The sequence below is a fragment of the Mastigoproctus giganteus genome, chromosome 2, assembly GCF_048544385.1.
Source record: "Mastigoproctus giganteus isolate SK-2022 chromosome 2, ASM4854438v1, whole genome shotgun sequence".
NCBI lineage: Eukaryota > Metazoa > Arthropoda > Arachnida > Uropygi > Thelyphonidae > Mastigoproctus > Mastigoproctus giganteus.
The window spans coordinates 178725752-178797840 of record NC_143576.1 but is presented as its reverse complement, the minus strand read 5'-3'; the positions used below and the strand labels follow the sequence as shown (position 1 = coordinate 178797840).

Sequence of the window (72089 nt, the reverse complement as noted above, 5' to 3'; positions counted from 1 at the left end):
TTTATGTAATGTGTCTGTAAATTTCATCCAGCAAAACAAAAAAAATCTTGTTTAAGATTTCTCTGATTTTCTGGATGAAAAAAACCCCAGTTTCCGCGGGGGGGGGCTTGCTATCTCCGTCTGAGACCGAGCAGCTCAGCCACGGAGTGAAAAAAGCCCATTTAAGTTCATCGACGGCATTTGAACTCGCACTTTTTCCACCCGGTATGTGGATGATGGTGCCGATATCTCCCCTCCCCCTTTTGTATACCATACAATCGTCCTAGAACTAATTCTAGTAAAGATTAACAACTCCAGCTCTTACGCACACGACTTGAAGTTGTTTGCCACCTCAAATAATCCTAAAACCAAGTAAGAAATAAATCAAAATACTGCTGCATAATTATCGATTATTTAGACACTTCAGTGTTACAAGTTAATAAAGCCAAAGCTTCCAAAATAGCGTATCACAGATGGCTGCATTCATGCACTGATAAATTATAAGCAAATTAAAAGGTTTCTTCACATACGATCTTGACCTTACTAGGGATATTTCGAGAGTATTTGATTTACTAAAAACAAAACCTACGCAGGTTTCTGTGCAATCTGCCAGGGGTTGTTTGTTTGTTTAAGATTTTTTGGTTATTTTAACAAGGCCATAATGCCTCAAACTATGGTAATGTTAAATACAGTACATGATTCAATTTGTGTAACTGCTGTTCAAATTTACACTGCGCTGTAGAGATTTCCCTTTTCCCTTTCGGAAAATTAAAATTTGGCCACGTGTGGCTTATCTGCCAGGAGGGCAGCAACATGAAAAGAAATATTCGTCGTGAGAAATGACGTATAGGTTGTGGGTCACTGTTGTATTTTTGATCAATCAATGAGTATATATTGGACAGTGAGCAGGGTGTTGCAGTTTGTGCACTGTTATGGATAAGTGCCTGCAAGCAGATGATGATCTGTTAGGTTAGTCTACCTAATTCGTTGTCGGGCTAGTACAATTTATTCATGTCTGTTCTCAGGTATACTTGAATTCCATGGTTTGAGATCTTTCTTTATACGGAGTAGCTATAACTAGCTACTCCGTATAAAGAAAGATCTCAAACCATCAAAAGATCTCAAAGATACACCTTGACTTTGCCTGATTTGTTGCCACAGTTCAAGACATCGCTTCTTTATAATTAACTTGTAATCTCAGACCGGTATAATAAAGGACTGATCTATTGACTATTTATATAATCTGCACTCAGTAAAGTCTTATGAGGTTTCGATATTTTTAGATAATTGTGTTAATTGTGGCCTAGATAGATTCAGTTTTCCTAGCACGTAGGACTTGTGGATTTCTTACATTAAACATTGTTTTATCTGAAACACCTTAGACTTTTTCTTCACCGGACATTTAAATTTACATTGTGATTTTCAACTGAACTTTGGTTAATTGTTTATTTAAGTGTTTTCAGGCGACCCGAACGACTTTTTTTTGTGATTATTGAATTTAATTTTCTGTAACGTCATTTAAGATATTTAATTTTTGTGTGTTTACATCATAACCATGGCTTATATTGAAAAAGCGGTTATATATATTTTTCGTCATAATTTCAAACTCCATACTTCATATATTTATAATAATGAAGCGTTCGGCAGCTTAAAATTTGCTGATTAAAAGAGTTCATATGAATGAACTTTTATTTGTTCTTTAATTGTAATTAACATGGGCGCCGGCAGCATGGTACAAGTGCCACCTTTGGATTTCGAAGAAATACACAATTTCTAACATTTTCATTAATTTATTGAACATTAAATCAGTACAAATTCTACACGCAACGTTACCAAATTCTACACGAAACGGCAGTACATCCAAATCAGTCAAACTTGACTTAATTAAGATATTGCACGTATGCGAAAATTTGGTGAACAAAAAATTGACTCCCACATGCACCACCTTGTAAAATATTCTGCTGGCGCCCATGGCAACAGATATTGTCCTGGCGAGTAGCATAACAGATATAATCACGTTTTCCCAACATCCACTGCAAGAGGCGTGGATTGAAATAATGTAAATGATACAAAGAAATTTTTTATAGATTTTTCATAACGTGGCTGAGTTAGTCGGTCCCAGCCTAGTGTTGTATTTACTTCTATATTTTTTCTTTCGGATGCATGGGTTTTGCGTCAGACAAACACAGAATTTGACTAAATCGACTATAGAATACATCCAATTCATTGACACGACATACTGACTGGCGCATTAGTTGCCTTAGTTGCTATAGCGCTTAATATGTACAAACATAAGCAAAGAATAATATTTCTTGATTAATTGTCATATCTGAAAAGTTTTAGACATGATGAAAGGAGAACCAAGGGTGGCATTACTTCTGAAAGATATTTTCAAGGTATTTTTAAATGGTATTTATAAGATAAACAAAAGAGAAATATATAAATAATCCACAGTCACTTTAAAATATTTATCGAAATAATACCATGCAGAATAACAGGATAAGAGCTTAGTCACGAGCATAGAAATGGGAAGAGAACAATACTCTGCTAGCACATATTTCGGAATATTGTGTTTGTCATGAAGAATCCATTTATGTCTGAATTTTTTTATCATGATCATTAGGAATTCACGTTCTTTGTGGATAAATAAATTTGAAAATAACAGTAAGATGTGTATTTTATTTCTTATTCTGATATCCAGAAAACCGAGGGCTAACGCGGACCCCGATGCAAAATGTATGATGGGCCCCTTGACTTTGTATATGTGTTTGTGTCCACATGTAGATGCGACAGTCAAAAAAAAAAAAAAAAAAAAAAAAATCAACTCTGGCATGTAACAAATCATTAAGATAAAAATTATAAAAAAATGAAAGCATTATTACTATTTTAAATTGGTAGATTTTATCCCAGCAAATCTGCATGCACCTATTTTAACAACCACTTTGAATTTGACTCCGTAGCCGAGTGGGCAGGAGCGGGAGTGCAGTAGCACACGCTCTTTGAGTAGACCGGGATTCAAGCCCCTAACTGCTGAATACGGTTGATCTGCCAACCCGCACTGGACCAGCGTGGTAGATTATGGTCCATTTCCCTCAACATGAATTGTTGAGGAGGCTTCCCTCCTGCAGTGGGTTGATAATGGCTGCACTTTACTTTTTTTTTTATCTCCACTCGACTGGACATCTTGTTCCAAGAATGACAGTTACAGCACTTGATCTTTCACCGAGCTGGACCATGGCTACCTGATGGATGAACTGCAGCTCGGCTGCCAACGTACGCCAAATGGCGATGTATACCACACTGCCTAGCGTGGTATCCTTTCTTCCCCTTTATCAATCCCTGTTTCACCTTATGGAGCCTTGGCTCCACTGAACTTCTGGGGTGGCCTTACCTATCGACCCCATTCTTCTACCTTCGTCCACCCTTCTTCCATCTCAATTCCCGAACCACTACCTACCTTACGTTTTTTTAGCACCTGGCACTGAAATCTTAACAAACTAGGTGACAGACCCTGCCAGAGTAGGACGATCCCTCTCTAATGCCTGGCCTGCCCCCTCGTTCCACTGGGTGAGCAACGGGGCGTACCACTAGGGACCCAACGGCTAAATGGCCAGAGAAACAACAGAACGACACACCACAACACTACACCACTCAAACACACATATTACACTTTTTAAAAAACCTCTGTCCTTCACCGAGTGTACGATACCCAAACAGTGACATAAACGCACAGATGGGGATAACCTCTGGTGCTGCTAGACCCTCAACACTTTACTTTACATTGGGTGGAAAATACCTCAGTTCGACTCCCGTCGATGACGTTAAGAATTTTTATGGACTTTTTTCACAACGTGGCTGAGTTAATCAGTCCCAAATAAGGGTAGCGTGGATTTTTCTCTAGGAAACACGGGTTTTTTTCCAGTAAACAGAAAATCAACGACAGAATACACGCAATTCATAGACAGTATATAGGAAGAAATACAGACATAGTCGCTGATGCTGCTGAAACCTTACTACTACGACTGCTGTGTAAGGGGGACTCTGATTATGACTAATGTGCTACCGCACGGACAACACAATTCAAAAAATTTCTCTTCAGGATAGACATACGAGGGGTATTAAAAAGTTCGTACCCTTACCTACAAAAACCCCAGGGCTCCCATTTGGTGTGCATGGGGATGGCACACCTAGGGACCTGAGCTGGATATCATCATTCTTCTCTTTCTTGGTGACTCCTTTCACTTCTGACTCTCTTTCTCTCAGGGTACTCAGACAATTTTTTTTGCTGGTACAGCATAAGCCTCAGGCTTCCTTGCACCATATGGCTGATAATAATAATAATAATAATAATAATAATAATCTACCAAAAGGGTAATAGAAGTAAGAAATTGATTGGAAAGGTGAAGAGTATCCTCAAGAGAGACAGCGTCCACGGCAAACATGAGACCAAAAATCAGAGAATAGGTGATCTGATTGAGGTGTATAAGCCCTAATGTTGATAATATAAACAAAACTAATCAGAAGGATATTTTTCTTGCCCTTTTATCAACATTTCTGTTCAATTGTTAACAAATTGTAATAATATAAAAATAATAAATAATTATTTAAGTTTTAGTTTGTTCATTATTTCAAAATGTTGAATTTTTCAAGGGGCCCCGCCGGCTTCCTCCATTCGGGTCCCGCATCTGCTAAGGCCGGCACTGATAGCGGTTAAACTAATTTGTATAATTCAAATATTTATTATTTAATTAATTAAATTTTAATGAATTATATAGTATGTGTTTTCATTCAGGTGCCGTCCTACATAAGATACTATACATGTCATGTCATACTATATAGTTTGTCTAAGCAAAAGCATTAACACAGTTTCGTAGGTACAATTAGCTGGGCTGTTCGTAGTATCGTTCTCTTTCGAATCTTTTCGATTCAAAAGTTACTTCCTCGTTTGGCACAGACATATCATCCTCCGATTTTTTTTCTCAAAGCAAGATTCATTATTCATGTAATAAAAAACAAGTATTAGTATAAGCTCTTTTCAATCTACATGTATAAAGAATTTACCATAAGGTTACAAAATGCAACTAATGACAAATAACACTGAACAATAAGTAACAATCAATTTACCTTTCAAGAGATAAATATTTCGATAACTATTTCACAATCACAAATATTTTATTTTAACAAAGGTTTCATCATTACGTAAAACTTTATTATTATTAATGGGAGTATTTCAAAACTGTCTAAAGTCGTAAAGGTCCTTATTCACTTGAATGTTCCTCCTTTGCTTGGGACGATGAATTCTTCCACACACAGTTTGGATTTTTATTCATATGACCGAAGTTGAAGGATACACATCACAACTGATGAAAAACATCTGCTTCTAGTATTGCTAATGTTGAAGAACTGCATAAGATAAAGTTTCAAGCAATAATCTGTATTATGAAACTCCTGATGTAGTCACACTTCTGAAGTTCATTTTTTTCCAGTTTATTTGAAGATGCTAATAAGAAATAGCTCATATAAATGGACAGTATGCAGGTACGCCAAGTAAAGAGAACCAGATCAAGTCTTATTAGTCCGCTTGGTGATCAAGACGATCAGGATATTCACCTGTTCTAGATTACGCTGTGGTCGTTGATGAAGCGGCAGGATTTACACCTGCAAAGAACAAAACCTTTCCCAAGTCACAATGGGAGAAAAAAGACTCTCCTTTTCTTCACTCTAGGCTAGTTACACTTTCATCATCAATGTCATTTCCACTATAATATAGTTGATAGGTGTTGTGTGTTTGTTCTGAAATTCCTGTGTTGATATATCGGTACTTGTTCATTTTTCCACATCATGACTCGTAATGTTATTGCGACCAAAACTATGGCTGGAATTTCTAAAGTGAAGTATATTGCTTCTTTAGACCAAATTCTTTCTAATTGAACTGTTAAATTCAAATGCCCCCATGGGTTCCAAACATGACATTCATAAAACCCAAATTGTTCTGCTTGAACTGCCTCAATCTTAAGAGTCCTGTTTATCTCTCAGTAGCCCCATACTTCCAAATAGGTTGTTAACAGTTATTTTAACTTCTGTTCCTGGTAACATAATGGAGTCACTAGTTAAAGATGCATTGCAGGATCATCTAGAGAAGACTGCAGCAATAATTCAGACACAGCATGGGTTTGTTATGGGAAAGTCTTGTCGGACAAATTTGATAGGATATTATGATGTGGTTACAAAGGAACTGGATGCAAAAAATAATTTTGATATCATATATTTGGATTTTAGGAAAGCTTTTGACACTGTTACGCATGGAAGACTATTGTACAAATTGGAGCAGAATGGTATTAAGGGTAAGTTGCTACAATGGATAAAAGGATGGCTGAGTGGGAGAAGACAGAGGGTGGTAATTAATGGGTGCTGCTCTTCATGGATTAATGTTATTAGTGGAGTCCCACAGGGTTCGGTGTTAGGTCCACTGTTGTTTTGTATATTTATCATTGATAATGATGAAGGTGTATCAGGCTTAATGTCGAAGTTTGCAGATGATACAAAGGTTGGCAGGGTTGTTAATGACAGTAATGGCAGTGTGCTACTGCAACAGGATCTAGATAATTTGGGCAGATGGGCTAAGAAGTGGCAACTGAAGTTTAACCTTGACAAATGCAAAGTACTGCATATGGGTAGAAGTAACCCCAGAGAAACGTACCAACTGTGTGGTACTACACTTAAGGTGGTAGAAAATGAAAAAGACCTGGGAGTAATTGTGCAGTCAGATATGGTTTTCTGAGCAATGCAGACAGGCTGCCAGGGCAGGTCATGGGGTTTTGTCAATGATATATAGGAATTTTGCTAGCAGGGAAAAGGAGGTGATTATCCCTCTGTATAAGACAATGGTCAGGCCACGCCTTGAGTAATGCGTACAGGTCTGGAGGCCTCATTTTAGGAAGGATGTAGATTTACTTGAGCGTGTACAGAGAAGGGCAACAAGATTGGTGAGGGGAATGAAGGGATCCTCTTACCAAGAGAGGCTTAAGTTCTGCAAATTGCAGTGGCTGGAGACTAGGCACCTGCGCGGTGATCTGATTGAGGTGTATAAGGCCTTGAATGGGTTGAGCACGTTGAATTCTGATGGGATCCTTCCACTTGTTCAGATTACGAACCTAAGGGGGCTTAATTTGCCTTTAGCCAGCGGGTGTTAATTGCTGGTACAAACTTCCATCTGTCGTTGTGGAAGTTGATAGGTTGAATAAATTTTAAGGAGGAACTGGACTGGCATTTGGAGGGAATGGTGTGATTTTTTTTTTTTTTTTTTTTTTTTTTTTTTTTTGGCTGATAAGCTCATACACTTGCTTTCTTGCATCATATGCCACTACTACTACTACTACTACTACTACTACAGTTCATTCATCATGAAACTTTTGCAGGTCACATTATCCAGAGGTGGAACCTGTTTAAAAATACATTGTAGTTGAACGTTTTCTCCTAACCTTGCTAGATATGCGTTTTGCAACTACCCTCTGGCGGTCCCTTCACATAAATCACTGCTTCATCTCACAATAAAGGATAACCCGGAATTTCTGCTACAGAAGTGTAACGACATGACGTTTGACGTGACATCTTAGGAATTGTTAAGGTAGAGATGATACTGCTTTGAATAATCTTATTTTCCAAATACCATTTCACTGCGGAATGTGGATTTCGTCTAACGTCACACTGTAGCAAAACTGAGTTCCCATTGCTAAGGTGTAAGGTGTATTTAGTGTCAGACGGCACTAGGGGTTTCCCCCATCTCCGAATTTCTTTCATTTTGGGTGTACAAGTTTGCTGGAAATGTCAGAGGTTTAAAAGTGTATGGATATTGCATATGTGTAGTGTCATGTACCGTTGTTCATCTGGTCGTTTAGCCGCTGTACCCCTGGTGAGGCCCAACGTTGCCCCGCCTTCGCACCCAGTAGTTTTAGTGTCACTCTGGCAGGTTCTGCCACTTAATTTCCTGAGATTTCAGTGGCTAGGTAAAAAAAAACAAAAAAAAAACGCGACCGCTCTTTTATATGCACGTACGTACAGACAGCCATATAAGTGCGATACATATAACCATCATCGTCGGTTTTGACGATCGTTAGGTGAGGGGGATAATGCTTGCATAATAAAGGCCGAAAAAAATGGGCGAACGGTAATTTTGACATAATTAAGTTTTTGTGTGGGAGGCTGAAGGCCGGGGGAGGGGTTAAGTAGAAATATGGGGATGATAGTGCAGGAAACCCCAGAAGTCAGTGAGGCAGACCCATGCCTCACCAGAAGAAAGTAGGGGGCGCCGGAGAGACCGTCACACCACCGGCGCAGGGGGAGGGGTTGGAAAGGCACCAGGCAAGGGAGCCCGGTACGATCGCCAACAAGCGTCTGCAGGAAAACTATACAATGACCCTGTTGGTGGTGTCCAATCTGGTGTCATGTCCGAGTTGTCATCCTTGGGCCCTGGGTCCCGTCCATATTAGTCCTTTACCTTAGTGTGGTTTATTTCCTAAGCTTTCCAGTTCTCAGGAGTGTGTCTTGTTTACATAGACCCAGCTGGTGGGGTGTCTAAGTTTGGTAGTCACCTCCATTTGTCTTTCATGGGACATGGGCCCCGTCCATGTTAGTCTATTTTGGTATAGTTTGTTTCCTGAGTTTTCTAATTATTGGGGGTGGGTCATTTCTGGTGTCCCAGTCCAAGCGAGCTGAAGAACAGATGTTCTTTAGTTATAATGGTAATGGTTCGTGGGATGCGGCCATCTGGTTTCTCCTCCTCGCGAACAGTGCCTGTGCGTAATCCTAGAAGGCTTGACACTCCTCCTTAGTGTCTAGGAGGTGATGTTCTTGTCCCTGTGGTAAGTAGTGGAAATCTGGTGAGTAAAACAGCACGTAGGTCTTCATAGAGCCTGCAGTCATACATGAGGTGCTGCCAGCTCTCCAGCCCCTCCGCAAGTGCAAGTTGGATCATCCTGGATCCCAAGTAGAGACAGTTTGGCATTAATCGCTCTGTGCCCAGTTAAGAGGTACGTTACTTTTAGACCTGGGGAGAACCAGCTGGGTGAGGTTGGGTAGTTTTGTTCAGTATTGGATAGAAACTTCTTTGTGATCTCTCCCTTTTGAGAGTTGCTCCACATTTCCTGCCATGCCTGCTGCAGGTGAGTTTGTATCCTTTCTTTTCCACATTTCTGTTGCTGATTAGGTCAATAGTGAACTCCAGAAAAGTCTGTAAGGTACCTTTGTCTAGGTAGTACAGTAGGCCGTGTTGTATGATTTCTAAGTCCAGCAGGAGAGTGCCTGCGAGCACTTGCAGGGCATGGGTGCTCACCGTGCGGCAAGCGCGAGTGATGGTTAGGAGGAAAGATCTGTGAATTTGGTCTGTGATACGTCTGTTTACTGCTGTTGTAGTTTTTTGAAACCATGCACCGGATGCGTAGGTGACGATCGGAGTGAAGATAGTTTTGTAGAACAGTTGGAGGACTCGCTTTTTCAACCCCCATTCTTTACACTTGACCCTGGAAACCCTGGCTGCGTAGCGTCTTATTTTTTCACGGAGATTTTTCAGGTTGTCCTGAAATGACAGGTTTTGGTCCAATGTCACGCCTAGGTATTTCATTTGGTTGGAGAATTTGATTGATTCCTGCCCAATTTTTATTTGCGGAGGCCGCCTAAGATCAAGGCGTCCCTTTAGTAGGGTGGAGTTTGCTTTTGTTGGATATTTTGAGTTGATTTCGGTTTGCCCATTCTTGGAAAGTGGTCAGGGCCCGATTTGCCAGGACCTCTAACGCGGCTCTTGAGTTTGCCTGTATCGTCAGAATGAGATCGTCCGCAAATGCCTGAGATTGTACTTCATGGAGATCGATGTTAAGAAAGGTGTCCAAGACAATATTCCACAGTAGTGGGCCAAGGACCGAACCTTGAAGGCAGTCCCGATGGACATGCCTGGAGAGTGTGCCATAGGGGGCGGTGACTTTGATGGTTCTGTTGCTTATGTAACTTTTAATGGTGTTATAGAGGTTTTCTGGCATGTTGGCTTTGCGCAGCCTTGCCAGGACGCTCGGCCATCAAAGTAAGTCGAACGCCCCAGCGAAGTGGACGGCTATCACTAGGAAGTACTTTGTATTACATCTGTTTACCTTGGTCAGGAGGTGAGTTAAGGCGTCCACGGCGGATGTTCCCCGTCTGAAGCCGAATTGGTTTTCTGAGGCCAGGCCTGCCTCATCATAGTAATGTTGGATCCGTGTGTAGAGTAGTCGTTCAAATAGCTTACTGATAACTGTCAAAAGTGCAATGGGCCGGTAGGAGTCCGGAAGGTGTGGTAGCTTTGTTGGATTCCTTAGGATGAGTTTAACGTTTGCAATCTTCCAGGAAGTCTGTAAGGTACTTTCTTTGAGACAGAGGTTATATAGGTTTAATAGTAAGTTCGGAGCGTACTCTACCGTTTTTTTGATAATTTCAGGTTTCAGAAGGTTTAGTTTGGATTTAAAACTTTTATGCAATTCAGTTTCTTTCTTTTTTGCAAATGGAACAAATAAAAATTTGTAATTTCATTAAGGTTTGTCTTGTTTATTTTTCGGTACTTTGTCATTTTCCTCTTCTACAGCGCCATATTATGCCCTATCGGCAGATTTCAAAGTAATTGTTTTCACGGGATCCTTCACTTCATGCCTTGAATAGCTTACTTAATAATTTGGTGGCATTCGGTTTATTACTTAGAGCTACAGAGAGCTCTAAATATGTAATTTTTATGGCCACCCTGTATATATACAATACTAGATCTTACAAATCGAATTAACCCCAAAAATATAATTTTAAGGGCTAAAGACAACTTACAAAACATTGTAAAATTAGCACTAAGAATCCCGCACCCACCACATGTATTGCAAAACCGGTGGGTGCTAGTAATCCCGTTCCCAGGCTGACCAAACCTGAAAGCCGGCAAAAAAAAAATAAAACTAAAAATAAATAAATAAAATAAAACAAATAATAAATAAATAAATAAATAATAATATATAATACATAAATAATAATATATAATAAATAATTTAAAAAATAATAAATAATGAAAAATGAAATAAATAAACAAATAAATAAAAAGAACAAAAAATTAAATTTAATTTAATTTAAAAATAATAATAATAAAATAAAACACAAAAAAATTAAATTAAATAGAATTACAGCACTCAGTTAATGACTAACACGGACCGTGCTAAAAAATTAAACAATACAAAACAAAACAAAAAATCCAAAAAAACATAAAACAAAGCAAATAAAACAAAAAAGAAATTAATAACAATACTGTATCTATTAAAACAAACTTCATTCATACGTATTTCTGAAAATTGACGTCCACAGAAGTTCAAGCATAATGTCAACTGATATCTTCCACAGTATTAAGTTTTCTTTTTGTTATTTGGTTTTTAGGAGCATTAGCAACTAAGGCCATATTGCTCAGGAGATATGCAGTGGTTATTCCCTGATCTTTCCGCATCCTCCGTGTTTGGTGGTGACGGGTTCGAACCCCGGTCTAATCAAGAAGCGTTGTTACGGACTGCTGCTCCTTCCCACCTGGCTACGGAGGCACCACAATATTAAGTACTACAGTTTCTAATACCTCTCGTATTTGGGGTTTTCATTAAAAAAAAAAGAAAAAAAGAACATCATTATATTGTCAAGGATGGCCTATCAGAGAACAGCCCCCCGGAAAACTGAACATCAAAGGCACACCTGTAGTGAAACATGGAATGGTGCTACTCTCGCCTTAGCATATTAAGTTTGATCTCATGAAACATTTTGCAAAAGATCTTGATAGAAATAGCGAAGCTTTCGAGTACTTAAAAAGACAATTTACAATAATTAGTGATGCAAAGTTGAAGGAGGGTATATTCGTAGGCCCACAATTTATTCGCTTTTAAAGGATGAAATCTTTGAAACTAAACTTAACGCCACTGAATTTGCTGCGAGGCAATCCTTCATAGCTGTTGTTAGCAGGTTTTTAGGGAATAAAAATGTAATGTAGACAACTATAAAGAGTTGGTAGAAGAATTGTTGCATAACTCTCAAATTTAGGATGCCGAATGTCGCTGAAGGTACACTTCCTACATTCACCCCTAGACTTCTTTTCGGACAACTTGGGATCTGTCACTGACGAGCAGGGGGATCGTTCCACAAAATGTCCACAATATGGAGCAGAGGTATTAAGCACGATGGGATCCGACAGGGATGTGTGATTATTTCTGGATTCTGATAAGGGAGGATCATTTCGCTCATAAGAAAAACAATAACTGCAAGTACTACGATTTCCTATTTTTCCCTCCAGTTTTGTGGGTTTAGTGCTTACTGAAATCCAAATAGCTGTTTATAAAGTTTAAACATGTTATTTTTTTATTCCTTTGGAAGGTTTAGAGGTCGTCATTTCTTTTTCAAGCACATTTAGTCAAGTACATTTTGATAAATACAAATTTACAATTTTTAGAAAAAAACATAGCACGAAGCCATAACATGAAAAATAAGGTGCTACAAACGTTCTACTGTCATTTTTGTTTTCTTCACATGCAATTTTGTCAAAACCAAAAATCAGGTGATTTCTTTCATGTTATCGAAAAAAAGTTTAAAATTGTTGGCTAAGCGTTATTGTAAAGTCCTCAGAGGAAAATGTAGGCTGCTCTGGCTGCAGCCTACATTTTCCTCTAAATTCTAAATTCTCTCGGCTGTAGCCGAGAGAATTGTAAATTCTACAACCCATAAGCCGAGAGAATTGTAAATTCTCTCGGCTTATGGGTTGCAGCCAGGGCAGCCTAAATTTTCTTCTGAGGACTGAAGGGGTCGGATGGTGCGACAAATTGTGGAAAGAGGTATAATACTGGAATTGGAGACTGAAAAAAATGTCGATGAGATAAATTAAAAAAGAAAGGTTTCGGCGTTTGGGTTTTTCATTTTCGAAGTTTATTCACCGAGTCAGAAAATAACTATCTATGATGTTGATGAAGGAATTAACAAAAAGGAGCATTTGAATTATATATATGACAGAAACGTGAGCTATATGAATGTAGAGACAACAGATATAGAGCCAGAACTTTTGTTTCGTTTTGGAAGTATAAAAAAAAAACAAAAACTGGTAGAAACTGGATAATTGAAGTGTTCAGTCGCATATATAAATATTTGATAAATCAGGGTAGAGTTTATAAAGGAATGATATCCGATCGGCTAAAGGCATTTCATTCAGTCACCAGATGCTAATCATTTGGCCACACTACAAAACTTGCAGGGGACAAGATCCGCCTTGCAGCCACTGTGCAAAGAGAGGGCATACATATCGCACTTGTCCGGATATTCATTAGCAAGTTACGTGTGTGAACTGTTTTAATCGAGGAAATAAAGCATATATTTCAGTTAGAGGGTGATGTCCAGAATTTTAAAGAGCATGGAAATTAATCGTCGAAAGAACGGACATGTCTGGTATTGAGAATGAAACAAAACAGTAGCCAAAGAAGTTCAGATCGGGGTTCCTGTAAATATGGGAATGGTACATGTAGCAATCCTAACGAACAGATTAATGATAAAAGTAATTTAAAAATAATCCAGCTGAATGCACAATGATCAAAAGCTGTAGCAGCTGAGCTGAAAATAGCATGCAATCACGAACAGGTTGATTCGGGAACCTTACGAAATTGATAAAAAATTCACGGAATTCTCTCTTATTTGATAAAACTGATAAAACTTTCACGGGGTCTACAGAAATTGTGTCGTGTAATAAGCATAATCGGGTCGCAATCATTATTTTCAATCAATACTTCGAGGTGACACGACTTCTTTTGTTTTGTGATTCTCATGTTGTATGTATCTGTCTTGAAAGTGAGGACGTTAAATTTTACTTAGTGTCGATATACTTCCAGCATGGTGCAGATATTTAACCGCACTTAGGTTACATGGAACGCCTGTTAGGATATGTGAAAGGACAAATAGTAATTTTGTGCTTAAACTAGAGTTCCAAAAATACTTCGTGGTATAGACGGTATAAAAATAACAGAGGACTGAGAAGAAGATATATGCATCTGTTCGCAAAAGAACAATTTAATGTGTGGAAAGAAATTGTCACGATATGTAGGAACAGTGAGACTTGAGCTTTAATTTGCAAATTATGTACTAATAAAATTAAATACCCAATGGGACATATCACATGTTCATTTCTGGGCAGTGATGGGACTTCTCGGGCGTTGAAACAAAGTGCAGGTTTAATTTTTGATAATTTGATGAGTAACGTGAAGACAAACGACAGTAGAAATAATTACTTCGAAATGAAATTGCTTAATGAAAGTTACAGAGTCAGTGTGGTAAAGCGCAGCTTCCAGATGATCGAATTAGAAACCGCAGTAGAAAGAATCAAGAACAATAAATGACTAGGAATGGACCTCATTGAGGGAGAGGTCCCAAAACGGAGTCTGAAATTGATACCAGAGAACATGCTAAGCAGTTTTAATGCATGTCTTAGATATGGAGTATTTCCATCACCATGGAAGGTAGCACTCATGAAACTTCTGCTGCAATCACCATTGAAACCGAAAAAGGAGAAGCTTCGTATCGTCCTAATGCATTATTGAACTGTCTCGGAAAGGTTTATGAACAATTGCTAGCAGGTAGGATTATAAAGTTTGTTAAAGAAATCGAGTGGTCTGAAAACCAATACAGGTTTATATCAGGGGAAAAAATATTAAAAATTATGTTATTAGTGTCCTTGTAAATGATTACATCTACCTGTATATTTATTTTGTATGTAAACTGCATGTGATCTCTGGTCGATTTTCCTGTTTGCTGGTCGAAAAAACTCCAGTTTTTGGGGCGAAAAACTTGCCAACTACGCCTGAGACCGACTAACTCAGCCACGGAGTGATACATCAGGGAAAGGGACTTGTCATGCATTGAGAAAGTTGTTAGAATCCGTACACCGATGCAGATCAAAATATTGTATAGGTATCTTTGAAGATTTCGCTGGGGCATTTGATGGCATTGACTGCACAGTGTTCTTGTGCTATTGCGTCACGCGAAATGCAGATCACTGCTATACTTTGTTATAAGAGATTACTTCTGCGAGAGGACAGTTACAGTTAAATCTGCAGTTTTATTAAAAAGTTGTAAGAGGCTGCCACAAGGGTCAGCCACCAGTCCATTAGTGTGGAATTTAGTCCTAAATGATTGGTTAAAACTGGACAATATAAACAACGTTGTTATGATTGTGTATGCTGATGACTTAGGTTTGCTGGTGGACGGTGACTCGAGGATCCCATTAGAGGAGCGATCACAATTCATTATTTCGGAGCTGAATAACTGGTATAAAGGAGCAAAACTGTGTTGTTGTTCAAAGGATACCTGTCTGTTACGAGAAATCGGTAATGCCTGTGGATGGAGTGAATCTACAGTGTGTGAAAACTATCAAATACCGAGGAGTTATGATAGATAGACAATTGCGGTTTGTCTCACACATCAAGTACATCGCTGAGAAGATTCATTAATTTGTTGGTATGACTGGCCGTGTAAATAGGAAGGAGTGGGGGATAAAGGCCAAGGCATTGAATCTATTTTTGACTGCATCTTCTTGTCAATTACAAGGGTGCACACGTATGGCTAGAGTGTGCGTTGCAAAAGGTAAATGTTAAGAACATATTTGCAATTCAACAGTGTTGTTACAACTTAGTGTAGCTTCTAGGACTGTCAAATGAGGATGAGGCATTGAAGATAAAGGACGGCTGCAGCTAGATCTGGTCTTAGTATTCAAATCAATGTGTTTCTGTCTGCGACATAGAGAGCAATACGATAGTATTAATTTAAATTCTTTGTGACGATGGTTATACTGAGGAGAGGAAACGATTGTGGACTCTTTTTATTGATCGATGGCAGAACAGAGGGAACAACTTGACCAAGGGTTTAATAAACAAAAAGTCTCCTCCAGGCATCAAACAGTTTCCGAAGTTTATGCTAACTTCATTTAAACCAAATCTATATTCATCGTTCGCGCTTACAAGACACGGGTCCTTCTTTGGAAAATTAAATGATTAAGATATTTCTCCATGTTTATTGTGTACTTGTGGAGAAAGAAAAGGCTGGGTACATCTTTTGTATAGACGCCATGAATATCCGGATCTACGAGAGGAATTGATTGATGGAGCACCCAGTGTGTAAATGTTGACTAGTGGATGTGAGGCCCTTCTACTGAAGACAGATACAGACTGGGTGCTTTCCTAATTTTTGAAGTACACGTTATCAAGATTGATGAGCCTTCTGCAAATGGAGCAAGATCAATGTTGATAAAATTACCAATGTACTTCCATGGTACAGCCAATTTTAATGAGTGAAACGGATGTACCATTCTAAGTTTTCGTGACTGAAACTGATGCATGTAGAATTTTTCTCTCACCTGCGGCGACCAAAATGGAAGAAGTTATTTAACCACAAATGACACTGGTGTCAAACTCACATCTGCTATTGTATTCTCATGTAATGTGTAAACTAACATCCTCTTCAGTAGGAGGTGACTGTTTCCCCCTTAAAACATGAAACATGCACCTTCGTATTGAATACAATTTCCGCCATGCCTTGAAAAGCTCCTACAACATTTCTTGAATGATCCTTGATGCAAGAGTTCAGCTTCCGGCTAAATCATATTGAAATTGTAATTCCAGAATGTCACCAGATCCTACAACACGATATCCTAAGGTGAGCTGCTTCACTTGGCGATCTTTAGATTAATGGAAGGCGATTCTTTGTGCCGCGGACGACAGCTGTGTGATGCGGTTCCTGGTACTGCAGGCTCGAGCTTTGGCGGCTGGTAGACAATCACTAATGATTGAAGTGGACTAGTAAAGATAGTCCAGTTTATCCCTAGTTAAACCCCATTTCATGACTGAGTGCTCTTTCAAGGCAGAGTATTGGTGAATTGCTTCCCTGAGTGGTCTTTCAAGTCTAAGTACTCGACGAGGAGAGGTGTTTCACGTTGAGCGTCTGGTCATTATTGGTCTTTTAAGTCTGTGTACTCGACACATCCATTGGAAACGTCAACGTCTAAATAAGCATATTTTAACGCTTACGAAGATGACGCACTTGCAACAAATCTGTGTTCATCTTCTGATTACAATTTACTTATGAGAATACTTCCACGGTCTGATTGCGATTTACTTTGCAGAATACTTCCAGAGTGTGGAATTAAGCTTTCCCGGTTTTATTAAAAATATATTTTTCTCCAACTCGACATTATATTGAAATTGTATGCACTGACTGCCATTTCCCCCTAGCTACTTTTCGTGGCAGGGAATTCAAATTCATTTTATATGAACTGCAGTGTGTCTTATAATGGTGCGTGTACATCAAGCGCAGAAATTCAATATGCTGTAATGGAGCAGGAATCAGTGGTGTAAATCTGTATTTACCTGTACAGTACTGTGATTAGTGACGGGAATGCCAGGAAAGCTGGCTGGGATCGTCTAATACAATAAATTAAAAAATAAAAATAAATAAAAACCTATAGACTTTCCGATCTCTGGCGTAGATATGCAACGTTTCGTTTTTTTTTTTTTTTTTTCAGAAACTATTGTTTTTTCGTCCACTAAAACAGGCAAATCTACTAGAGAACACAAGCAATTTACAGAAAAAATAAATATATGGTTAAATGAATTAATTTGCGGGTGACCCCAATGTCATAATTTGTTTTTTTAATGATTTACTCAAATATCTCTTAATGGAAAAAACTCAACCATTGGCTACACAACATAAGCTTGGCTGAATAAAAAGAAAGTTACGACTGCTTATATTATTATTATTATTATTATTATTATTATAGTACAACGATTTTAATCTATACATTCGACATAATGTACACAAGACGTGACAAACAGTTTTGCACAGATCGCACAGCATGCCATCGATGAAGGCCAACAAGAGAACGGAGAAGCAAGGCAGCTTCGAATTCATTCCGGCTCGATGAATAGCTTTATTTGCGGGTGTCTACCCATCTATATTTATATACCATTGGATGCTGCTGAAAGAAACTTTGAACAATTTGGAAACGCTTGTCTGTTCTCTAATTCATGCATCAGCTGTGTCACAGTAAAAACATTTGTTAAAATAGAGTAACTCATTGGTATTCATTTACGGTATCTTCTCAGTGTGTTTTTCTCATATATTCTTTACGATGATTATCTCTCTTTTTACTCGAGTTTGTTTGAGCTGCTGGTGTTATGTTGTGTATGGAAGATATATTCTGTGCTGCATATATTCTATGCCAGCTTACCTGTTTGCGTGAAATGATTATCAAGTAACTCACATAACGCCTGCAGTTCATACAACCTGTAGTGAAAAGATAGATAACCTGTTATTTTTTGTCATATATATATGACAAAAAATAACAGGTTTTATAACACTGAGAAGATATCTTAAATGAATACCAATGGGTTTTTCTCTTTTAACAAATGTTTTAACTGTGACACACCTGATGCACGAATTAGAGAACATACAAGGGTTTTGAAATATAGAAGGTACCGAAAATACCATCAAAATCTCCTTCCGCAGCATAGACGGAGAAATATGGCCTTAGCTGGCAATATTCCCAAAAAAAACCAAAACAACAACAACCCAGTGATATGTATGAAAACATCATCCAAACCATGATATCACCGCTGCGGACTTGTTTTCATACAGAATTGCGAAAAACAAAGCAGATCTAGCAACAGACATATTTAAGCCTACTGAACTTTTATCAGTGCGATAACTAACAATTTATTAGTTATCGGAACACAAGATACTCTGGAATTGCACGACGATTTATAGAACTCCTATTGATCATAACAGCACTGTCTCGAATACGTCCAGCTGCGGTTTACATCAAAAAGCTTCTTAATTACCTGTATTTAATAATTCCATTGTTTCCCGTTCTAGTAAACCTAGGGCCGGTGCTATCATTAGGCTAACTAGGCAGCCGCCTAGGGTGGAGACTTCGGAGGGACACAATACTGACCTCATCCTATACTTCCTAGGGTGCCAAACAAGCCAGAAAGGCGGTTTACTGTAAACCCCCTTTTTGACTTGTTTACGAATAATTATTCCCTTCTTGCTATGGGCCACTTATTTCTTTACTTTCGCTTCACCTTCTTTGTACTACTGTTACTTCTTCTTTCCTTTTGACTGCTATTTAATTCACACATTTATAAACATCCTATTTCTAATCCAATCTTTTCAAGCCTTAATATTTACCATATTCAAAGTTAATATTGAAACCTTAATAATTCCCAATTTTCTCTGCCCTTCAAGCATTTAATTCAGATAAAAAATATCCATTTTATTTGTAAGAGTGTACTCTTACACCCAGTACATTGCCTTCAGTGGCAATTGTTGCTAATATTTTATGGAGCAGTCCCCCCTCAAGAACTAAGCCCCACAAGTTTAAAAATTATCAGCCCACAAATTTTAAAATTATCAGAATGTTCTAGGTGTGAGGGATTCATTATATAAGTGACCTGCCAGTATTTCATGAGCATTGTCACTAAATTTTAAACGCAATAAAGTCCTTTGTTATGCTATAGTATTTAAATACTCGTACATATGCATACGTATGTACGTACACTCGTATGTATGCAACTTTATAACATCCATTACCGTAAGTTTTCACTTCCTTTTACATTAAAATTCTCTAATAATGCATTCAATCTTCTCTTTCTAAAATCATCTGTTAATTATACTATTTTACAGCACAAATTGTAATCTTCATCAATCGTAATCTATCCTCAGAGCTACTTCCATCAACTACCTATGGTATTTCCTTTCTCACATACAGTTCATCTAAATTACTCTTATGCCACCTTTACTATCACTAACAAATATTCCTTCTTCTTACTTAAATTTCACCTGAAATGCTCTTTGGCACATTTACTGTTAAGAACAAATATTCTCAACTAAACTAATCATATTCATCTTGTTCATTATTATTATGCATTTGACATTCTCTACTCAGTAATTTGAACTTAAACGAAACTATCCAGTCTGTTCTAAAATGTTTGATAACTTGCATTTAGGCATTATTCCTCCAGGGATCCCCTTCTCCTCTAGATTTAAGAATTCTTTCCATAATGATCTTCCTTGCTGATCATCAAGGAGCAGTTCTCTGGATCAGGTTTTCCTTCGCTGGACAGGTGTATCTTCGGCCATTCTTTCTCTTGTTACACAGAATTAGCACATTTCTATATTTCTTAATTGCACCTTACTTGCTACACAGGGCGCTTTATTCTTCAGCTTTATTGCTCTCCCCTAACTCATTTCAACATCTAAAACACTTCCAGCATCCATCAAACCCCCATATCAACAACAACAACTTCCAGCATTACATTTCATCCTTTACCCAGCCCCTTTTCTCTGCGGGCGAAAACCTTATATTTTTTTCTCTCATTTGCATATCTCCGCCTATTAATTCGAACTTTCGATTAATACTAAATATAGCTATTACATGACTCTTAGTTAAACTGAAAACAGCAAAAACACACAGAGCACGATAATCACACTGTTGTAATTTCCGCCACCTAGCGGTTTTTCACCAGCAGCATGTATCCCATATGAATGGCTAGGAGATAAATCTCGCCACCATTTTCACTGTGACAACCAACTTTTGGGAATCAATAAGCTCGGAAATACGGGGAATCCCCATTGCATTTGCTAATGCTGTTGTTTTAGCGTGTGGCGCCAGATTAGATTTCCCATTGGCCCATTTCAGTAGCCATGGAATGAGAGGCTTTTTAGTCTTTGGGTAGCTGAGGCCAGGACTTCCGACGCGTACAGTAAAGGTGGGTAGACCATTGCTCTGATATATATCTTGATTATTTTGGGATCTTTAATGTGCAACAAATTTTGTTTTTTTGTCCAACGAAGACACAAGCCCGTGAGGCGAGTTTTGCCAGCTGCGAATTAAAACGAATTTTAGAGTCAAGCATTACATCTCTAAGTCAGAATGTGAAATAATAACAGGGATTTGGGTGTTACCAAAAGTGGGAGCAATCACAGAAAGATTGGTCTTCAGAGAGAACATCATTTCCCGAAATTGATCATCAGGCCAAAGTGCTGTAGAGAGGATGTTATTTCCAAAAGACTATTATTAATATGGTTATTGTTCGTGATGAGGTGGGACTGGGCCCAATGGGGGTAAGAATCTTAAGGTCATATGCATAGGAGATGATTTTTAGATTTTTCCATACAAGTGGGGAAATAATTGCTATGAACAACAATCCAGAGAGGATGCCCCCTCTGGTACTCCAGCGGTAACAGTCCTGCAATAGCCTCTACCTCCAGTGTCAATTCACAAAAGCCTCTTTCTATGGATATCAGATTGAAAGCACAGCATTTCTCCCTTGAAGTAGTAGTATGATTATAAAAGCCACAAAAGGAAAGGGATATTCACCGCATCAAACGCAGCCTCACAGAGTAATTTCACACCTGTTAGCATGACTTCTCTTCCAGGAAAAATAATGCAATCGCTGATTAAAGAATTAATGTAGCATCATCTAGATAGGCATGCAATTATAGTAGAAACAGCATGGATATTTTAAGAGGCAATCTTGTCTGACCGTTCTGTTTAGATACTATGATTCATTAACAAAAATATGAAAGCAAAATAATTTTTATATATACTCGGATTTTGCGAAATCTTTTAATACTGTTGCATGCAGGCTGCTGTACAATTTGGAGTAGTGTAGCATTAAATCAAGTTACTGCTATGCTACTTCTCGTTGAGTTGGAGAAGACGTTGTGGTTATCAATGGACACTATTCTTCCTGGACTAATGTTATTAGCGGATAACTAAATAAGCTACAGATTCGAAAAGAAAAGACATGAAAGTTTGTAAAATCATTGATGGAATTGAAACCAGGACATTTTGCACGCGGTGTGGGGAGAACAGTGATTATAACCGGTGTGCTATCCATGAAGACTGACAGGTTTTCTTTAGATTATTGTGATTTTTTTTGTGATACTTTTGATACCATTTTTTTCTTTTTTTATCTAATTACAATGGTCCGTATTCTGCACGCAGTCTTATAAAGGGCATTCATTCTGTTGGCCTTAGATTCTTGACCTGATGGGCAACTCTCGAAAGCTGTATATAAAGGCCTGATGTAGCTGGTGGAATCGAATGGCACAGCCATTCGATTCAACCGTGGTATAAGACCGCAATAACAGTGCAAAATATGGTTAGTGATTGTATTCATTGCCAAAATAAATAATGAAACTCCTCTGATTTCTTGGTTTTTCAGCAGTATGAACACCAATAGTATTAATTAATTTAAAGGTTTACTCGATTCACTGAAATTCCCATTGTGATGATATTTTCCGAACTCTTAAGAGAACAGAACTGTACCTAATTTTGTCTCGTTTCATCTCAAGCTGCACGAGTTTTACCACGTTTGTATTTGTTCTGTTAATTTTGCCGAGCAGTGTATTAATAAATACTTCCTTACTTCTGCGGTGTCTTTTATAAGCGGAAATTCTATTCCGTTAAATTATACAATTTCATGAGTATTTTATTAGCTTCTATTAGGAATATTTATTAGGAATTCAAAAAGGTTAACACATTTTCTTCTTTTAGACGCATTTAGGTGTTTTCTTTTACTAAAGACCTCCGATAAACTGATGCAAAATATGGTTAGTGGTTGTATTCATAGCCAAAATAAATAATGAAACTCCTCTGATTTATTGGTTGTTCAGCAGTATAAACACCAATATTATACCTTCATTTAAAGGTGTACTCGATTCACTGAAATTCACATTGTGATGATATTTTCGAGAAGAATTCGATGAAGGCAGTGAAGGGAAATTCATTCCATAATTCTCAGTTCAATAAAACAATGAAAGGAAGCTTCATACCAAGTATGTAGCTTCTTTTCATTGTTTGTATTACTTTGAATAATATCAGATGGTTATTAGCAATAATTGAACTAACTATGCCACTCCGAAAGATGGTTTCAACAAAGATATCAACAATTACATTATGAAATTCTCTTATTAGAATAAATAATAAAGTTTCTGTCATATAATTGCTAAAGCGCTTTCTAGTTTTAAGAGAAGAAAAAAATTGAAGAATTTGGTTATGTGTAGACAAGAATTACAATTCCAGCATAAGTATATTAGTGATAACAATTTATTGAAAATATTTGTTTATTTCATTTTTTTGGCAGTTCTACATTAAGCCGCTCTCTTCAGCCATTAAAAAAAAAGGTAAACTGCAGCCATTATCAATCGACTGCGGGATGGAAGCCTCCTCAGCAATTCATGTTGAGGGAGATGGATCATAATCTGCAAAGCTGGTCCAGTTTCGGTAGGTAGATCGACCGTATTTAGCAGTCAGTGGTTTGAACCCCGGTCTACTCAAATAGCGTGTGCTGATGCACTCTCGTCCTGACCACTTGGCTATGGAGTGCCATATTACAAACGGGGAGAATGCTTACATTAAATTTAAATGTGCTTATATAAAAGTGCTACAAATGAAATGTGCAGAGCGTAGTCATGTTGAGTAAAAAGAGAGCGCGTGCACAAGGATGCTGAAGCATTTGCTGGGCAGAATTAGGTTATTTTTTAATGCTGGGTGCGTACATGGGCTGATTGCCAGCGTTTGTTATGTTGTAACAGTACAGACCCCATGATTGGGTGTAGCCGCATGCATCTATTGCGATTAAGAAAGCAATATTTTTTTATATTTTAAGTGTGTATTCTCAGAGCTGACGAAGAGATACTTAATCTCGAAAACTCCTGTTAATTACTTAAATTTAGTTACTTTTTATTATTAAACGTAGTTACTGTTCTTTCCAGTTGAACTGAATTTTTTTTTAATCTATGGAATCTTGTACCACAGTCTTCAATTTCAATTGTGAATACCAATGAGTTATTCTATTTTAACAAATGTTGTAACTGTAACGCACCTGATGCATGAATTAAATAAGAGACTAGAGTTTCTAAAAATAGAAGTCTTCTTTAGCAGCATCCAGTGGTGTATAAATAGAGAAGGATAGACACCCGTAAATAAAGTTATTCCTGAAGTCAGAATGAACTCGAAGCTGATTTGTTTCTCCGTTCTCTTGTTGGCCTTCGTCGGTGGCATGCTCTGCGATCAATACGAATTTGTTCGTCATGCCTGGTGTTCCGTATGTCGTATGTATAGCTTAAAATCGTTTTACTATAATAATAATAATAGTAATAATAATAGTAATATAAGCAGTCGTAACTCCCTTTTGATTCGGCCAATGCTTACGTTATGTAGCCAGATGCTGTGTTTTCTATTAACATATATTTGAGTAAGTCTATATTGGTTTAAATATCTGTACAGGGTGATTCATGAGGAGGGTAGTTCATTGCTGAACAAAGTTCTGTCTGTAATTGTGGAAGTTGACAGTTTAAATAAATTCAAGGAGGAACTGGACAAACGTTTAGAGTGATTGAATGGGCAAAATATTTAATTATGTATATATATATATTTTTTTTTTTTTCACTAACGGTAGATAAGCTTGCTTTCTTGCATCACACGCCTCGATTACTACTGCTAGTACAAGTACTAATACTACTACTACTACTAATAATAATAATAATAATAATACCAGAAGTCAGCAGTGGAGAGACTAACAATAGCTCGGAAAAAGGGAGGAAGGGGCCCGATAGACCTGATTGAGCAACAGGAAACAGCGTTAGTTAACCTGAAGAATTGCTTCGAGAACAACACAGCATCACTCCACTAGGCCATAAGGAAGATAGATAAGTGGTATACCCCACTCAACCTAAGCGAGGAACCCCCTCCCGCCCAGACGGCACAAGAAACGAAGCTAGAAAGACGGGCAGAGAGAAGACACTCCACGGCAGACACTACAATGAATTCCATGAAGATCACATCGATAACATTGCTTCCAGTGCATGGCTCACAAGCGGGACGTCTTCCCCGAGACTGAAGGATTCATGCTGGCCATCCAAGACCGGGTAATCAACACCAGATACTATAGAAAATACATCGCAAAGGAGCCTGGAATGTCAGATGACACATGTCGACGATGCCACCTGGCCTCAGAAACGATCCAACACATCACAACGGAGTGCAAGGTGATCACCCAGACTGAGTACACTTATAGACACGACCAGGTAGCCAGGATAATACATCAGAAGCTAGCGAGGAAATACCAGTTGACCAAAGAAAGTGTACCATACTACAAGTACGAACCCCAGGCAGTAATAGACACCCGAACCCACAAGCTGTACTGGGACCGCGCCATAATTTATAAAATACGCCATACATTATAATATTTCCATTGCACCGTAAGTAATGAGATTTTTGTAATGCTTTTCCTACTTTGTTTTCTAGTGAAGACTGAAGAATCTCTGAAAGATTTACTTTTATGCGTAGACAAGGCCGAATACAATGTAAGTATATTGTTAATTACAATTTATTAAAATATTTTCTTATGGCTAAAGTAATATTCCTGCTATTTTGGAGACAGTCTGAAACAGTATTTATTACTGCTATTTTTTTTTCTTTCAAAAGCAGAAACGATTCAAAGTGAAGTGTTTATAGATACGCTTTTCATATGTGTGCGGTAGTGGCTATGGACACTGCGAATTTCTATATTTCCTGGTTGAATTGTATAAAGCGAGATTAATAGTTTTAAAGTAAAACTGCAGTTAAAATTCGGAATTGAGGAGGAGTAGGAGGGTAGGGGAAGAAAAAGTACGGCAGGAACCTGAATTATCTCAGATGAATAGATGAACTAGAATAACTGACCACCAAGGTGATGGACACTGAGACTGTGAATAGAATATTCTGTTTTATTTTTTAATTATAATTATTATTTTATTTACTTTTGGCTGATTAAGAAAAAGTTTACTTCCTTACATCATTTTGTTTTTGTTTTGTTTATTCTAAAACTAATACTAATACTACCTGCTGTGAACAACATTTGTCTATACAAACACACGCAGTAAGTCATATGGGACAGCAAATTACGAGAAAAATGTAGTATTTTCATTAAAAGCACCAAATCGATTAAAGAAGGTCTAAAAAATGAATTAACTCTGGAAAAGAGATGTAAAAAGTACTAGAGTTGCAGACTATTAAAACTAAAAAGACAACTGCAAAAAAATACAGCTGTTCAATGGAAAACAGTGAAAGGAAATCGGAGAATATGCCGACCCGAGAGAAATAGAAGAGCACCTTCTTTTAAACTCGCTGTAGAGACCATTGTCAGATAGCAAATTGTTTGGAAGAAATACTTCACGAAACACCAAAATATTGAAGATCTGTGAGTGAAATACACTAACAGAAACAGCCGGATACTTAAAAAGGAGTTGTTAGGTACACTTTTATTTTGAACGTTTAATCTTTTTTTTTTATTTTTATTTTTATGTTTGTTTCATATTTATTTCATTCGATATTAGGTTTAGAAAAAAAAATATTACTCATTTTCATAATAAAGAATTTAGGATAGCAAATTCTTTTCATGTTTTCTGATATCGAAAATTAATTTTCTATTTAAAGGTAATCACAGACTATAGAAAGTGTATAGCAGAGAGTGAAATGGACAGTTACACAACCTTAGAGGAAACTATTGAATTCATATGTAAAGATAGATGGGATGGCTGCGAATGTAATGAACTCTCTAAGGTAATATTGTGAATTTCACTTAAAAGCAAAACATAATAGACGCTATTAATTAATTTCTATTAATTATATGATTAATTCTTCAGTGTTCTGTAAATATATGGACCACCTCTGCTTTCACAGTTGTATTGTAATCTCTAATTTTGATGCGTTAACTTATATTGTATTTATTTTAACTGCTAATTAAATTCATTCGGATTTTATAGCATGTATATTTTTATTTTTTTCTTAGTAATAGAATTTTACTATATTTATTTTTAAACCTACCAAGGTGCGTTATGGGCTATTGTAGAAGTGTCCAACCTTTTCCTGTACAGGGCCATTTCAAAGTTAGATTTGTTTCCCGTTCTGCATTCGGTGATTCGAGAACAATTAGTGTTTTACATTTTCCCGTATCTTGTTACATGCGAAAGGAAGTGTATATTCATGGTTTTTGAACCACATTTTTGCTTCAATAATTTCAATTTGCAACCTGGGATTGTAGTTTTCAGCCATAGAAGTAAATGAATTCTCAAACAAACTTTTGTTTCTTTTTTAAGAGATCTAATATCAGCAAATCGACTTTCAAACTTTTCAAAAAATAATTGTAGTTACCACAGGCAACGATTCTTCATAAAAATGTGCTTCCCTTTTAGCTCGTTAGAACATTCGTCTTGAACTAAATTGTCTTACTCAATTTGAGATTTAAATAATAACAACTTATCCTGAAATGATTTGATGCCACCATGCAAATCTGAGGCCAATTTTCCTTTTCTTTGTAGTTTTACATTAAGAGCATTTTAATGACTAGAAATGTCTGTAAGAATTGCAAGATCAAACAGCCGCTCCATATTTGATAGTTGCTTTATTGGTTTACCTTTTTCTCTAATAAATATGTTAATTTCATGATACAGGTTAAAGAAACGATACAACACTTTGCCATGGCTAAGCCATCTCACTGGGCTACGTAAAATTACATCTTCCTATTCAGCTTCAATTTCAAAGACAGAAATTGTTGAAACATAGAGTGGTTAAGACCATGTGTTCTTATAAAATTTACAGTTGAAATAACCATATTCGTAACGTGTTGGATAATCAATACTTTCCCACAAAGAGCTTCTTAATGCACAATGCTGTGAATTCTAATACGTGGTTCTGCTCCGGTATCTATAATTTTCTTGTTTATTCTACCCATGATCCTAATGTTTTTATCAATCACATTTTTCGCTCTCTCAGCTGTGACTCCTACCAGGTTTTTAATATTTAATCCTAACCTTTCAATATATTGGCAAAAAGTTTCGAAAATATATTCACCTGTAGTTGTTCCACGCATACACTGTACATCAGCTAAATCTTCAACTGTACAAAATTATCATTAATTCCACATATGAAGATAAGGAGTTGGGCTGTGTTATTTACACCAGTAATGTCAACCAGTGTCACGCTAAAATCTTTCATTTATTTTGTTTTCCAAGAGTTGTTCGAACAAATTCTTTACAACAGCTTTAGGCATTAGTTGAGGCATATGATGCAAGGAAGCCAGCTTATACAGCAACATAAACCAAAATAAAAAAAAAGAAAGAAAAACACTTCCTATTCCACCCATCCATTCGCTCCAAATATTTGTCTAGTTCTCCCTTAAATTACCGGTGGGTAAAGGCAAATTTCTGCACATCGAATCTACAATTGTTTTTCCTCAGTTTGACTCTATTCCCTCTCAGATTCGTAATCTGAGCAAGAGAATTAATCCCATCAACATTGAGCCTGCTGAAATAAATTCTCAAAGGCCATATACATCTCAGTACGATCACCTCACACATGCCTAGTCCCCAGATTCTTCAAATTTTGCAGAACTCAAGCCTTTATTGGAAAGAGCAACCCCTTTGTTCCTCTCGCCAAATTTGTTGCCCTTCTTTATACTCATGCTAGCAACTCTACCTCCTTCCAAAATGAGGTCTCCAGACTTCTACGCAGTACTCAAGGTGTGGTCTGACCGTTGCCTTATACAGGGTTATTCAAAATGAAGTCCGGGGTTTCAAAAGATTCCTGTACACACATGAGCAAACATAGGAAGAAAGAAATATTTCCAGAATGCAAGTATAGTAATGAAATGTTTTTACGTACCTCATAAATGTTCAATATGAGAGCCTTTAGTGAAATCGTAATGAAATCGCCCAAAATCACACATTCTGCTTATTCACTTTCCCCGACAAATGGAAGGTCGATTCATCAGAAAAAATCACTCTGTCAGCAAACGTGTCATCTTGTTCCATGCGGCTCTGCAGTGCAGTGCAGAAGTTACTCCTCGCGCACAGATCATCTGATTTCAAAGACTGCAACAGGGTTAGACGATATGGTTTCATTAGTAATCACTTCCGCAAAACACGCCAAACTGTAGTTTGTGGGATGTGAAGTTCTTTGCTTGCCCTCGTAGTGGATTTCCTTGGGCTCCTTAGAAAAGTTTCCCTAATGTGTTCCACATTAGAATCTGATACGCGTGCGACCGGGACTGCACGGCGGTATGGGTCCAACGCCATCTAGTGGTTAGCCGTGCAGCATACCGAACATCGCGAGCGTGAGAACGAAACTTGAGATATTATGCGTTCTTTCGAGATGGCTACAAATGATTATGACACATGCGCTTTCCCAAAAAAAAAAATTCTGAAACCCCGGACTTCATTTTGAATAACCCTGTACAAAGAAATAATAACCTCCTGATCTGTGGTAGGAAAATTCTTGTATATCATTCACATAACCCAATTACCTGCTATATCAGCCCGTCTGCACTGCTCAGAGAATTTCATATCACACTGTGCAATTACTCACAGGTCTTTTTCATTGTCCACTTCCATGAGTGCAGTACCAAACAATGGGTACACTTCTTTGGGGTTACTATTACCCATATGCACTACTTTCCATTTGTCAATGTTAAACTTCAGTTTGCCACTTCTCAGCCCATCTGCCCAACTTTTCTAGAACCTGTTGCAGTAGCATACTGTCTTTATTGTCATTAACAACCCTGGCAACCTTTCTGTCATCCGCAAACTTCTACATTAAGCCTGATATAACTTAATCAATATCACTGATAAATATACAAAACAACAATGGGTCCAACACCGAATCCTGGGAACTCCACTAAGAACATTGTTCGATGAAGATCAGTGTATATTGATTACCATTCTCTGTCTTCTCCCACTCAAAATCATTTTATCCATTGTAGAAATCTGCTCTTTATCTGCAAAATTTTAATGCATGAATAATCACTGCTGATGATCAGAAATGTATTTCTGCCTCTGTTTGCCTGTTGAAAATATTGCTGTAGAAAACAGTCATTTCATAAATCCACAAAAGTCTTGCTAGTGTGCGAGTGACAAACTCACAAATTCCAGTCAGTAACTGGAAAATTAAATTCCCCCATTATAAAACATTTTGATTTACGGGCCCACTCTATTTCCCTGTACAGTTGTTTATTATACTCATCAGAGTCATTAGACCTATAGCACACCCCTACCCTCATTTTTCTTCCGCAGTGCTTATGTCACACCAAAACTGACTCAACATTGCGTTGTCCACCAACATCAATTGGATGCACTTCTCTTGATTTTATATGTTTCCTAACTAACAGCATAAACCCCCTTCCCTTCCAATCCTGTCTATCCTTTCTGTACACATTGTACTCCCATTGTACTCCATAGTTGTAAAATCTGCTGAATGTTCTTCGAACCACATTCGATTGTTTGTTTGTTTGTTTGTTTGTTATTTGGTTTTCAGGAGCATTAGCAACTAAGGCCATATTGCTCCGAGATATACGGTGGTCATTCCCTGACCTTTCCGCATCCTCCGTATTTGGTGGTGACGGGCTCGAACCCCGGTCTAATCAAGAAGCATGTGCTACACACCGCTACTCCTTCCCACCTGGCTACGGAGACGCTCCCACATTCGAGATACCACGGCTGTGTGGGGAGGCACATTGTCCATCTGGAAAAGTCCATTGCCCTGTGGGTGCACAATGATCATGAAGGGACGCAGATAGTTTGCAAGGATGGATACGTAATCTAGACGGTTTATAGATGCGTCTAGACATCCCAGTGTGTGCGAATTCAACACGACGCAGACCATTACTACTGAACATTTCCTTGTTGATATGAGGGGTGCTCAGCTTTGTGCGGGGAATCCGCCAGATATGCACCCTCCCGTCCGCTTTAAATAACTTGAAACGGGATTCATTGGACCAGGAGCCCCATCTCCAATCATCCAGGGTTCAGACCCGATGTTCTTTCTCCCAGTTGAGGAGTAGAGTCCAGTGTCGTGGTGTTAACAACGGGACTCTGGTTGGTCGGCAGCTCCCATAACCTATTGTGGATAATGATCGCCTGATGGTCATGGTAGATACGTTTCTGGCAACTCCCTGGTTGAAGCCGGAGGTGATCTGTGCCGCTGTCGCTCTCCGGTTGGCTGAACAATGCAAGACCACGTTCATCCAGAACCTTTCTCCGCCCAAAGCGCTGTCCTCAATGATATGTTATTTCGGAAATGGCGTATTCCCGATACACTCTTGATACTCTCGAACGAGAATAATGCAATTTCTGTACCACCTCCGCGAGATAGCGTGACCCATGCGTCGGGCACCCACTATCATCCCTCTTTCAAAGTCGGTTAACTCACGACGTTAATCCACACTGATATCGAATTACCGTCTAAGTGAATGCAGTGTACCTATTTGCCTGCCAAGCGGCGAGTTCGTCATCAAGCGAGAGAGGTGACAACGACGGTTTGCACTCTAAGCAGGATTCCCATGATGTTAGTTATTTGATATTTGGTTTTTAGGAGCATTAGCAACTAAGGCCATATTGCTCCGGGATATGCGGTGGTCATTCCCTGACCTTTCCGCATCCTCCGTATTTGATGGTGACGGGCTCGAACCCCGGTCTAATCAAGAAGCATGTGCTACACACTGCTGCTCCTTCCCACCTGGCTACGGAGGTGCGGTATCCCATGACTTCTGTCCTTTCAGTGTACATAACTGTGTTTAGGCTACATATGACTGCAGTGAACTGCATGTACACGTTTGATGCGGTCGAGCATGACGCTTCATGCCTGTACACTCAGTAGCACGACTGTCTAAAATGCTCTTTTAGTTCACTTTCCGAGCGGGGCGTATAAAAATTATTATTCCAAGCCGTATCCAGTCCCCGAGTAGTAGATTGGACACCACTGCTTTATTGTGTCAAACGGGGTTTAACTGAATATGAAACAGTTAAATAGATGAATGAAGCGTTTGATAATGAGTGCCTTGGTAAGACAGCCTTATTCCGGTGTGACCGAACTTTCTGGTGCGAATTGGTTTCTCCATCAAGAAAATGCCAAACCCCATACGCCTAATATTGTGTAAGCATTGATCACTGCCAGAGGTGCCGAGTTTATGCCTCATCCTCCCTTTTCGTCAGACTTAACTCCTTGAGATTTCTTGCTGTTTCCACCTCTGAAGAAAGCACTGAAAGACAAGCGTTTTGCGTCCAACAGAACTGTGCTCGCAGAGCCATAACAGATGCACGACACGATGATTCGAAATATGGCTTACATTGGACATTTAATGCGTGGGTACGACGGTGGCGAAGTGTGTAAAGTTCAAGGGAGAGTATTTCCGGAAGGAGAAATTCACAGAAGATTCAGGTGATGAAAATTAAATAAGATCTTGCAGCAGTCCGCGAATTAAATGATCACCCCTTGTACATTCGTAGTGCAGTATCGATGATGTTTCTATTAATTCAAAATTCTTTCTTTAATAGAAACAGAAGAAAGCATGGGATTGCCTCGTGAAGAAACGAAACTTAGACGATCCGGAAAACTTCGAGAATTTGCTTGAAGGAGCGAAGGTAGTTTTGCAATGTTTATTTAAAATAGAATTATGATGAAAGTTTTTTTAACAATCAAAACTGGTAGTTTCTTCTTTATTGAATATTATTTCACCAGATAAATAAATAAATGAAATGTCAATGTTGATTTTTCAAAACTCGTGTGTGTGTGTGTGTGTGATCTCAAAGATTGTGCTCTCTTTCTGAGAACAGTTTTAAAATAGAGGTAAGACGAAATAATTAAATAAAAAACTATATTTAAATATGTGCAGAAAGTATTTGATCTTTGTGAGTTAACTATAGAAAATTCAGAAGTTTTAATATTAATATCCGAAGTTGCGCCGATAAAATTTCTTTTTAGTTTCCGATCAGAACGAAATTTGATCGGTGACCAAATTTCTTTTTGTTTGGGTGTTCACTTGTATGAAACTATCCTCATATACAATTTTATTTTTCCCAAATTCAGTACGGTGTTTTTGCTTGTATTCAATTTTTTTGCTAGTATTATTGGAACGGTTACTCAACGACTATGTTGCAAATGTTCCAGGATCTCTCGATATTTTCTCCCAAATATGCATTGGAAAGGTGGCCGACCAAACAAGATTCAACATCGTTCCCTCCCAATGCGAAATAATTTAAAAAAATAACGGATTGCAGGTAATTATAAATTATACATCACAAATTATAAAGAAATTTGTGAGCCACAGACTTCAATAATCTTTAAACTTGTAAGTACAAATTTTTAAAGTATTGCTAACAATTTATTGAATGTACAAATGGGATGAAGGGCTGTTTGAAAAGTTAGTGGCCTGAGTACGAAAGGTTTGTGGTAGACAGTGAAAAATTTATCCTTAATGTATAACATTCGGGATAGTAATCACCAAAGTTTCATCCAATTTTATAACGTTTTATTTTTATTATAGGTCGTGAAGTCAACAAAGTTTGGTGAATGAGGAAACATGTACAAAATTAGTCACTGTGCATTCATCCAATATTTCAGGAAAAAGGTGCTAATGCCAAAAGCAAAGCATAAGGATATGGTTACAACTTTGGAGAGGATGCTCCTTTCTATTACGTGGTTTAGAAGTGCACAATAAAATTTAAAAGAGCGAGGGATAGCCTGGAAAATATCCCGCTCTCTAGATAAATTGCAACTTCCATCACCCCAGAAGTTGTTGACAGTTTCCCATGATGTGATGATGAATGATTGACAAGTAAAAATTAGGAAAATTACCAGTATCTTGGGCATGCCATTTAACCGTGTATACCACATAATAACAGGGACTCTTGCTATGAGAAAGTTGTCATTGTCGAGCCAAGATCTGAATAGTTTCCAAGCCGATCCAGCAAATTTTCTTAGAAGGTGTGTCACCATGGATGGGACCTGGTTCGTTCTATCATTTTCAGCCAGAGACAAAGGAGCAGTACAAACAAAGGAAATCCAGCTTTTCTCTCTACAAAGAAAACCAAGTCGATTCCTTCTGCTGGAAAGGTGATGGCACGGTTGTTTAGATGAATATGGAGCGTTGCTAGCTAATTACCTTCAAAAACGTCATACAGTTATAGAGGTGTGTGTTACACACAGGGTGCGTGTTACACTTGTGAGACAATTACGTGTCTGCGCGCAGTGTTATTGTCACTGTCAAGATAACACCGGATGGAAGTCGGTCTCAGGCGTGGATAGTAAGGCATTTTTTTTTTTTTTTTACGAGAAACTGGGGTTTTTTGGGGGAACAAAACAGAGAAATTGTCCAGACACCACACGCAATTTAGAAACACAAATACGAGTTTATGTTAATGAATTACGGGTGACCCTAATATAATAATTTGATTTTTATGAGGCATTTCCGTTAAAATATCAAAGACAAATGCCCAGGAAAGCTAAAAAAGTGAGACATGTTCCATCAGGACTTTGAAATCCTGGACCATTCCCATATTTATCAGATCTAGACCCATCGGACTTTTACCTCTCTCTTAATATGAAAAAGTACCCGGCTGGCATTCATTCCCACTGATTTTAATTTCATTGCTGCACTGGATGCATTCTTGTAGGCACAAAAGTAAACTTTCTTGGAATCGCAGCAGGAAATAACTCATTACAGCATCGGTGGAAAAAGGGTATTGACTGTGATGGGGACTATATTGAAAAGTAATTTGTTCTCAGACTCCTCAAACAAACCTTTCATATTCGGGCCAAGAACGTTTCAAAGTCCCCTTGAAAATAAACCGCAAAAGGCCATTGAGGGAGAAAGTAACACCCAGGTCCTTCACATGGTGAGATTAGTTAATGAAATAAGTATTACTGGAGGATATACCATTCGGTGAAGTGAAGGCGATGAACGTGTTTCGGAGAATTTATAATCATTTTATGCAAACTGAAAGAGTAAGAGAGCTTATCAAGGGTGCATCGTAGGTATAAGGCATCCTCCTTATTTTTGGTTGCGGAATAAATTTTGAGGTCGTCACACCGAAAGTGTTCCATGAATTCTAGAAGCAGAGAAGTAGCAGTGGTAGATCATTAACCCTTTACCAGTACACGTGTAATTCGCTCATCATTTCAGTGCAAATCATCATTATGACCCAACAAATTTAAGTTTTGTCGAAACTACCCCGTAGAAAAAAGAAATTATTTTTTTTATCCTTCTTAAAGATTAAAAACTTTCCATTCATCTAAACACTGGCTGTTCTTTCAAATTGATCAACTAACCACAAATCTGTTCGGTTTTCTGATCTATCAGAAAACCTGACAGATTTGGGCGCCGAAGTATTATCGCTATTTTCTTTGAGAAAAATAAATTGAATTTCGATATCTGTAGCATTCCTTAACAATTAACAATAAAAACTTTTGCTGAATGAAGTGAAGAAAATGGATACGTGCAGTCCCCATTTTCTACATAACAGCTGGAGAATAAGCATTGTTTCCAACGAAATCTCCAAACCTTTCTCCAACAGAGTAGTATTGCTGGTGGTACGAAAAATTTCGAATTTCTAACAAAACAAAGAAAAGAAACAGCATGATGAATAACAAGAACAGCCATATATATTTATGTTAGTTTCTGTATCTTACTGTGAAAATCAATGAATTCAATAACTACAATATTAAAATTTTATTCAAATTTTACATTTCTTTCTTTATAATCACAGAAATGTGGATTGGACCTCACTCGAATATCATGTTGAATGGAAATACCTTCCATGATGGAGAAGTAGGCTACAGGATTTAACTGAAGTAAGTAGACATCTGAAGTAGCAATGTTTCACTGAAAATCATTTTCATATTAACTCTGAATTCAATTCTTGTTCATCGGTGAATCATCGAAGGCTTGTTGTACATTTTAAATAAAAAATTACGCCTAAGATTAAAATCAATGAAAGTTTGTGAGACTTTTTTTTTTTTTTTTTTGGGAGAAAGTGAAGTTCCTCGCCTCGGTTTCAATGAAGTACGAGGAGTTTCTGAAAAGTAAGGAAACCCATTTTTTCTCTTAATGATGTTTAATAATACGAAGTTGAAATTACTCACCTAGAAATAAGTGAACATGCACTACTTCTCTTCAAAGTCCCCAGTTTTATTGATGCATTTGTGACAACGATGAATCAGTTTATCAATACCAGTACTGAAGAAGTTCGTGCCCACACGCAGTAACTAACATGGCACCGCCTGATGAACATCCTCATCCGTGGTGAAATGCTTTCCTGAAAGGTGTTTTTTTCAGAGAACCGAACAAATGGAAGCCTGAAGGGGATGTACAGAGTTTCCCGACGCTTACGGCGAAACCACTCTCCAGTGGTGTGGGCGGAGTGTGGAGTTGCTTTGTCGTCCAACAAAACCACGCCGCTTGTCAGGAGTCATGGTCGTTTGCGTCGAATGTTGGCTTTCAGTTTCTCCAGTGCTACACAGTAAAGCTGTGCATTGATTGCTCCTCCCTCCGGCAAGAAACCCACCAACAGGACGCCTTGGCGATCCCAGGGCACTGTGACCATGATGTCAATCTTCAATGTCTACACCGCCCGCTTTAAATTCATTGCACCAAAAACACACCTGCTTCTATTACATCACCCTTTCGCCATACACAACAACCAGTTCACAGTGAATGTCACTTGGTGAAGACCCTTTTGCTTTCAAAATGCGAATTGCTTCAGGAACACCTCTTTCGGACCACACTCCCACGGTTGCCGCCATTTTGCAACTGGAATCTGCTGTGAGGCGACAGTACCACAACAGTGCACTGGCGGTCCTTTTAAACGTTATTAACGGGCCTATCTGTCCACCGTGTTTCATCTCATTCCCTTTCACCATTATTAAGAAAAAAAATATGTTACCTTACTTTTTGGAAACCCCTGGTATTACTTAATTCCATTTTGGACTAACTAAATGATGGAATCGAAGTAACACATAATCTGCATTTTGCCATTCATGATATGCAATAAAACACTTTTTTAGTAAATAGTGAATGTAATTTAATTCATGTTTTAATCATTTTTCAGATATTTATGGGACAAAGGGTGGTACACTCTAAGGCAATACTTCAAGGATCTTTTGTTAGAGGCTGAAAAAAGGGTTAATATATGAAATAAACAAAACTTAACCTTACTGTTTCTTTCTTTTTAAATTGTTCTGGTGTTTGGAGAAAATTCGTTAATATTTTTAACATATCGGCTAATAAATTCTTGAATTCAAAGGTTGTTTGTTTACTTATACATTTTTTTGATTATTTTAACAAGGCATAACATAATACGCCAAACTATGGTAATGTTGAATACAGTACATAATTCAATCTGTATAAATGCTGATCAAATTACATTGCGCTGTAGAGATGTATCCCCTTTCGGAAAAGTAAAAATTTGGCCACATGTGGCTTATTTGCTAGGAGGGCAGCAACATTAAAAGAAGTATTCGTCGTGAGAAACGAGGTTGTGGGTCACCGTTGCATTTTGATCAATCAATGAGTACATATTGGAGAGTGAGCACAGTGTTGCAGTTTGTGCCTTGTCGTGGATCAGTGTCTGCAAGCAGATAATGATCTGTTAAGTTTGTGTACTCTATTCGTAATCGGGCTAGTACAATTTATTTATGTCTGTTCTTGCATAACGTTGAATTCCATGGTTTGAGATCCTTCTTTATACAGAACAACTAGTTACCACCTCGAATTTGCCAGATGTGTTGCCACAGTTCACGACATCGCTTCTTTATAATTACCTTGTAATTTGAGCCCGGTATACTAACGGACTGATTTATTGGCTATCTATAACCTTCACTCAGTAAAGTCCTATGAGGTTGCGATATTTCTAGATTTATATATTAGTAACCTACACACTGTTTTATCTAAAACACCTTACACTTTCTCTTCACCGGGCACTTCAATTTACATCTCGATTTTCAAATGAACTGTGTTTAATTGTTTATTTTAGTGTTTTCGACTGAAAACACTAAAACGACCTGAATGACTTTTTTCGTGATTATTTAATTTAACGGACTATTTTCGTATATATATATATATATATATATATATATATTTGTAATAATTTTGAACTCCAAACTTCACACATTAATAATCGTGAAGCGTTCTGCAGCTTGAAATTAGCTCGTTCATATGAATGTACTTTAGTATTTGTTCTTTAATTTCAACAAAAATGGGCGCCGGCAGCATGGTGCAAGGTGCTACAAGTGCACAAAATTTGGATTTCAAACTAACACACAATTTTTAACATTTTCATTAATTTATTGAAACATTAAAACAATACAAATTCTACACGAAACGGCTGTACATCCAAATCAGTCAAACTTGACTTAAGATATTGCACGTATGCAAAAATTTGGTGAACAAAAACTTGATTCCCACATGCACCACCTTGCAAACTATGCTGCCTGAGTCCATGGCATCAAATATTGTCCTCGCGAGCAGCATAAGAGACATAATCGCATTTTCCCAACATCCACTGCAAGATTCGTGGATTGAAATAATGCAAATGATAAGAATTTTTATAGACTTTTTCATAACGTGTCTCAGTTAGTGGGTCTCAGACTAGGGTTGTATATACTTCTATATTTTTTTCTTTCGGATGCTTGGGTTTTGAGCCAGCAAACACAAAAATTGACTAAATCGACTATAAAATACATCCAATTTACCGTCAGTACACAACATACTGACGCTTTAGTTGCCTTATTTGCTATGGCGCTTAATACACACAAACATACGCAATGAATAATATTTCTTGATTAACTGTCATATCTGCAAAGTTTTAAACATGATGAACTGAAAACCAAGAGGTGACACTACTTCTGAATGATATTTTCAATGTATTTTTAAATGGTATTAATAAGATAAACAAAACAGAAATATATAAATAATCCACAGTCACTTTAAACTATTTGTCGAAATAATACCATGCAGAATAACAGGATAAGAGCCTTGTCACGAGCATAGAAACAGGAAGAGAACAATACTATGCTAGTACCTATTTTGGAATATTGTGTTTGTAAAGAAGAATCCACTTATGTCTGAATTTTTGTATCATGATCATCGACAATTCACGTTCTTTGTGTACAAATAAATTTGAAAATAACCGTAAGATGTGTATTTTATTTCGTATTCTGATATTCAGGAGGCCGTGAGCTAACGCGGACCCCAATGCAAAGTGTATGACGGGCCCCTTGACTTTGTATGTGTCTGTGTCCACATGTAGCTGCAACTATTACAATTTTTAAAAAAATCAACTCTGACATATAATAAATCATTAAGATGAAAATTGTAATAAAATAAAAGCATTATTACTATTTTAAGTTGGTAGATTTTATCTCAGCAAATCTGCATCACCTCTTTAGACGACCAACATGATTTTGGCTTTCTCCACTGGACGGACATCTTGTACCAAGAATGACAGTTACAGGATTTGATCTTTTACCGAGATGGACCATAGTCTCATGATGGATGAACTGCAGATCGGCTGTCAGTGTACGCCAAATGGCGATGTATACCACGCTACCAGCGTGGGGTGGTATCATTTCTTCCCCTTTCCCAACCACTTCTTCACCAGATTGAGCCTTGGCTCCATTGAACTTCTGGGGTGGCCCTCCCTATCTACCCCATTCTTCTACCCTCTCCCACCTTTCTTCAATCTCAATTTCCGAACCACTACCTGACTTACGTTTTTGTTTAGCAACTGGCACTGAAAACTTAAGAAACTAGGTGACAAACCCAGCCAGAGTAAGACTATTCCTCTCTACTGCCTGGCCTGCCTTCTCGTTGCATTGGTTGAGCAACGGGGCGTAACACTAGGGACCAACGGATAATCGGCGAGAAAAACAACAGAACGACACACCACAATACTGTACCACGCAAACACACATATTACAATTTGTAAAAAACCTCTGGGCTTCACAGAGTCTATGATACCCAACAGTGACATAAACGCAGAGATGTGGGTAACCTATAGTGCTTCTAGACTCTCAACATTTTACTTTGTAGCGGGTGGAAAAGTCCTGAGGTCGACTCCCGTGGATGACGTTACGAATTTTAATGGACTTTTATCAAATGTGGCTGAGTTAATCAGTCTTAAAGAAGGGTAACATTTCTTTTTCTCTAGGAAACACGGGTTTTTCTTCCAGTAAACAGAAAATCGACCACGGAACACACGCGATTTATAGACAGTGTATACGGAGCAATAGAGACATAGTCGCACATACTCCTGAAACCTTACTACTACTAATGCTGTGTAACGGGGACTTTGATTACGACCAACACGCTACTGCACGGACAACACAATTCTCAAATTTCTCTTCAGGCTTCAGGGTATCAAAAAGTTCGTACCCTTACTTGGAAAACTCCACGAACCCACATCTGGTGAGTATGGACTTGGCACACCGAGGGTCCTGAGTTGGATAACTTCTTTCTTCTATCTCTTGGTGACACCTTTCACTTCTGACACACTCTCTCAGGTTATCTCAGATTTTTTTTTTTTTTTTGCTGGTGCAGCACAACCCTCAGGCTTCCTTGAACCTTCCCAGCTAATAATAATAATAATAATAACTGGGGGTGTAATGGTCCAGGGGTTAAGACACTAGACTACCACTCTGATGGACCCGGGCTCGAATCGGCATTTGTGGAAGCGAACGCGCCTCTATTACGCTGGAACAATGATATAATAATAATATTAAAAGGATATAAAAAAAAAAATCACGAAAGTTACCGCATTGGACTTACTTTCCGCAAGGTCGGAGTCACGGCTGAGGCAGTTAGGGGCGCCATCTTGTGTCGCTCGCGAGAAGTAACCAAATAAATAAACCACTGGATATAAGCCGAAGCTAAACAAGTCCACCGCCATAGATGGATGATGTCGCAGATAAATATTATTCATACTGCACCGAGTGTGGCGCAGGATAAAGGCACTCGCGTTCAGACCTTCGGCAGAGAGGTCGTTACGAAAAGTTGGAGAGAGTCTCCCGAGCAAGTGGCGCTGTCCCCCGTAAGGCTACCACAAGAGAAGGGAAAGACCATCCAGCCCTGTCAACTGGAAGTGTTTCCTGCGCAACTGCGCTAGTGACCACACAGGAAGGATGAAATGCCAACGCATGAAGTGGAGCATTGAAATGAATACAAACATCATGCGAGCATACTATGAATAACCAGGCTAGACACCGATAGGACAATGTACAGATCGCGATTCTTCTTCTTCTTCTTTGGTCCTTAGCTGGCAGCTGGGGGAGGCGGTTGGCCACGCAACCAGTATGCTGCTGTAGGTGCCGCAGGGTTTCGGACTTGCTCTGTGATGTTCTTCCAACAGATCGCGATTACATGCCAAGTGCTTGGAATGATACCCGGATATTCAGGTCACCGAACAGCGATTAGCAGACCAAAGAAGGCCCATCGTTACGAAGAACCTAATAGCTCCTGCCATCTTGGAAAAAATCAAGCAGGATGTCAGATATCTGCTACAAAGCACAAAGAATATGGTCAATACGGAACCAGAGGAGGAACAGCAAGAAGAAATACAACCCAGAGTAGCTGAAGTGGAAAGAGACGACATCATGCTATCCAGAATAGAAGACGAGTGAAAGAAGACCCTAACAGAATTCGAAGGAATGGACCCCGCAAGAACCCATGTGATACATGAACAGAGGCCAAATAAAATCCTGTGGAGAGTAACAGACCACCTGAATCAGCAAATAATGCCATATTACCTTGACAAACAACATTGATGCAACGCTGGAGGCTATCCACACAGCCATATACTGTGCTGCCATAGCAGCCACTAGGATTAATGGGAGAGAAACGAGAGACCAAAAGGAAAAGAATCGAAAACAGAAGGACCGCCAGCTTGGGAAAGAAGACTTCAGCAAAAGATAGAAGAATTAAGAATCAAGATAGGTCAGTTGACCCAGTACCAACAGGGTAATAGAAGTAAGAAATTGATTGGAAAGGTGAAGAGCATCCTCAAGAGAGACAGCGTCCACAGCAAACATGAGACCAGAAATCAGAGAATAAGAGAATACTTGGACAAACTGAATCAGGACCTCCTCACACTCAGCAAGAGACTACACTGATACAAAGAGAGCTCCCAGAGGAAAATAAACCGAATCTTCGATGAGGAACAAAGAACCTTCTACAGGAAACTGGGTGAACATGAGAAAGAAGGAAACGGACCACCCGAGAAGAAGACGATCGAACAGTTCTGGGAAAGTATCTGGAGCAGTTAAGTAAGACATAAGAGGAGAGCACATTGGATAGAAGTAGAACGGAAGAAAGCGAAGGACATGCCAGAGATGAGAGAGTGGGAGATTCGAGAAGAAGTAAAACAGTCGATTAGGAACACCACAACTGGTGAACCCCGGGAATTGATAATATCCACAACTTCTGGTACAAGAAACTCACCTGCACACACACAAGCACCTTGCAGAGCAGTTCACTCGAATGATAAGGCACCGAAGACAATACCGAAGTTTCTCACTGAATGAGGCACATATCTGAAGCCTAAAGATACATAATGAAAAAGATACAAGAAACCCGGCGAAATACAGGCCAATCACATGCCTCCAAACGATGAACAAGATCCTGTCCAGCTGCATAACTAAGAAGATATCAGACCACTTAGAGAGTCAGAACATAATGGCCGAACAGCAGATAGGATGCAAACGGAGGAGCGAAGGATGCAAGGAGCAATTAACCATAGATGCCACAGTTATGGAGCAAGCCTATAAGAAGCACCACAACTATACACGGCCTACATCGATTACCGCAAGGGTTTCGACTCCGTACCGCATAGCTGGTTAATAGAGACTCTGAAAATCTACAAGGTCAATCCGATAATGACAAACTTTCTAGGAGCAACAATGGCGAAATGGAGTAACTCCATTAAGGTCGAGAACATCACAACCAGGTCAATCCCCATAAGAAGAGGAATCCTTCAGGGAGGTGCTTGAAACCCACTAGGGTTCTGTCTAGCACTCAACCCGCTATCCATCATGCTCAACAGCAGCAAGTACGGATATAACCTCAAAGAAGGAAGAAAGAACCTGTACACACTCACTCACCTGATGTACATGGATGACATCAAGCTCTATGCGGCAACCGAGAAGCCACGCCAACAACTACTCCGGATCACCGAAGAATTCAGCAAGTACATCAGGATGGAATTGGTCTAGAAAAATAGAAGACCCACACACTGCACCAGGTAAAATTTGTTGGCCGAAACTACCAGCTGCTGACTGCTAAAGAGATCAAAGCTATGACAGAAAGACAGACCTACAAATATCTAGGGATGATGCAGGCTGAGCAGTTAGAACACAACGAAATGAGAAGTGCCTAACCGAAAAATATCATTAGAGATTCAGAAGCCTGCTGAAAGCAAAATTGAACGGAGGGAACACAGTTAAAGCCATAAACACTTGTGCAGCTCCAGTACTTACATTTACATTTGGGATCATAGATTGCACTAACACCGAGCTAGAATATATCATTCGAAAGACAAGGACAATGATGACCAAGAGTTGCCAACACCACCCGAAGTCAGCAGCGGAGAGAATAACAATACCTCGGAAAGAGGGATGAAGGGGCCTGAGAAACCTGATAGATCAACAGAAAACAGCGATAGTTAACCTAAAGGATTACTTCGAGACCAACACAGCTCCACTCCATCAGACCATAAGGAAGATAAATAAATGGTATACCCCACTTATCCTAAGCGAGGAAACCCTTCCTGCCCAGACGGTACAAGAAACGAATTAAGAAAGATGGGCAAAGAAGACAATCCATGGCACACAATACAATGACCTCCATTAATGAAGGGAGCGGCGACCTTGAGGGAGGATTAGTTGTGGGGAAAGCTGAGTAGCTGTATTTTCCGCAGACAAGTACATTTGGTCGTCGACTTACGACCTATGCGACTTACGACCGGCCGCACTTACGACCACAAAAAAAAAAAAAATAATAATAAATCAGTAAATCACTACTGGTGACACCCACAACCCAGGTGAGGAGGCACATCGATGACTGGAGGCCTGAAGACAGCACCAGGCACATACACCCAGTCGCTTTCAAGTATCTGTTGCGTGTGGTGTATTAATTAAAATTCTACTGAAATACGCATAAAATGTTTAGTAAAAGGAAAATGACTTCACCTACATATACGCCAGCTAAAAAGTCAAGAAAAACTTGATTTAGAGCGTAAAATGAAAATTATCCAGCAGTATGAAGGCGGAAAGAAAGTGAATACGATAGCATGTGACTTGAAGTTATCACATTCCACGGTATTGACGATACTTAAGGACAAAGAAAGAATTCGGGAAGCTGTGAAAGGTTCTGCACTTATTAAGTCTACAATTTTAACCAAACAACGACAGGAACCCATCCATGAAATGGAGAAATTGTTGTTTATGTGGATGGAAGATTTAATACAAAAAAATACACCCATGAGCCTTCACACAGTGCAAGCAAAGGCTAGAAGTTTGTTTCAGTTTAAAATCACGCGCCGGAGACGATTACACAGAAGATTTTCAGGCTAGTACTGGGTGGCCTAAGCGTTTTTAAAAAAAAAAAGATTTTCTTTGCATAATGTCTCTATAAATAAACATCTCCTACCTCAGCCCAAGAACATGGCCCTGACGATGCACAACCCAGCACAAGCAAAGATTGAAAATTGATTTTGTAAATTTCATTTGTATTAATTTTTACATTAATTTTAGATTGTATTTTTGTGTTTACAGTACATTATGTACAATATAATTATAGTTTGTAGTTTTGTTTTTTTATAAACAGTATGAATAATAAACCAATTAAAATGTAGAGAACGTTTGAATTTAACCTCATAGAGAGAGAGAGAGAGATAGCCTAGACGTAGAAACGAAGGTATATTCAGTATCGCTAAGTAAAAGATAAAAACATTACTGTATTTAAAATGAAAAATAAAAGATTATAAAAATAAATCATAAAGATGATAAAAAGATTAGAAAGGTTAAAAAATACTGTTAATAAATATATGGCCGACATACGACCAGATCGACTTACGACCTGTCAGTCAGAACGGAAGTCGGTCGTAAGTCGACGACCAACTGTAAACTTATCTATGGCCGTACCACATATAGCAAAGTTCATGCACGAGGCCAAAACGCAATAATCATAATTTACCTGACTGTGTATTTCTTCTTTATAAATTGGAACATTTAGATAGAAGCACTTCTGAACTTTCGATTAATACTAAATATAGCTATTATATGACTCATAGTTAAATTAAACTGACCAGGGGCGGACCGTTAAATTTGGGGGCCTACCCAATAAACCCAAGTTTGGGTTAATTGTGGCGACTCATTCGCCATTTTGTCGAAAAATTGTTTTTTTACCCTTTTTTAAATAGGAAAAATTATAGGCAACAGACATTGAAGAATTTTTTTATTTTATTCGATGCACTTGGATATGTAAACTTTTACATACAGTTATAATGAAAAAACGTTTTGTATACATAACAAACATTCTAGGAGTTATATAATGTAAGTATTTTTAATACATTAAAGACATTTAAAGAGTAACTTTTCTGCATTTTTGCGCTGCAAATTCTTTTATTTGATCATCACATTGTAATTCATTCTTTGGTTAAATCACAGTTTATGGAAAAAATTGATAAATAATTTAATCTTTCATTCGTCATTGTTGTCCTATATTTGTTTTCTATGTAGGACATCCTGGAGAAGGATCGCTCCGTCTCACAGCTGGTGATTGGCAACTTCAAAAAAATTTAAGATTGTTTAGCAATTCGGAAAAACATCGACAAGTTTCTTTTCATAAATTAGCTTGAATATATCACCGCATGAGTCGTATTAGTCTGCTGAGTCGGCTTAGTCTGTAAGTAGGATTTTAACTGAATGCATTAATTGACTAAATGTTCGTCTATGTCATCCGAATAATAATCAACAACATTACGTGCACTTTCCAAGTCAATATTTTGAATGTACACCCTATTATAAAATGTACTGTATTTTTCAGTGCGATGAGCACTGGCGATCACCATGTGTACATAATTCTGCTTTACCGGCACCAGTCAGCTGGGCATGATACATGATCATGCCCAGCTGACTTGTGCTATTGTAACTATCAATATATACTGAAGTACACCATTCACACACTAGCTGATGCACCTCTGCATCAGCTAGTGTGTGAATGGTGAAAAGCTACTATCTATGTATTTTATCGCTTTTATTATATATATTTTAACTCTTTTATCTTGTTGATAACGCTTTTATCTTATTTTATTTCTGTTTTATCTTATGTATATATAATTTTTATTTTAATAAATTTATTTTAACCAGTTAGTCGGTCATCGCAAGAAACTTTGATGATCAAGTTTTTCATCCCTATTGCATGAGGCCAAACGTTTAGTGAAGAAATGTTAAACGTTTCTTCACTAAACGTTTTTAATATGTTTATGATATTTTTTTAGCTATTTATTTAATCTGAAAAGAAATTTAAAAAAAACGTAAAAAAACAATCCACCACCATATTAGGTTAGTTGTTGTGTGGGGAGGTTATTTTTTATTATATTATTTTTATTTTATTTTTATTATTTTGGTTATTAATTTACTTAAAAATTTTATTATTAACTTATCTAAAAAATTGTAATTCGCTGAACACCCTATTGATTTGTCAGATTTGTATATGTGGGGGGTGGCAATTTCTCCAATTTCTAGGGTGTGTAAAGCGGTTGTTAGCAGAACATTAAAGCCACACATTTTGTTTACAAAATTTAACGAACTGTTAATGAGCATACAACGACATTTACATAAAAGAAACAAATAATTACATACAACCATCGTAATTTTCATATTCATATGTAAACCATGCTACAATACACTACACTGTCTCTCTATCTCTCTCTTCTCAGTTATTCTCAATATGAGAATTATTAACATCAGTTTGTATCAGTTGTATTTTACATAAAACTGACTGCACAATGATTACTCAATCATTCTCTTACATTACCAATTTGTTTTTCTCTCTTTCTCTTACATCAATAATATTTATTTCAGCTCTTATTACTCGTTTAGCATCTTCGTTTCTAGCCTCTAACACATAATACGTATTACATCCGGTACCCTCTTATCTCAATAACATTCCTTATAGGTCACCCATTCTGCCTTAATTAATATCTTAGACACCCTAGTTATCACCTTAGTCATCCCTCTTTACTCACGAGGTTTATCTATTAATAAGATTTATTTCTCTTTGCAGCACGTATGATATGTTACCTTGATTGGCACTTGGCCTAATTTAATTAAATAGATTAACCTATCCTTAAAGTACTACCCTTATAAATATAATTTCTTTACTAATTCCTTTACATTATTACTTTGATTTTACTACTCCTGTGGCGCCTCCGTAGACAGGTGGGCAAGAGCAGCAGTGCATAGCACACGCTTCTTTATTAGACCGGGGTTCGAGAACGTGACCACCAAATACGGAGGATGCGGAAAGGTCAGGGAATGACTACCGCATATCTCGGAGCTATATGGCCTTAGTTGCTAATGCTCCAAAAACCAAATAACAAACAAATAAAGTACTCCTGAACCACCCTTACATATATTCATAATCATTAACAACAGGAATGTTCCTTTCTTTTACAAGGACTATCACTCAATGGCTTACAGAGCTATGTTATGAGTCCTTCAGTTCAGGATTCAATAAAGAAACAAGGAACAGACTTACTTTCTGACTTCGCCGCTGCTTCCAGTGTCCTCGCGTTCAGGTTTCCCACGCGGCTGACAGACTTACTTCAGTTTCTTGGGCTCTCCGGTTTTCCTTCGAGGCAGACAGGCTTGCTTCAGATCCTTGGGCACTCCGGTTTTCCCTCGAGACTGCAGATATGCGCTCACTGCTGGGGGCACTCCGGTTTTATTTCGAGGCTGACAGACATACTTTCACTTCTGGGGCACTCTTGACATTTTTTTTTTTTAATGCAAGTTGGAATAGCAATTATAAGAAAATTGCTAAACAAGATAATTGACAGTTTATTAATAGCAAAGTGGAGAATTTTGTTAGTTGTGGTCTTTGTAATAGTAAAATAAAGAAAGTGATCATTTGATACGCAGCATCTGTGATTATCCAATTTGCTGAAACTGCAGTGGAAGGAACCTTTGATCCAAGGAGACCCCCATAAACGGAGCTACAATCAGGTTTGCCACCTAAATGAGACACCTTGGCATAATCCTCGACACAAAGCTCACGTTCAAGCCACACCTCATACAATGCAGAAAGGAAATTAGAAACTATGCTGCCATGGTAGCCCGAGTCACGCGACGAGACTGGGAACTAAACAAAAGAACACTGGCTCTTTATTACAAAGCCACTTTTATCTCAATAATCACATACGCAGCTGCCACATTCTGCCACAATATGACGACCGTAACCAACAAAAGGATCCTTAACTCAATACAACGGTAAATATAATATTGTTGAAAATAACGCGTGCTTGTAATAGAATCAGCTCGGAGGCGCTCCAGGTTGTGGCGGGAGTCTTGCCGCTGGAACTGGAAATAATTAGATGTAGCCTGACATAGTACATAACGAAAGGGATTACCATTACCTTCTTGGGGCATACAATAGAACCGGCAAACGGAGAAAAACAAGAGAAAGCACGATTGCAGGCACACCTGAAACAAAACGTGGCAGATCAGATGGTTCCCTTCGCACAAGGGCGAGGTAACGAGGAAATTCATCCCCCTTGTAGAAAAAACTTTCCCGAAGTCGCCTGCGTGGCTCCACCCGGGCCTCTAAACAACTTTCAAACTTGCTGACTGGCCACGGGCCCTTTAATGACAACTCGCCACGCTGGGTATACTCCAAGATCCAAACTGTCCTTGTGGAGAAAGCGAGAGCTGGGAGCATCTGATGTACCAGTGTCCCATATATGAGGACCTCCGGGAATCTTCATAACGAGACTGAGATTCATACCCCAATGGAAAGAACATCACCTATTGGATTCAAGGGACGAATATCAAATCATGTCCATATTTGCCTGGGAGCTCTTCGCAAGAAGAAGAACTCGAAATGCGATCAGGAACTGACGAGAAGATCCACTGAAGAGAATGCCATAAACAAAACCACACAAGGACGAAACATCCCAAGAGACATCGAGTATGACTCTCACCTTCAACGATCAATCCTCCTGAGCACTCAAAGAACGAGATGAGATCCTGCTCCTATGTGCGACCCAAGCATATGAGGCACGGACAACCAGTCAACTCTACAATTCATTATTACAGTTCATTCCACAGTTCATTATTACAAAATAGGACCCATGGAAATCACGGCCAGGACACTGTCCCAGATATGGTCGTTACTGAACTGATAAAAGGCGCCATCTTCTGAGCAGACACCCGAGCACCGAGAACTAATGTGACGACTTGCGAAGCAACTGATAGGACATACAGTGTTAGCGTCAGGCGTCACCTGTGGTTTCCCACATCTGCGCCATATTTACACTGTGAAGAAATACAGTACTACTTCGGATGCCACAAAAGTGTTGTGTGTTGAATACATAGTTTTGTGTTGGGTTCTGTTGTGTGTCCTGGAATTTGGCCGCAGGGCTCCTGGTGGAACCCCACGTTGCCCGCACACGCCACTAGGAAGTAGCCAGGCTGCCCATAACTCTCTGGCTAGTCTCCGTCAGGGTCGCCTCAGCTTCCTGAGCGGAGACCAAGTTAAACAAAAAATAAAAAACAATACAAATAATAAAAATAAAAAATAATAAAATAAATAAATTAATTAATTTAAAAAAAAGCGATTAGATAGAATTAGGTAGTACAGGTGGTACCGAAGAAGGGGGAATGAAAATAAGAGTAAGGGGATATAGGCGAAGGCATCCCCAACCAATCAATGGACACTTGGTCAATCAGGCAAAGGGGAAGGAATGGGGTCGAAAGTGACTGTACAAGGGATCAGTCACCTGGACAGATGATTCTGGGTACTCGTCCACACCACGGGAAGGTGGGCCAGTCCCAATAGAGCACGTATTGTCTCGATACGAGACTCTGAACCACCTGATGTTGCCAAAAGGTGGGCCAGATTTCTCTGGGGACCCACTCCAGAGAGGGGAAAAATAAATAAAATAAAAAATAATAAATAAAAATTAAATAAAAACAAAATATATTTCCCGTGGTGCAAAAAAAAAAAAATAATAATAATAATAAACAAATAAATAATTATAATAATTCCCCGTGGTGAAAAAGAAAATATATTAAATAAATGAATAAATATGACACACCTTCTTGTGTAGACGATATATTCACAGGTGTACATACCTGGCTCATTCTCTTTACAAGGGTCTACATTACCAAACTCGCCCACCTCCACTTCAACCCGCACTCACGACCTTCTTCTCTTTGATCACACCACACAGGAGTCAGACACAGAATGCTCTTTTCTCTCAATTTTTCTCTCCCCGAACTTCACTCTTTCCCTCAAGTTTGCCACGCCTCCCCTAAGGACTCCGACCAATCCTCCCCCTCTGTTTAAATTTACGTTCCTTTCCATTTGGCAACACCTTCTCCCAAGCTGTCTCTCTAGCACGCAAATCAACCCTTTTCTCGAACTTTCTTATTTTTTTTTCTCACAGGCAATATGACCCTTTCATGTCCACCGGCAACCTCCAAAAACACTCATTTTCGTTTCACACCTTTCTCTCTAAAAGTATCTGAACACCCAAAAATCAGTCAGCCTGATGCCGTTTTAATTTGACGCAAACACGGGATGTCCATTCATTTCCTGTTTTGGTTCTAACGGTGTCATAGATCAAAGGATGCACCTCGCATAATACCGCTTCACGTGTTATTGTTCTTCCTTAAGCAACCTCTTCACGCCCTTTCTCAAATGGCACACTTTTACTTAGTCCTGTTGTCCCTGTTTGCTCTCTCATATTATTTGAATTGCTTGTTTACCCCTTTGCTACTATTCTCAATTCTTACGCTTAAACTATCCCATCACTAAATCTAGCGTTCTTAAAACTTTAACTTTACTTCTAGCAAAGCAATTATTTTTATTTTAAATTTGTAAGATTTTACATTTTACGTTGTCAAGTAGACAAACTTATAGCTTATGCTGCTTACTAGTGCCTACCGCTTACTTCAAATAAACGTTGTCCAGTTATTTTTGTTATGGCCCATTTCGAGGAAATGCAAAAAACGATTGAATTTACGTGCCGACAAAAGATTTCCGGAGAGTGATTTAACTTATATTTATTTAGTATTTAGTAAACTTTGCCGATACTTACCAGTGAAGAAACGAAGCACCTGAACAGTACACTTCACTGAACGAATGACAAGTTAATATTCAACTATGCTGCACTATACATAACGTCAAAGGTCAAACGGTGAGAGTTACACTAAGCTAACACACTTTAGAGGTTATAGACTTGTACTCCCATTTCGATGTTGCCACATTATTTGTATTATTGAAGTTTAACCTTGACGAATGCAAAGTACTGCAAATGGGTAGAAGTAACCACAGAGAAACGTACCAACTGTGTGGTACTAAACCTAAGGTGGTAGAAAATGAAAAAACCTGGGAGTCAGATATGAAATTTTCTGAGCAATGCAGACAGGGCTGCCAGGGCAGGTCATGGGGTTTTGTCAATGATATATAGGAATTTTTCTAGCAGGGAAAAGGAGGTGATTGTCCCTCTGTATAAGACAATGGTCAGGCCACGCCTTGAGTACTGCGTAAAGGTCTGGGGGCCTCATTTTAGGAAGGATGTAAATTGTAGATTTAATTGTAGATTTGCTTGAGCATGTACAGAGAAGGGCAACAAGGTTGGTGAGGGGAGTGAAAGTATCCTCTTACCAAGAGAGGCTTAAGTTCTGCGAATTGCAGCAGATGGAGACGAGGCACCTGCGAGGTGATCTGATTGAGGTGTTTAAGGCCTTGAATGGGTTGAGCACGCTGAATTCTGATGGAATCCTTCCACTTGTTCAGATTACGAACCTAAGGGGACATAAATTCAAATTAAGAAAGGACAGATGTAGAATAGATGTGCGGAAATTTGCCTTTAGCCAGCGGGTGGTTAACTGCTGGAACAAACTTCCATCTGTCGTTGTGGAAGTTGATAGGTTGAATAAATTTAAGGAGGAACTGGACAGGCATTTGGAGGGAATGGTGTGATTTTTTTTTTTTTTTTTGGCTTGTGCTACATAAGCTCATACACTTGCTTTCTTGCATCACATGCCACTACTACTACTATTACGTAGCCGAGCGGTCAACCACGAGGGTGCAGAAGCACAGCGCTTCGATTGCACCGTGGTTTAAGACCGCAATGACAGTACGAAATATGGTTAGTGATTGTATTTATTGACAAAATAAATAATGAAACTCCTCTGATTGACTGGTTGTTCAGCAGTATGAAGACCAATATTTTTTATTCATTTAAAGGTTTACTCGATTCAATGAAATTCACATTGTGATGATATTTTCCAGAAGAATTCGATGAAGGCAGTGACTGGAAATTCATTTCATAATTCTCAGTTCAACAAAACAATGAAAGGAAGCTAAATATTATTTTGAATAATATGAGATGGTTATTAGCAATAGTTGAACTAAGCTGTGTCGCTCTGAAAGATAGTTTCAACAAAGATATCGATGATTACATTATAAAATTTTCTTATTAGAATAAATAATAAAGTTTCTATCTATCATGTAATTCCTAATCTGCTTTCTAGTTATAACTGAAGAAAAATTTGAAGAATGGACCAAATTTGAGATGGACCAAAATCTGCCACGCTGGTCCAGTGCGGGTTGGCAGATCGACCGTATTTAGCAGTGAGGTGCTTGAACTCCTTTCTACTCAAAGAGCGTGTGCTGATGCACTCTCCTTCTGACCACTTGGCTATGGAGTGCCATATTACAAACGGGGGGAGAAGCTTACATTAAATTTAAATGTGCTGATATGCAATATAATATTTGTTCTAAAAGAAAATCTGGATTCGCTACTGTATATAAGAGAACGTGAGGCGATATGTATACGGCTACAAATGGAATGTGCAGAGCGTGGTCATGTTGAGTAAAATGAGAGCGCTTGCACGATGATGCTAAGGCATTTTTATTTATTGGACAGAACTAGGTTATCGTTGTTGATGCAGGGTGCGAGCATGAGGTTACTAAGGCAATTACTGGGCAGAACTAGGTTATTGTTGTTGATACTCGGTGCGTACATGAGCTGAGTGACAGCGTTTGCCATGCTGTAACACTACAGGCTCCATGATTGGGTGTAGCCGCATGCTGCTATTGCCATTAAGAAAGCATTGTTTTTTATATTTTGTATATGTATTCTCACAGCTCACGAAGAGATACGTAATCTCAAAAGCTCCTGTTAATTACTTAAACTTATTTACTATTCTCCCCGGTTGAACTGAATTTTTTATTTATCTATGGAACCCGGAGCCACATGCGTCTTCAATTTCAGTTTTGAATACCAATGAGTTCTATTTTAACAAATGTTTTAACTGTAACGCATCTGATTGTATGAACTAGATAACAGGCAAACGTTTCCAAATACAGAAGTCTCCTTTAGCAGCATCCAGTGGTGTATAAATATAGAAAGATAGACACTAGTAAATAAAGTTATTCCTCAAGTCAGAATGAACTCAAAGCTGCCTTTCTTCTCCTTTCTCTTGTTGGCCTTCGTCGGTGGCATGCTCTGCGATCAGTACGAATTTGTTAGTCACGTCTGGTGTACACTTTGTCGTAAGTACAGCTTAAAATCGTTTTACTATAATAATAATAATAATAATAATAATAATAATATAAGCAGTCGTAACTTCTTTTTGATTAGGCAAATGCTTACGTCTTTGCGGAGCGAGTGATTAAATCGTTTCTCTTTATAGATATTTGAGTAAGTTTCAAGAGGACCGCAGTTGATTGCTGGAACAAATTTCCATCTCTCATTGTGGAAGTTGATAGTTTAAATAAATTCATGGAGGAACTGGGCAACCGTTTATAGGGAATGGATCTGTAAAGCCGCCGTAGGCTAGTGGTGAGGCGCGCGGGTGCAAAATTGCACGTGCCTTGAGTAACCGGAGTTCAAGCCCGACACTGCTGAATACGGTGCTGCTTCTCATAATCTGTCTGTCTTGTGAACTCCTCTGACCGTTTGGTCATCCCGAAATATAAACAGAAAATTTATTTTATTATATATATATTTTTTTTGGCTGATGCTACATAAGCTTGCTTTCTTGCATCACATGCCTCGATTACTACTAATAATAATATGGAACCAGAGGAGGAAACATATCACCGCAAAACCAAAGACACAAGAGGAAATACAACCCACTGCAGCTGAAGTAGAAACACAAGAAGTCATGATATCCAGAATAGAGGACGAGTGGAAGAAGGCGCTAACAGAATTCGAAGGAATGGACCCCACAAAGACTCGGGTGATACCGAAGCAGAGGCCGTTGAGAGGTTGTTTTCTGTTCGTTGCACCATTCTCAACACACCTTGGGAACTCTTGTGCGTGAAACGTTCAGGAGAATACTCGTTTCAGAGATGCTTTGTCCAGCACATCTTGCACCTACAACCAGGCCACATTCGAAGTCCGTTAGATCACTCCTTTTTCCCATTCTTGCTACGGTTTGTATGCTTAACTGATACTAGAAAGATTGTTCTGCTGCATTTATATCCACAAAGGTGGTCATGGGACTTGCAACGTTGTGGGACAAACCATTTGTGTGCACAGCAGGGGTGAACCTAATAAAGCGGCATCACAGTGTGTATATATATATAAAATTATTTATACAGTATAGTGACTACTAGAGATTTTAAATCACACTTTTTTAATTTATTTTATTTATTTAGTTTGTTGGAATAAACTCAATTATTGAAATGAATTACGAAGTGCTGATGTTCTTCGTAGGTGAGCACACTTATAAAATCTCAGGGAATAACAGAAGACAGGGTCTCTTGAAATCAACCAATGGGCAGAAGGTTGTCGATCACTCGAATATCTTGATTCCCAAAGTGATAAAGACAGTGAATCTGGCTAAATTCAAAGCAGATTAAGAAGATTATCTTATGGGAATGAGAATAGTACAATATTTTTTTTGTTCTTTTTTACTTTATTATTATTATTTATTTTTATTTTAGCTGATGCAGAAAATGTCTTTCCTTGCGTCATTTGGCCTTACTATACTATTAACATGCTTTCGATAGCGTAAAGGAATATCAGAAAAAAAATTTCGGACCAATTTGAAGAAAATTGTAGCGTTCCAGTAAGCTGTTTGAGGAATAAAAATTTCCATTATCTAAAGTCTGAAAGTTTGCTAATAAAGCGATATTACCTCTTCTTGTTTGGTCATTAATCCTTGACTGGGACTCGAATGTATGCCATAAAAATATTATTTCTTAGATCACAGAATGAAATTTAAGGTAAGATTCTTATCTCATCTTAAATTTCTTTATTTTAAGTTGAGATAAGAACCTCACCTTACACCAGGATGTTTATGCATATTTACTTTGTGGGTTCGTGGCATATCGATGAAGACACGATCATCATTTCGAAACGTTACTTCGAAAAAGTAATATATCTTAACTATTCTTTATTTAGCGGGAGTCCAGTTGAATGAAGATAATTATTAAGATGACGCATGATCTTTTGGACCTCGAGGTGGACCTTAGAATCTGCAGTATTTCAGTGAACGAACTAACGATTTAAGATTATCAGCGTTAGCCAAAAATCTAGGATTTACTGATAAGAACGAGTCGAGTGCTGAATGAAATTGCTTCTAGTGTGGCTCTAGATGGTAGATAACACTTGGACTTAACATCGTTTAGGTATCTTACGGGTCATGAACGAAAAAATCGTTGAAACCTTTTAATGTAAATACTAAAACGTTTTCAATTATTCTTGCATAAAATAAAGCTGTTCGTTTTTATGATCTACACTTCTTTTTAAGTCGGTTTTTAATATGATAAATAATATAACCTTGCCGTGTATTTCTTCTTCTTTTTTTATTTTTAGTGTTAAATAAAAATAAATAAATAAAAATAGTTTCATGTTCTGTTTTCCGATTATTTAAACGCAATTCTCCTTGTCACGTGAAACATGGTGGGTTACTTTACTTCGCAAATAAGATTATTTGTTCAAAAGTTTATTTGACTGATTGATATTCATATTGCGATGGCGTTTTATATGAGCAGATATTTGGTTGCTGTGAACAGAAACTTCTTGCGTAGTTCTTAAATCAATATTAAAAAGAATGAAAGGATTTAAATTTCATTTTAAATTTTATAGTGATTATTGTTAATTTTTCTGAAGCAGGTTGAAAATTAGTTTTAAGAAGGATATCTATAATTACATTATAAAATTTCCATCGTACAGTAAGTAATTGAGATTCTTGTAATGCTTTTCCTACTTTGTTTTCTAGTGACGACTGAAGAATCTCTGAAAGAATATTTAATTTGCTTAGACAAGGCCGAATACAATGTAAGTATATTGTTAATTAAAATTTATTAAAATATTTTCATATGGCTAAAATAATATTCCTGCTATTTTGGATACAGTGTGAATATTGCTATTTTTTTTTTTTTTTTTTTTTTGTCAAAAGCAGATACAAAGTGTAACGAAACAGGCCTACGCGCTCTGGATTCATTGAGGAATTTTATTGTGGCTTAAACACAGAGCGTACAGATAAAGCAGAAATATATGAGCTTTCGGCTATATGGTAGCCTTCGTCAGAATTAAAATACATGAATGGCAGTTGGAATGAAGATGTGCACTGCCAGGTGCGTGAGACGCGAGGTTTAATTGTTTGTTGACGTCTGTGGCTGTGACGCATGATGATGTGGCCAGCGCTTGTCCAATGACAGAACTACTGACTCTGTGATCGGGTTGACTTGGCAACCACTGTTCCTGTTTAAGGATTTATCCGAAGATTTTATATTTAATGATTCCAACCAGGTACGCTTTAGGTAATGGTGGGATCTGTCTACCACCACGACATCGCGGTGTGGGTCGATGTCGTGGTGGGTTGTCCAGACATGTTCGGCGATAGCTGAGTGTTCTATATCCGCTAAACGGATCGCTCTTTTGTGCTCCGAGAGACGTTTCTCGAGTCGACGTCCAGTCTCTCCGAAGTAGCAGCTAGTGCAGTCACGGCAAGAGATGCGGTAGACTAGACGCTCTGCAGAAGGGTGGGGACAGGTGTTTTCACGTTGGAAATGAAAGAACGCAGTTTCCTGCCTGGGAGCTGGATGCACTTTATTCCGTGCGTTCTCAGGATTCTACCGATCTGTTGTGACAGGTTGGGGTAGTATGGGATGAATGCCCTTGTGGATGGCTCGTCACTGTTGGTGTTGTAGCTGGTCGTCACGATGTCACGTGTCTGTAGATCACACCTGTCGAGGACGTCAATGGGGTAGCCACACCTCGTAAGGTCTACTTTGACCCTAGTGACCTCTTTGCGTCTTTCATCAGCGGAGCTGGAGTGTGTCCAGGCGCGAGTAAGCAAGGTTCGGGCCGTGGAGAGGAGGTGGCCACGCGCGTGTGCTGACCGGAAGTTGGTAAACTGGCCAGCACACATGGGCTTACGATAAACTGTAGTCCTCAGGTATGTGCCTTCACGTCGGACAAGTGTGTCTAAGTATGGTAAAGAGTTGTTCGACTCCAGCTCAATCGTGAATAGGGAAGATCACACAGTCAACCCGTAATCACCTCCGTGCTTCCGGATGTCAGATCCCACGGTTTTACGGCCTACCGAAAGTGCACAAAGAAGACACACCACTGAGACCAATTGTATCCTGCTGTGGATCACCGACTTACGAGCTGTCTAAATTTGTCTCGAGACTTCTTTCTCCTCTGGTTGGCAAGACCACCCACACCGTTTCCAACAGTGTTGAATTCATAAAGAGGATTCGCACTGTATCAATCTCGCAGAATCAAGTTATGGCATCGTTCGACGTCATATCGCTCTTTACCTCCATCCCTGTGGAACTTGCCATTTCTTGTGCAAAACAACTCTTGGACAATGATAGAACCCTCAACGAAAGAACTGGTCTCACACCCGATGACATTTCCACCGCCCTCAGACTGTGCTTAACAGGGGGTGCGATCATATTTAATGACTCAGTCTACCAGCAGATACATGGCACGGCCATGGGTTCCCCGGTCAGCTCAGCCACAGCAAACATCGTGATGGAGGAGTTAGAGGGACGTGCGTTTGCACACGCACCTGATCACATCGCCTTTTGGTGTCGCTATGTTGACGATGTGTTCGTGGTCATCCCTAGAGACTCAGGTCAGCGACTTCTATCATACCTCAACTCACTATCGCCCTTCATAAAATTCACGATTGAGCTGGAGTCGAACAACTCTTTACCATACTTAGACACACTTGTCCGACGTGAAGGCACATACCTGAGGACTACAGTTTATCGTAAGCCCATGTGTGCTGGCCAGTTTACCAACTTCCGGTCAGCACACGCGCGTGGCCACCTCCTCTCCACGGCCCGAACCTTGCTTACTCGCGCCTGGACACACTCCAGCTCCGCTGATGAAAGACGCAAAGAGGTCACTAGGGTCAAAGTAGACCTTACGAGGTGTGGCTACCCCATTGACGTCCTCGACAGGTGTGATCTACAGACACGTGACATCGTGACGACCAGCTACAACACCAACAGTGACGAGCCATCCACAAGGGCATTCATCCCATACTACCCCAACCTGTCACAACAGATCGGTAGAATCCTGAGAACGCACGGAATAAAGTGCATCCAGCTCCCAGGCAGGAAACTGCGTTCTTTCATTTCCAACGTGAAAACACCTGTCCCCACCCTTCTGCAGAGCGTCTAGTCTACCGCATCTCTTGCCGTGACTGCACTAGCTGCTACTTCGGAGAGACTGGACGTCGACTCGAGAAACGTCTCTCGGAGCACAAAAGAGCGATCCGTTTAGCGGATATAGAACACTCAGCTATCGCCGAACATGTCTGGACAACCCACCACGACATCGACCCACACCGCGATGTCGTGGTGGTAGACAGATCCCACCATTACCTAAAGCGTACCTGGTTGGAATCATTAAATATAAAATCTTCGGATAAATCCTTAAACAGGAACAGTGGTTGCCAAGTCAACCCGATCACAGAGTCAGTAGTTCTGTCATTGGACAAGCGCTGGCCACATCATCATGCGTCACAGCCACAGACGTCAACAAACAATTAAACCTCGCGTCTCACGCACCTGGCAGTGCACATCTTCATTCCAACTGCCATTCAAGTATTTTAATTCTGACGAAGGCTACCATATAGCCGAAAGCTCATATATTTCTGCTTTATCTGTATGCTCTGTGTTTAAGCCACAATAAAAATTCCTCAGATACAAAGTGATTATAGATACTCTTTTAATATGTGTGCGGTAGTGCTATGGACAGTGGGATTTTCTATATTTTCTGGTTGTATTTTATAAAGTGAGATTAATAGTTTTCAAGTAAAATTGTAGTTAAAATCGTGAATTGAGAAGGAGTAGGAGGGCAGGAAAAGAGAAAGTAAGGCAGGAACCTGAATGATCTCAGAAGAATTGATGAACTACCATAAGTTATCACCAAAGGTGATGTTCACTGAGACTGTGAATAGAATATTCTGTTTTATTTTTTAATTTTAATTATTATTTTATTTATTTTTGGCTGATTAATCAAACGTTCACTTCCTCACACCATTTGATCTTACTGATTCTAATACTAATACTAATAAAAACTGCTGTGAACAACATTTGTATAGACAAACACACGCAGTAAATCATATGGGATAGTAAATTACGAACAAAAATGTAGTATTTTTTATGAAAAGCACCACGTCCATTAAAGAATGTTTAAATACGAAATAACTCTGTAAAAGAGATGCTAAAAAGGACTAGATTTGCAGATTATTAAAACTATAAATGCCAAAAAGAGAACTGCAAAAAAAAACAAATATAGCTGTTCAATGGAAAACAGTGAAACGAAATCAGAGGATATGCCGAGAGAAATAGAATAGCACCTTCTGTTAAGCTTACTTGTAGATAATATCATATTATTGTTTGGAAGAAATACTTCACGAAAATCCTAAATATTGAAGATCTGTGAGTCAAATTCACTAATAGAAACAGCCGGAGATCTACAAAAAATTTGTTAGGTACACTTTTATTTTAAATTTCGATTAATCTTTTTTTTTTATATATATGGATATTTGTTTCATACTTATTTCATGCGATATTAGCTTTCGAAAAAATATTACTCACTTTCATGATAACGAATTTAGGTTAACAAAGTCTTTTTATGTTTTCTGATATTGAAAATTAATTTTCTATTTATAGATGGTCTCAGACTTGAGAAAGTGCATAGAAGAGTATGAAACGGACAGTTACCCAAGCTTAGAGAAAACTATTGAATTCATATGTGAAGGTAGATGGGAAGGTTGCGAATGCAGTGATTTCACTGAGGTAATATTACGAATTTCACTTAAAAGCAAAACATAATTTACGCTATTAATTATTGATATATATCATAAACCACTCTTATATCACGTGGATTTACTAATATATTTTATTTAAGTATTATCCTAAACTAATATACATTGGGTAACATTTCAGGTATCTTGCGATACCCATCGTCAGACCCTGGTCTGATGATGCGTATCGGATATATTTGATTTATTTGGATTTATTTGGATTTATTTGATTTCATTGGTGAGAAAACTACTCGCAAACATACGTTAATGCGAACAAAGTTGCCGTTTTAATGGCATTTTCTTGTATTAGAAGAAATTCTTCAGATGGGAGAGTTTTGTATAATTCAAGCAGTTTATTTTCGCAGTATACTTATTTTTGAATCATGTTTTGGCTTGAAGATCAATAATTTCAAGTTGCAACTTGGGATTGCAGCTTTGAGCCATAGAAGTATTTTAATCCTTAAACAAGATTTCGCTTATTTTTTAAAAGATCTGATATCAGCAAATCTACTTTGAATCTCGTCAAAAATAATTGCAATTACGACAGGCAATGATTCTTCAGAAAACTGTGTTTCTTTTTTAGCTCGTTACAACCTTCAAAGTGAACTACATTGCCTTACTCTATTTGAGATTTAAATAATACCGATTTATTCTGAAACGATTTGATGTCACTATGCAAATCTGAGGCTAATTTTCCTTTTCCTTGTAGTTTTACATTAAAAGCATTTAAATGACTAAACATGTAAGAATTGCAAGATGAAACAGCCACTCCATGTTTGATAGTTGCTCTATTGGTTTCCCCTTTTCTGTCATAAATATGTTAATTTCATGATACAGGTTAAATAAACGAAATAACACTTTGCCACGGCTAAGCCATCTCACTGCCCTATTTAAAATTACATCTTCGCATTCAACTTCAATTTCGGAAAGAACCTGTTGAAACACACTTGTGGTTAAGACCATGTGATCTCATAAAATTTACAGTTGAATTAACCACATTGGTAACATGTTGGAGAATCAATATAATACTTTCCCACAAAGAACTTCTTAATGAACAATGCCGTGAATTCTAATACGTGGTTCAGCTCCGTATTCTATCATTTTCTTGATTATTCTACCCATAATCCCAAAGTTTTTACGAATCTCATGTTTTGCACCGTCAGCTGTGACTTCTACCAGGTTCTTAATATTTAATCCTAACTTTTCAATACTTTGGAGAAAAAAATTTCATAAATATTTTCACCTGTAGTAGTTCCATGCATACTCTGCAGATCAGCTACATCTTTAACTATGAAGATTTATCTTTAATTCCACTTAAGACGATAAGCAGTTGGGCTGGATCATTTACACCAGTAATGTCAACCAGTGCCACACTAAAAATTTTCATTTATTTCGTTTCCCAAAAGTTGTTCGAACAAATTCTTTACAACAGCATTATGCATCAGTTGAGGCATTTGATGCAAGTAACCATCCTTATAAGGCAGCATAAAGAGAAAAAAAAAAAAAAAACACTTCCCATTCCACCCATCCATTCACTCCAAATGTTTGTCTAGTTCTTCCTGCCTTGAATTCCTGCTGGCTAAAGGCAAATTTCCCCACAACTATTCTACAACTGTTTTTTCCTCAGTTTGAATCTATAACCTCTCAGATTCGTAATCAGAGAAAGAGGAACAATCCCATCAGCATTGAGCCTGCCGAAACCATTCAAGGCCTTATACACCTCAATAAGATCACCTTGCAGGTTTCAATTCCCCTGATTCTGCAATTCTTGCCGAACTTAAGCCTTTATTGGAAGGAGCAACTCCATTGTTCCTCTCACTAATCTTGTTTCCCTTCTTTGTACTCGTTTTACAACCTTCCATGCAACCCCGTTCTTCCACTTACCAATCTTTTTTACCCTCTTCGTACTACTTCTACATACTTCCTAAAGGAAGCCTCCCAACTTCTACATAGCATTCAAGGCGTGGTCAGACCGTTGCCTTGTACAAAGGGATAATCACCTCCTGATACATGCTACTAGCCATATGCACTACTTTGCATTTTTCACTGTTAAACTTCAGTTTGCCACTTCTCAGTCCATCATCTGCCGAACTTTTCTACTTCATGTTACAGTTGCATACTGTCATTATCATCATTAACAACCATGTCAACCTTTCTGTCATCCGATATCTGTCATCTGAAGGTATATCACTGATAAATATACAAAACAACAATGGGTCCAACACCGAATCCTGTGGACTCCACTAATAACATTGGTCCACGAAGAGCATTGTTCATTTATTACCATTCTCTGTCTTCTCCCATTCAAATATCCTGTTATCCATTGTAAAAACCTGCCATTATTGCTATAATGCTCTAATTTGTACTGTACTCTTCCATGTGCAACAGTATCAAAGCTTTCCTGAAATCCAAGTATATGATCTCAAAATCATTTTTTTAGATCATATGCTTAGTGATCATATACCAGTTCCTTAGTGACCACATCATAGTATCCAATCAAATTGGTCAGATAAGACCTCCCCATAATAAACCCATGCTGTGGCTAAACTATATCTGTGGACTTGTTTAGATGAACCGACAGTGCTTCTTTAACCAGTGACTCCATTATTTTTCCCAGAACAGAAGTTAAACTAACAGGTCTATAATTATTTGTGTCACAATTTTAACCACCGTTATGAATCGCGGATAGATCACACATCCTGTCCAGGGGGATCTCTCCTGAATCAAAGGGTGCTCTCATAATTATGGCTAACGGTTTGCTTATGTCCTTTGCTGCCTACTTTAATATAACTGGATAGATTCCATCCACCGCAGTGCCTGTCATATGCTTAATTTCTACTAATTCTCCTCCATTTGCTCTACATTTTTACAAACTCATGTAGTTCCCTGTTAGAGTTTAATATGCCGTTGTCCTTCTGCAGAATTCCTCATTTGTGAATGTAAATGCAAAACACTCATTCAATTTGCTACTGTCTGAGCAAGGTCATCAACAGTCGAACCATCAATATCAAGTGAATTAATGTGATTCATCCCCTTCCTTCAACAGTTTACATAAGTGAAGAAGTCTTTGTGGTTTGTCTTTTCCTCCTTTGCCAAAGATTTCTCGTAATCAACGTTCGCTTCCCTAATCTCCTTTGTGACTTGATAACATACTAGCTTATAATTAACACAGGCTTCTGTGTAGCCCTGTAATTTATAATCATCCCATACAGAGTCATTAGTACATCTGACACATATTTAGGCTTAAATAGTATTTCTTAGATGGTATGGAAAGTCTAATAGTTCCAAGATTAATTCTTCTTTTAACGCTTCCCATTTAAAATTTGCTGTTGGTAACTTCGCCAGTTGTTACCAACAGCACAGTACAGATCCGACAGGTCCCACTGTACAGAATTTCAAAACTGTATCAGACCACTCTAGTGAACTTTACCTTTACCCGTGATGGTAGTTACCTCTTTGAGTAAATCCAACTTGAGCACACTGTGATCATTGCCAACTAGTGATTTATTTATGTTCCAAATTCTTAACGCATGAAGAATTACTGCTGATAATCAAATCAAGAGTATTTCTGCCTCTGGTTGCCAGTTGAAAATGTTGCTGTTGAAAATAGTCATCCCATAAACCCACAAAATTCTTGCTAGTGTGCGAGGGACTAACTGATAAATTCCAATCAATACCTGGAAAATTAAATTCCTCCGTTATAAAACATTTCTGATTTACTGGCCCACTCTATTTCTTTGTACAGTTCGTTGTACGCATTAGAGTCATTATACTCATCAGAGTCATTATACTCATCAGAGTCATTAGATCTATAACACACTCCTACTGACATTTTCCCTTTCCCAATGCTCATGTCACACCAAACTGACTCAACATTGCACTGTCCACCAACGTCAATTGGATGCACTTCCTTAGATTTTATGTATTTCTTAACTAAGAGCATAATCCCTATTCCCTTCCTATCCTGTCTATCCCTTCTGTACACATTATAATCCTCAAATTGCAATTCTGTACTGATTATATCTGTGTGACACCACCTCTCAGATAATCCAAATATATCAGCGTTTGATGCTAGACCAGCACTTCAGACTCCTCGAATTTATTTACTGTCTTTCTAGCAAGTATACATATATTTATGTACATGCAAGTATACGTATATCTGTTCTTACCCTTAGTGCCTGCGCGAGTAGCACAGTAGTACCGTCACGGTCCCTCAGACACCTGGTTAAAAAGGGCCAGGTTAATATCCCATCGATGACGCAAGGAATTTTTATCGGGCTTTTTTCACTCCGTGGCTGAGTTTTTCGATCTCAGTCCCGAATGGCAAGATTTGTCCCCAGAAACCGTGTGTTTTTTTTGTTTTTTTTTGTCCAGCAAACAGGCAAATCGACCAGAGAACACAAAAAATTTATGGTCGAAATAAATATATGGTTAGAAGCAATCATTTCCAGAGAAGCCTAATGTCATAATTTGTTGTTTTTTGTTTTTTTTTTGTTCTTACCCTTAGCTATCCTAAACAGCCCATGTATTTACTTGTTCCACGATGACTCCCAGCAGTTTTTTAAATCTCCCAGCACCTTCTCAGGCATGATTCCAGTCTCATTCCATTTGAAGCAGTACAAGGATCGCTTTCGCTTCAGGCTGCGGCTATTGTTAATATTTTAGTCTGTGAATCTCCCCAAGCTAGCTGTTTTCCTACCAACCTATCACTGCCTCGATAGCATCAGGAAATATTCTTGCGTCCCCTTTCTATTTATCCCATCTCTGTAGAAGCAGTCTCGCCTGTTAAGAAGCACAGGCCACGCTGAAAAAAATTCTACCCTTGAACCTTGTACAGTCTTTCTAGGACCGAACTGATTGGGAGAGCTCTCATCATATACTCCCACCTATCGTGTCTGAGCAGAATTGAAGACACTTTTAAATTTAATCCAATTTCGTGACTTTTTTTCAATATTGACCTGTACTTGTTAAGTAAATCTGCAGATCTCCTACTCTTGATGTCATTAGTGCTAATATGTACAACAATGTCACCCTTTGTGCACTTAAAAGATGATATCTTCTCTACAACTTTTACTGTCATCAACGTTTACTCCTCACAAATATATCCTGGTCCTGTTCCACCTATCGTTTTTGCAAAATACACCAAGTGGAGAGAAATCAAGGGATTCCTGCCTAGTAACGAGTAGATTCAACTTTCGCACGGATAAAGGCAGTCACACGTCGAGGCATTCAGTCAACTAGTTCTGGAAAATGTTCGCAGGTATTTCCATCCATGCTTGATTCACCGCTGTCCATAATTCCGTCGCATTCCTGGATGGAGGATCCAAGGCTCGAACTGATCTTTCCACAGCATTCCAAAGATGCTCTACAGGGTTCATGTCCGATTACCGGGTAGGCCATTCCATAAGTGGCAAAATCTGCTGAATGCTCTTCGAACCATGTTCGAGTCACCAAGGCTCTGAGGAGGATCATTGTCCAGCTGGAAAAGTTCATTGCCCTATGGGTGCACGATGACCATTAAGGAATGCAGATAATCTGCAAGGATTGATACGTAATCTGGACCGTTCAGAGATGCGTCTAAACGTACCAGAGGTACCAACGTGTGCCAATTGAACAGGACCCAGACCATTACGGAATGTCCACCTGCCTGAACAGTTCCTTGTGGCCATGAGGGTCGCTTAGCTTTGTGCGGTTTCCACCAGATACGCACCCTCCCGTCGGCTCGATATAACTGGAAACGTGACTCATTGGACCAGAATACCCGTCTACAATCATCCAAGGTCCAGACCAGATGTTCGGTCGCCCGAGGAGAATATTCCTGTGTTAGCAAGGTGACTCTGGTTGGTCGGCAGCTCCCATAACCTATTGAGGCTAATGTTCGCCAGATGGTCTTGGTGAATACGTTTCTGGCACCTCCCTTGTCGAAGTAGGCGGTGATCTGTGCCGCTGTTGCTCTCCGGTTGGCTGACTCAATGAGAGACAGACGCGACGGCCACGTTCAAACACCACCTTTCTAGGCCTACAGCGCTGTCCTTTAAGAAACGTTGTTCCGAACAGTGCGTATTCCCGAAACATTTTTGATACTGTCGAACGGGAATAATGTAATTTCTGTACCAACTCCACGATAGAGTGACTCATGCGTCGGGCACCCACTATCATCCCTCTTTCAAAGTCGGTTAACTCACGACGTTTATCCATACCGACATCAAATTAACGTTTAAGTGAATGTAATGATGCAGTGTACCTATATACCTGCCAAGCGGTGAGTTCTTCTAGCGAGAGGGGGGACAACGACGCGTAGCACTGTAACCAAATATCCCATGAATTCTGTCCTTTCAATGTGCATAACTGTATTTAGCGCACATATGACTGCAGTGAACTGCATGTACACGTTTGATACAGTCGAGCGCGTTGCTTCATGCCTGTGTACTCAGTGGCGCGACTCTCTAAAATGCTATTTAAGTTCACTTTCCGCGCGGAGCGTATAAAAATTATTATTCTAGGCCTTATCCAGCCCACGGGTCACCAGGACACCATTGCGTTATTGTGACAAACGGGAATTAAATGTATCAGAAAAAATTAAAGAGATGAATGAAGCGTATGGCAATGAGTGCCTTGGTAAGACGGCGGTGTTCCGGTGTGATTGAACTTTCTGGTGTGAATTGGTTTCTCTATCAAGAAAATGGCAGACGCCATACGGCTAATATTGTGCAAGCGTTGATCACTGCCATAAGTGCCGAGGTTCTGCCTCATCTCCCCTTTTCACCGGACTTAGCCCCGTGTGATTTCTTGCTGTTTCCACGTCTGAAGAAAGCTCTGAAAGACAAGCGTTTCGCGTCCAACACAACGATGCTCGCAGAGCCACAACGGAAGCACGACTCAATGTTTCGGGATATGGCTTAGAATGGACATTTAATGCGTGGGCACGACGGTGGCGAAGTGTGTAAAGTTCAAGGGAGAGTTTTTCGAGAAGGTGAAATCCACAGAAGATTCAGGTGATGAGAATTAAGATAAGATCATGCATCAGTCCGCGCATTAAGTGATCACCACTTGTATATTTGTAATGCAGTAACAGTGATGATTCTGTTAATTAAAAATTCTTTCTTTAATAGACACAGAAGAAAGTATGGGATTGCCTCTCGAAGAAGCGAAACTACGATGATCCGGAAAACTTAGAGAATCTGCTTGAAGGATCGAAGGTAGTTTTGCAATGTTTATTTAAAATAGAGTTATGATGAAAGTTTCTTTTTACAATCAAAACTGCCAGTTTTTTATTTAGTGAATATTATTTCACCAGATAAATAAATAAACGAAATGGCAATTTTGATTTTTCACAAATCGTGTGTGTGTGTGTGTGTGTGATTTCAAGGATTGTGCTCTCTTTCAGAGAACAATTTTAAAATAGAGTTGAAACGAAATAATTAAATAAACTATATTTAAATATGAGCAGAACGGATCTGATCGTTTTGAGTTAACTACAGAAAATTCAGAAGTTTTAATAATAATTTAATATTAATATCAAAAGTTGCGCCGATCAAATTTCTTTTCAGTCTATGACCAAAACCAAAATTGATAGGTGACCAAATTTCTTTTTCTTCCGATGTTCAGCTATGTGAAACTACCCTGAGATACAATGTTATTTTCCCAAATTCAGTACGGTGTTTTTGCTTGTATTCAATTTTTTGCTAGTATTTTAATGATTACTCAACGACCATGTTGCAAATGTTCCAGAATCTCTCGATATTTTGTTCCAAGTATTTATGGAAAGGTGGCCGACCAAATAACCTTCAACATCGTCCTCTCCCAATGTGAAATAATTTAAAAAATAACGGATTGCAGGTAATTATAAAGAAATTTGTGAGCCACATGCTTCAATAATTTTTAAACTTGTAAGTTCAAGTGATAGAGCATTGCTAACAATTTATTGAATACACAAATGGGAGGGGCTGTTTGAAAAGTTAGTGGCCGGAGTACGAAAGGTTAGTGGGAAACTGTTAAAAATGTATTTCTTTAATGTATAATATTTCAAATAGTAATCACCCAAGTTTCATTCAATTTTAATAAGATCTTGTTTTTATTATATGTCTTGAAATCAACAAAGTTGGGTGAATGAGGAAAGATGTACAAAATTAGTCACTGTGCATTTATCCAAAATTTGAGGAAAAAGAAATTAATGCCAAAGCGTATGCATGAGGATATGGTTACAACTTTGGAGAGGACGCTCCTTTGTATTACATGGTTAAGAAGTGCACGATAGAGTTTAAAAGAGCGAGGAATAGACTGGCCCATTCTCTAGACAACTTCAACTTTCATCACACGAGAAGTTTTTGACAGTTCCCCATAATATGATGATGAATGATTGACAAGTGCCAATTTAGAACATTGGCACTATTTGAACATGTCATCTAACCGTGTGTACCACATAATAATAATAGGAGCTTTTGTTATGAGAAAGGTGTCATTGTCAAGTGAATACTTTTGCATAGTTTCCAAGCCGATCTAGCAAATTTCTTGCAAGGTGTGTCACCATGAATGGGACGTGGGTCCATCATTTTCAGCCAGAGAAAAAGAAGTATTTCAAACAACGGAAATCCTTTTGTTACAGAGGCGTATTACACACACCTTATGAGGTAGTTGCGTGTCTACCCATGTAGCACAGCTGTATCGTCACCGTCCTTCCAACAGCGGGTTGAAGTCGGTCTCAGGCGTAGATAGCAAGTTTTTTGTTTGTTTTTTTTTTTACCAGAAACTGGGTTTTCTTCGTCCAACAAAACAGGCAAATCGTCCAGATACCATACGCAGTTTACAAACACAAACACAGGTTTATGTACTGGTGACCCTAATATAAGAATCTGATATTTTATGAGGCATTTGGGTAAAAACATCAAAGACAAATGCCCAGGAAAGCTCAAAAGGGGAGTCATCTTCCATCACGACTTTGAAATCTTCGACCATTCCCATATTCATCAGATCTAGAACCATGGGAATTTCACCACTATCTTAATTTGAAAAAGTACCTGGCTGGCATCCATTCCCCACTGATTTTAATTTCATTGCTGCAGTGGATGCATTCCTGAACGCACAAAAGTAAACTCTCTTGGAATCGCAGCAGGAATCAACTCATTCCAGCATCGGTGGCAAAAGGGTATTGACTGGGATGGGGACTATATTGAAAAGTAATTTGTTCTCAGACTCCTCAAACAAACCTTTCATATTCAGGACACGAAAATTTCAAAGGCCCCTCGCATATAAACAGGATAGGCCATTGAAGGAGAAAGTAACAACCAGGTCCATCATATGGTGACAATAGTTAATGAAGTAAGTATTACTGGAGGATATACCATTCGGTGAAGTGAAGGAGACGAACTGGTTTTTTTGAGAATTTATAGTCATTTTATGCAAACTGGACGAGCAAGCGAGCTTATCAAGAGTGTATCCTAAACTTAACGCATCCTCTTTATTTCTGGTTGCGGAATAAATTCTGAGGTCATCTCATAGAAAGTGTTACATGAATTGCAGAAGCAGAGAACTAGCAGTGATAGATCCTCAACCCTTCACCAATACACGTGTAATTCACTCATCATTTCAGTACACATCATCATTATGACCCAATAAATTTAGGTTTTGTCAAAAACACCTTTTTTTAACTTCTTAAAGATTAAAAACTTTCCATTCATCTAAACACTGCCTGTGCGTTCAAATTGATCAACTCACCAAAAAATCTGTTGCATTTCCTGATCCATCAGAAAATCCAACAGATTTTTGTTTAATTGAAAATACCGAAGTATTATCCGTATTTTCTTTGAGAAAAATCGATGAATTTCCTTATTTGTAGAATTCCTTAACAATTAACAATTCACAATAAACACTTTTGTGAAATGACGTGAAGAAAATGGCTACGTGCAGTCTCCATTTCCTGCACGTTAGCTGGAGAATAATCATTGTTTCCAACGAAATCTCCAAACAATCCTACAGAGTAGTGATACTGGTGGTACGAAAGATTTCAAATTTCCGAAAAAGCAAAGAAAAGAAACATCATGATGAATAAAAAGAAACACCATATATTTTTATGATATTTTCTGAATCTTACTGTGAAAATCTATAAATTCAGTAACTGTAATTTTAAATATCTATTCAAATTTTACATTTCCTATTTATTTCTATATATTCACAGAAGTGTGGAATTGACTGCAGTCCCATATTGTGTTTCTTGGAAACACCGCCCACGAACGAGAAGTAGGCCACAGGAATTAACTGAAGTAAGTAGAAATCTGAAATAGCAATGGTTCACTGAAACTCATTCTCCTATTAACTCTCAATTCAGTTCCTCTTCGGCGCCTCCGTAACCAAGTGGGCAGGAGCAGCAGTGCGTAGCACACGCTTCTTGATGTTAGACCTGAGTTCGAGCCCGTGCCCACCAAATACGGAGGATGTGGAAAGGTCAAGAAATGACCACCGCATATCCCCGGAGGAATATGGCCTTAGTTGCTAATGCTCCAAATAACAAACAAACAAGTTCCTCTTCATCGGTGAATGATCGAAAGCACGTTGCGCTTTTTGAATAAAAGATATTACGCCTAAGATTAAAATCAATGAAAATTTGTTAGAATATTATTTTTTTTGTGAGAAAAATAATAATAATAAATAATATTATTATCATTTTTTTTCTCTCAATGATTTTTTATAATACAAAGATGAAATAACACACCAAGAAATAGGTGAACATGCACTAGTTCTCCACAAAGTCCCCAGTTTTATTGATGCACTTGTCCCAACGATGAATCAGTTTATCAATACCAGTACTGAAGAAGTCCGTGCCCACACGCAGTGACCAACATCGCACCGTCTGATGAACGTCCTCATCTGGTGAAATGCTTTCCGGAAAGGTGTTTTTTTAGAGGGCCGAACAAATGGAAGTCTGAAGGCGGTAGGTCTGGCCTGTAGGGCGGATGTGACAGAGTTTTCAAACGATTACGGCGCAACCACTCACGAGTGGTGTGGGCAGTGTGTGTAGATGCGTTGTCGTCCAACAAAATCACGCCGCTTTTCAGGAGTCCTGGTCGTTTCCGTCGAATGTTGGTTTTCAGTTTCTACAACGTTGCACGGTAAAGCTGTGCATTGATTATTCCTGTTTCCAAAAAGAAATCCACCAGTAGAACGCCTTGGCGATCCCAGAACACTGTGGCCATGATGTCGGTTTTCAAAGTTAACAAGACCCGCTTTATATTCATTGCACCAAAAACACACCTGCTTCTTTGTCATCACCTTTTCGCCATACACAGCAACCAGTTCACGGTGAATGTCTCTTGGTGGATATCCTTTTGCTTGCAAAAAGGGAATTACTTCACAAACACCTTTTTTGGACCACACAGTGGTGTGGTCCAAAACAGGTGTTTGTGAAGGTGCTCTGCACCGCGTTTCAACTCATTACTTTTTTTTTAAGTGTATAACACTGTAATGAACAACAACACAGAAACCACTAACTGGAATGACTCAGTTAACGTCATCCTGGATCGTTTGCTTCCCCTGGACGATCTCACCACAGAAACTCCAGAAGAAATATCTATCAGGAACAGCAACTGAACCTACCACTCCTCATATGAAACGGATCTCGTCACTCTTCCCGAGCTAAAGCTGGCCGTAAGCAAAATAAATATCCATAAAT

The 72089-nt window shown here is 38.6% G+C and overlaps 1 protein-coding gene across 3 annotated transcripts; it reads left to right on the top strand.

Annotated features, from left to right (window-relative positions):
- The first annotated feature begins 24048 nt into the window (after positions 1 to 24048).
- Positions 24049 to 70677, top strand: LOC150089788 (uncharacterized). 3 transcript variants are annotated; one of them, XM_090368810.1, is made up of 6 exons: positions 24049 to 24153; positions 25349 to 25407; positions 26519 to 26644; positions 32410 to 32496; positions 35620 to 35704; positions 56369 to 56410. In XM_090368810.1, the coding sequence occupies exons 1-5, from the start codon at positions 24102 to 24104 to the stop codon at positions 35653 to 35655; spliced, it is 360 nt and encodes a 119-aa protein (XP_090224936.1). In that variant the 5' UTR covers positions 24049 to 24101; the 3' UTR covers positions 35656 to 35704; positions 56369 to 56410. The 3 variants fall into 3 exon arrangements, with proteins under 3 accessions (XP_090224936.1, XP_090224935.1, XP_090224937.1); XM_090368809.1 differs by lacking the exon at positions 56369 to 56410 and adding an exon at positions 36961 to 37058; XM_090368811.1 differs by lacking the exons at positions 24049 to 24153; positions 25349 to 25407; positions 26519 to 26644 and adding exons at positions 60291 to 60416; positions 67537 to 67623; positions 70599 to 70677 and having other exon boundaries at positions 32457 to 32496; positions 56369 to 56427.
- Positions 70678 to 72089: the final 1412 nt, after the last annotated feature.

What these genes read in the sequence shown, in the direction of transcription:
- LOC150089788 (XM_090368810.1), top strand. Translation starts at nt 24,102, where the DNA reads ATGCTCTGCGATCAATACGAATTTGTTCGTCATGCCTGGTGTTCCGTA. An exon ending in TAGACAAGGCCGAATACAAT is followed by an intron (nt 25,408 to 26,518) that starts GTAAGTATATTG and finishes TTCTATTTAAAG; the next exon opens with GTAATCACAGACTATAGAAA. An exon ending in AATGTAATGAACTCTCTAAG is followed by an intron (nt 26,645 to 32,409) that starts GTAATATTGTGA and finishes TTTCTTTAATAG; the next exon opens with AAACAGAAGAAAGCATGGGA.